This window comes from Mus musculus, chromosome 10, assembly GCF_000001635.26.
Source record: "Mus musculus strain C57BL/6J chromosome 10, GRCm38.p6 C57BL/6J".
NCBI classification, from domain to species: Eukaryota; Metazoa; Chordata; class Mammalia; order Rodentia; family Muridae; genus Mus; species Mus musculus.
Window position 1 is genome coordinate 17190554 of NC_000076.6, and position 72089 is coordinate 17262642.

Here is a 72089-nt window from a genome sequence, read left to right on the forward strand (position 1 = left end):
TGACTCTCAAAATCAGTCTGGCAGAAAATTGGACATAGTACTACCTGAGGACCCAAATATACCACTCCTGGGCATATACCCAAAAGATGTTCCAACATATAACAAGGATACATGGTTCTCTATGTTCATAGCAGCTGTAATTATAATAACCAAAAGCTGGAAAGAACCCAAATGTCCCCTCAACAGAGGAATGGATACAGAAAAGGTGGTACATTTACACAATGGAGTACTACTCAGCTATTAAAAACAATGAATTCATGAAATTCTTAGACAAATGGTTGGAAATAGAAAATATTCTGAGTGAGGTAATCCAATCACAGAAGAACACACATGGTATGCACCCACTAATAAGTGGATATTAGCCTAAAAGCATGGAATACCCAAGATACAATTCATAGGCCATATGAAGATCCTTCCATCAGAAGAAGGAAGATCAAAGTGTGAAAGCTTCAGTAGTTCTTAGAAGGGAGAACACAATACTCACCATAGGAGATAGAGGGTGGGAGAGACTTGGGATCAAGAGAGGAAGGGGAGTGGGGAAAAAAGATTCCAGGATCAGGTATGGAAGGAGACAGGAATGATATACAGAGGGTCAAGAATTTGAACAGAGGAATATAGCAATGGGGGATGGGGAACTGTTGGTAGCCACCAGCATGTCCCAGGTTCCAGGAAAACAAGAGACTCCCAGGACCCAACAAAGATGAGATTAGCTGAAATGTCAAACAAAGGGGAGGGAAAACCTGTAGAGACCATATCCAGAGGTTAGGCAAGGTTCCTGTGTGAGGGATGGGGCCACCCACTCATCTCCATATTTTTAACCCAAAATTGCTCCTGTCTAAAGGAAATATTGGGACAAAGTCTGGAGAATAGACTGAAGAAATGGCCATCCAAAAGCTGCCCCACGTGGAGATCCATCCCATATACAGACACCAAACCTAGAGACACTATTGTGGGTGACAAGTGCTTGCTGTCAGGAGCCTGATATAGCTGTCTCCTGAGAGGCTCTGTCAGAGCCTGACAAATACAGAGACAGATGCTCGCAGCCAACCACTGCACTGAGCATAGGGTCCCCAGTGGAGAAGTTAGAGAAAGGACTGAAGGGGCTGAAGGGGTTTGCAACGCCATAGGAAGAACAAGCATATCAACCAACCAGACTCCCCAGAGCTCCCAGGGACTAAATACCAACCAAAGAGTGCACAAGGAGGGACCCATGGCTCCAGCTGAATAGCAAAAGATGGTCTTGTGAGGCATCAATGGAAGAAAAGGCACTTGGTCCTGTCAAGGCTTGATTCCCCAGTGTAGGAAAATGGCAGGGCAGGGATGTGGAAATGGGTGTGTGTGGGAGGGAGCAGCCTCATAGAAGTGGGGAGTGGGGATAAGGGGTTTCTGGAATGGAAACCAGGAAAGGGGATAACATTTGAAATGTAAATAAATAAAATATCTAACAAAAAAAGAAATAAAAAATAAAAAATAAAGTGAATTAATTCCTAATAAAATAAAACATAAAAAATAAATGTGTTTTCTATATGGTTCTTGTGTGTGTGTGTGGTTTTTTCCTTTGCTCTTTTTGTTCTCTTTTGTTTTACATTAGTCAAGTTTGGTTCTGTTTTATCTTATTTTAATTTTGTCTTATTTTATTTTATTATTATCCTTTAGATGCTTGTCTTAGACATGTTGTGGATTCAGATGGGAGGGGGAGTGTGAAGGATCTCAGTGGAGCTGGGGAAGGGAATCTGTACTCAGAGTACATTGTATGAAAAAAACATATTCAATAAAAGAAAAACAGAACCTCTTCCCTGCCCTCCCCCCCCCCAAAAAAAAAGTCTTCAGTTATTGCTTCTCCTGCTTTGGCAAGTAGGTGAAAAATATAAATCAGGGATTATAGTGAGTTCACAAAGTGGATATAATACTATCTTTTTAAAGATGAAATTTAAAAGTAGATTTTATAAAGGCTTACTAGAGCCCTAAAGAAAATCTTAACTAGTATTTTTCATGATAGCTTTTATGAAGTTCACATTTCTATTTGACCTAAAATCTAGTAAACCAGTTGATGCAGGAGTGCCTGTTCTGCATAAAGTCCATTGATCTTTCCTCTGGCACTAAATTAACAAGATGTATAAGATTTATTACCTTATTTATTTATTTGTGTGTGTGTGTGTGTATGTGTGTGTGTGTGTGTGTGTGTGTGTGTGTGTGTGTGTGTGTGTGTGTGTGTGCAAGCCAGTGGAAAGCCTGGGGTATTAGTTTTCTCTTTTCCATAATCCGGATCCCAGTGGTTGGACTCAGGTCTTTGGGCTTTGGCAGCACTTACCTCTGTCTGCTGAGCCACCTTACCAGCCCGGCAATAATTACTTACCCCTGGCCCTTCGTGCCAAGGTCTCACTTTCTGTCACTAGTAGGCATGTCCTCAAAATGTAAAGAGACATCACAGAAAGCTGAGGGCATGCCAGGAGTTTGTAATTTGAGTGATTTTCATTGTGTGTGGCATGTGCCCTAATGCAGATGAGCAATATATCTCTTGTGTAAATGAAAGAAAATTTATTTCCAAAGTCACTTCTGATTTTATCTTGTTTGTTTTCTATAAGAAAAGAACAGTTAATTCATTTTTTATGTGAAAACTGGGTAGTGTAGACAAGGGGGCAGGGTTCTAAATTAGATCAACTCATCTTTTAATTCTGGCTTCTCCTGTTATTTGAAGGCTACTGAAATACATACATGCACATAAATGAACCCATTTTAAAGTCTAGACATCTTCCTATGTAAAAATGACTGAAAACCATCTTCTTGATTAAAGTTCACTTTTCTGTTTATTTGAAGAGAAAGAAAGAAAACATTATATTTTTCTTCACATGAACTTGTCCCTATGTAGAGGCTAACAGAGAAAATAGGTGAAAAAGGACAGGCAAACTCTGATATCACCTTCCCTTTCAACACTGAGTGCAGAGGAAGAGAAGTCTCACTCACAGTGTCATGTTTAAAGGTTATGTGTCTGCTGCTCAGCTCTGCACACAGCACACCAGGGGCAAAGAAGGTTGGGTCTTAACTTGACAACCACATAACCTCAGACTATCTTTTCTTTCCTCAGAATCCAGAAGAAAAGCAGAACTCCCAAGAGGCAAAAAGTGCTCTCCAGTCTAAAGACATGCCTATAGAATCAGACATTCCGGAGAAAATCACAAGTAAACCCTCAGTCTCATAGGCACCGTGTGTGGAACCTGACTCTTCTAGGGAAGAGAAAACTGGGAGGTTTGAAGTAGAAACTTCTTGTACTTTGGAAAATTAGTTATGCCAAATGATGTTTCACTGGGGTACACAAGTGAAGAGAAGTCTTGCTAAAGTGAACATGTGAGAGAATGTCTTACTGAAGCAGACACATGTGAAAGGTTGTTTGGATATAGCAGAACCATGAAAGGACTCTTTATGAAGGAGAATAAATATGACCCCACAGACAGTGAGAGACAAGCACTGAGCTTTGATTTGGTTTGCTCTGCCTTTCTATTCTTAGCTAAAGGTGCACATGTATTGGTCTGCCTTACAAAGCATTGTTGAGCTCAACTTGTAATATGCAGTCATTGAGAGAAACTCGTCCAAGAACTGCTCTCAAGGTTGCTGTGACAGCTTGGTGCTTTAGCAGCCTCAGGCCTACTGGCAAGTCTGATGATTTCTTCAGGATTAAACTACAGTTGCTGGTTCGTGCCTAGTGTCTGCCTGCCTAGGGGACTGATCTGCAGCTGCTGAATCGGGTGTTTGCTATAGGACTGAACTGCTGCCCAAGAAGATCGAGCTCACCCCTAATGAACTATTGCTGATCAGGTCCACTTCCCTCATATCCTCATAACCTTTCGCTTCCACGACCTCTGCTAGGTGGTGAGCTAGAAAAGATGTTGACCCCTTATTAAAAGTAGGTTGCAAAGAACGTATACCTACAGAGGTTGGTTTGAGGATGCCCAATCACAATAGAGTTAGCCAGGATCGAGCTATTCAAGGGTAGTCTGGAAGACCAGGCCTAATGTTTGTTACTCCAGTCAAACGGAATTGTGATGTGATATTCATATATCTCAGACATCTTCACATCCAAGTGCTACTAAGTTCCTGAAAAGCTGTTCTGTGTTTTTGTTTTTAGGTTTTTTTCTTTTTTTAATTTTTTATTAGCTATTTTCTTCATTTACATTTCAAATGCTATCCCAAAAATCCCCTATATCCTCCCCCGGCCCTGCTCCCCTACCCACTCACTCTCACTTCTTGGACCTGGCCTGTACTGGGGTATATAAAGTTTGCTAGATCAAGGGGCCTCTCTTCCCAATGACGGCCAACTAGGCCATCTTCTGCTACATATGTAGCAAGAGAAATGAGCTCTGGGGGTAATGGTTAGTTCATATTGTTGTTCCACCTATAAGGTTGCAAACCCCTTCAGCTCTTAGGTACTTTCTCTAGCTCCTCCATTGGGGGCCCTGTGTTCCATCCTATAGATGACTGTGAGCATCCACTTCTGTATTTGCCAGGCACTTGCAAAGCCTCACAGAAGACAGCTATATCAGGGTCCTTTCAACAAAATCTTGCTGGCATATGCAATAGTCTCTGCGTTTGGTGGCTGATTATGGGGTGGACCCCCCCCCCCCGGGTGGGACAGTATTTGAATGGTCCATCCTTTCGTCTTAGCTCCAAACTTTGTCTCTGCAACTCCTTCCATGGATAATTTATTCCCTATTCTAGGAAGGAATGAAGTATCCACGAGTTGGTCTTCCTTCTTGATTTTCTTGTGTTTTGGAAGTTGTATCTTGGGTATTCTAGGTTTCTGGGCTAATATCCACTTATCAGTGAGTGCATATCAAGTGACTTCTTTTGTGATTGGGTTACCTTACTCAGAATGATATCCTCCAGATACATCAATTTGCCCAAGAATTTCATAAATTCGTTGTTTTTAATAGCTGAGTAGTAATCCATTGTGTAAATGTACCACATTTTCTGTATCCATTCCTCTGTTGAGGGACATCTGGGTTCTTTCCAGCTTCTGGCTATTATAAATAAGGCAAGACTCTTCCACTGAGCCACCACAGGGCTCCATTTCTCCATTTTTACAAATAAGAAGAAAATGCAAAGTAAACTCTCTGTCAAGTCCTAAACTTCCTAGAACCAAGCAATGGCTGAGAAAGGCAATGGAAAGACTCACCATGTAGATGGACAGCCTGGCTCTAGCTGTGGCTTTAAGGTGTTTCACCTAAACGTATTCTCTGAGATGTGCTATAAACAATGAGCAGTGTAGTAAGAGGAGCACACAAAAAGGTACTCTCATGTTATCAGCAACTACAACTTAAGAAAAGTCATCTAACACACTGGATGACAGTTTCCATAGTGGTATTTAAAGGATTTTGGAGAGAGATTTCTAGAACCCCCTTCTTTTCAGAACAGAAGTAATGTCATGCTTGCCACATATGTGTTGGTCAATGAATTTGTGTCATGTTTCACCAGCTGAACTCACTACATTTTTGGAAGGGCTATTTTCCTCGCTTGACTCTATTCTTATTTTTCTCTGTGTGCAGCTGGCTGATTTTAGCTGTTTTCAACAACTCGCTGCTGGTGGCTTCACCTGCTTTGTTCCATATTGTTACAGCAAAACAGTTTACATAGCGAAGTAACTAACAAGACTTAGAGCAAAGCCACTGAAAACGGGTCTTGGGGCCCCCTCTCCAGCAGTAGGCAGCCGCTCTGAGGCTGCCCACATCATGATTTAACGCTGGGAACTTGTCTTGAAACCGCTCTTTTTGACACCAGATGTCCAACAATGGCTATTCTCACAGGCTCTGCACAGCTCCACAAAGCTCACACATGTCACTTTGCTCCAAGATGCACGTTTTCAAGGGCATGTCTCCACATCATCTCCTAGATGGGGTTTCCCCCGAGCCAAGGAAGGCACTGGGGCGATCTGCGGAGGTTCCCGTGGATTGATTGGTACATCTCGGCCTTATCTCGAGCCTCCCATGTTTCAGGATAGTTTTGTGCACTTCGGCAATGCTGAGAACAGATTGATGCCAATAAGCCATTTGAGATAAGAACTAATTGGAAACAGAAGGTTGAAGAATGATTATGTTGGGGGTGAGCAAAGGGGACAGACAAGTAATTATTCAGGCAGAATTTCTTTACACAAGAGGCAGATGGAAGAGGGAACAAAACTCTAAAGTCCGTGGCAGGAAAAGGCAGCTGCACACTTCTTTTCTGTGGAAAAGCAAACAGTCACTGACTGGTTTGGTAATGGACTCAGGGACCCCTAGGGATTCACAGTCATGTTGGCAACCCACAGCCTGTAAAATAACCTAGTGGTCAAACTACATTTGAGGTGCAAGTGATAAGACATAAAGAAAGACCCATGGACCACTGGTAAGTTACAGCAGAGAGTCTAGCAAATGAGAAGGCAGGACCCCACAGCATAAGCATATTCAGTCATCAGACTTATTCCATTTAACATGATGTTTCTTCTCATAAACATAAGCCCAGCACAAACAAGACATAGGGAAAAGCAGATTCTTATAAAAAATATTACTCAACTTTATTGTAGAGTTTGACTGCAACTAAGCAATGCTGTGTGATAGCTGATTTAAGGCAATAATAATTAGGGGTCTAGGTAGGAAACTGAGCCTCACAACATCAGCCCAAAGCCAAATTTATTAACAGCAGCCTTAGTCAGCAAGACTAACTTAAAAGTTGCTCAGTACTGCACTGCTCATAAATATGCAAAAAGAAGACAGAAAAACGTTTCCTTTTGCTTGGGTCTCAGAGTCATACATACGTGAGTATATACCTATCCTGTGAGTGTATGCGCATGCCTGCATATGCTCCTATCTATATGTGTATTGCTCCATACAGTCAATGGCAATGTAAGGGTAAATTCATTGAGAGAATATTTAGGGATTTCCCCTCTGAAAAACAGTAGTCAAAATGGAGACTTTGTTGCTCACTGCGTTCTGAGTGTGAAGCCACATCCCATAATCCACATTCTTCTGACATATGTGTGTGTGTGTGTATACTAATATATAATATATGTATATTAGACAAAAAGAACAAATAGGAAACAAGAGCTATAATTTGGTAATAAGGAATAAGAAACAAGATAAATACAATTATTAAGGGAAACAGAGTAAGGCAGAAATAGATTTCAGAATAATAGGTCTTATGACAGGATGACACATGGATTATTGCTCAGTGGATTCAGAGTTTTTTCAACTGGCGTTAAAGTACACCCAATTACAACTCTTTTTACCTTCGACTTCCTTTCCTTCCTCTCCTAGCGACTATAAACTCAGCCTTGCTTCAGGAGCAATGCTCTAGTTGTCCTCCCCAGTCACTTTTCTTGATATTTATCCTCTGGCTAGGCTCCCATCACTCTTATAATCTTACCAGCTTTCTAGCAACTTGGAGCCACATGTTTCTTTCTGTGTTGGTTAATAACAGTCTTCCTCATTATACTCTGAATTCCCTTTGAGCAGAAAATTCTTACATCATATTTACCATTGTTAAGCTTGGCCCCAGATAGGAGCACAGTCAGAGTAGATGCTAAATTAAAATTTTAATATGAGTTAAAACATCCATCCTTTTATGAGTCCTAGTAGCTAGAAAAATAGTCAGTTACTAAATAAGGAAAGAATACTGATATTTGCAAACGAAATCTTCACATTTTAAATATAAGTGAGGCTGGGACTAGGAAGATATGGCTCAACATTCAAAAGCACTTGTTGCTCTTGTGGAGAACCCAGGTTCAGTTCCCAGCACCCACATAGTGACTTATAACATCTATACCTCCAGTTCTAAAGGATCTAATACCCTCTTCTGACCTCCACATGCACTAGGCATGCATGTGATAGGAGTGTGTGTGTGTATGTGTGTGTGTGTAAAAAAATAAACAATGAAATGAAAAGACAAAGATGTACAACAAACAACAACAAATAAACAGAATAGACAGTTGAGAGAGCAAGGTCAAATTCTTCAGCATGTAAAAAAGAAGAGACAAACAAACACATCTATGATTAGAATGGGAAAATCAGGGGTCAGATTAAATTTATTAAAAAATATTTTTCTCTCTTCTAAAGAACTCAAATGTGTGTGTGTGTGTGTGTGTGTGTGTGTGTGTGTGTGTGTGTGTGTAACTTTGGCCAGCTAAAAACTATTACTGCTAATAGTGATATTAGAAATAACAAAACAAAAAGAATTATATCGAAGATCTACATGAAGATTCGTGGCTTGTGAGGCATTGTCTTAAAATTTTACTTCTATTGATCCATTCACTTTATGTCATATCCCATGCTGTGGATATTATTATGATGTCCACTGAAGAAATCTTAACTAGTGAAAGCTGGAATCATTATCATATATATATATATATATATATATATATATATATATATATATACATACATATATATATATAAAGAGAGAGAGAGAAAAGAGGTTTGTTTTTAAGAAATAGGATCCATGGGACCAATGAGTCTCAAATCCATCATCTATAAGATGGTCCAGGAGGATGGAGGTCCCGCAAAATGCTGATATTCCAGTTAAGGCCAGAGACATTGTATTGTGACATGTGGCTCATTCTCAGCAAAGCCAGTCTCCTCTCTTAGGGCTTTGAACTGATTGGATGAGACTCACCTACACTACAGACAACAACTACTTCACTTCACAGAGGGGAGGGAGAATATTGTATTGTTTCCATAATTTTCACAAATAAAGATAGTGTCTCATTTTATTTTCAATGCTGTTAAGTTGGAAAAAGATAAACCACAAGATTTATCGTGTAAAGAAAACAATATTCATTATCAGTTCCCAACCGACCTTCAGTTACAAGGAAAGACATGAACCCTTCAAAGCAGTCGGTGTAGCACAGCAAACAACAGAGTGACTGACTCTCCAGCATGGTTCCAAAGCAGAGCCCAAACAATGATTCTTGATTCTGCAGGTACAGCCAACCATGGACAACCAGAACATAGCCTCTCCACCAGCCACCCCACAAAACAAGAAATCCAAGTTTCAAGTCTACCCTCTGGAGACAGGTACGGTATCTAGAACATCTGGGCTGAACTATGGGCTACGCTGTAGTTAGTACATGATTCCATGGATATATTCTCACTGAAACAAGTTGCAGTTTATTGTCTGTAAGTCACAACACTATAGAGCCAAGTCCTGCCAGAAAGAAGTATAGACTCATTCAGCTTTCAGTTTTACATTCATAAAGTAGGCCTAGGATTTGCATTGATGGAAGTCAACACATTGTAGGATATGGGGAGATACATGTTCCAAGTCCCCTTCTCAGTGAATAGCTTTTTCTCAAAAGTGGAGCTTGGCTTTGCAAGAGATTACCTCTTGAAACCTCAAGTAAATATTTGTAAAGATTATTTTTTCTCAGTAACTGAAGACAGCATAGGGTATCCTCGCTCATAGCTTTTATCAGGCTTTCTAAGTTTACCCTGAAGCCTGGCAATGGATGGACTTCAACTGCATCCCTTGGCACACCCGCTTTTTGAGACCCCCAGTAGAGTCACTGAATTGGTACATGCTAGGAGAATAAGACTCTGCAGGTCAGTTCCTTCAGGGCAAAGCATTCAACTGGATGACAACCATCTCTGTTGCCAGAAATAGACATCAGTTAATCGACAGCATTTAAGTTAAAGAGTCTAAATTGAGGAATCACAGTTTATGTGTAACGAGGGGCATGAGAGCTGATGACTCAGAACATCACGAAGCACTGTTTACATTTCAAACACAGAGAGCTTGATTTCGCTGGTGTGAACATGAAAAAGACAAAGAGAATATGCCACACAGCCACACAGGAGGCAACATGTCTCAGCAGTGAACATTTCAGTGCCAGTGACAAAAAGAGCTTGTAGGAAAAGCTGGAGGACAAGAGGACTGAATGAACTAAAAAGGGATTTACACACAGAGACAATGGTAAAGAGAGCAGAGCCAGGCCCTTGAAGACAGGAGACAGAGAATCATACAGCATAATATCTCCTTTGCCTGCTTTCACCTGTTCTCAACAGCAACAGAAAGTGTGCCATTGGTCCACCAACCACGATGCCACGCTAACACAATCCTATGGAAGACAGAAAGGCAAATAAGGGAAATAGGGTATTGTGGGGAGGGGTGATACATATGTTATCTGTGGCAGGAGAAAATGTGAAAGGAAGATATGAAATGAAGAACTGGTTTGGTTAATGGAAGGAAAAGCCAAAAGTATCTACCAAGAGACAATGAGCTCAGGGGAAATGAAGCCCTTTCCCCAATTCTAAGAGTTGTGTCGGAACAAACAACCGCAGGCCTGCACAGAAGAGGTAGGAACGAGACACCTGGGAGAGAAAGAGCAGCAATTCACTCTTCTAGGAAACACCCCAATGGGCCTGGAGCATGGTGACGTCATTTGGCATGCAGGTGGCCTCATGTGAGACTCAAAGACATGCATTGAAAGAAAAGCAGACCAGACTGTGCAAGTGGCTGCATCCAGGACCTGCAAGCTAAAGGGGTCATTAACACACTCAGCAGGCAGAGGCTGTACCCAGTGAGTTAACGGAAGCCCCCAGGTAAAAGAGCAGATGATGACCAAATGAGAAAGAGAGAAAGGGGGAGAGGTGGGACAGGCACCAAAAGGATTGCCAAAGTAAGAAAAGTAAGAATTGGATTATACAGTGGACTAGAAAAGAGGAACTTGTCAGTTCAGTGGAAAGGGGAAGAAAAAAAAAACCTGTAAAAATAGAATAGGAAACTAGTGAGGAAAGTGGACTCCACACAGAACACTTAGCTCATTTCACAAAACTTTTACAAAATACAGTTTCATTTTCTTGGTTAAGGAGCACTGAAACTGTTAGACATCATTTCCTTCGTGCCTGTGTGCAAACTCATGTGTGAGTATTAGTGTGTGTTGGATGTCTTCTGCAGCTGTGCTAGGTCATGGCTTTTAGTGGGCCATGGGGGTCAGGGTCTCTCACTAAATCCAGAGTTCACCAATTGGCCTACACTGACTGGCCAGCAAGTCCCAGATCTTCCTGTTTCTGGCTCCCCAGTACTGAGGCAGCAGATCCAGGCAGCACATTCAGCTCTGCACATGGGGACTGAGAACTCCAGTTCAGATACTCACATGGCCAGCCCTTTACCAAAGGGGTCGTCTCCCCTCAGCCATCACCATTCCAAAAAAGAAAATAAAAGAAAATCTTAGCAAGCCCAGGTTTGAGCCTGCAACATTTTTACAGTTTCCATTCCAGGATAAGACTCAGTCTTCTTAGGCATGAGAGCAGGTAGCACACAGTTCGATCTTCCAATAGTCTCTGATAGTCAAGCATCTGTGATCCTGAGCAAGCTCTGGGACTGTAGGAGCTAATTGAGTGCTTAAATATCTTTAGAGTTGAAGACGATGCTGGAGCTGCATTGAGGATTCATTGGGAAAGGTGAATATCCATTCAAAGGAAAATCCCACCTATTGATATGCTACACTCCTTTAATTTCACCACTCTGTGCCAGAGGATAGAAGGTCCCTGTGAGTTTGAGGTCAGCCATATCTACAATGTAGGTTGTAGGCCAACCAGGGCTACGTATGGTGACATTAGTGAGACCCTATCTTTAAAATAAGATGGTTCCACAAGAGAAGATTGACTTCAGTCATTGATTGTCTTAACGTGATTTGGCTTCTCCTTCTGTTTTGTTGCTCTTGTTGTGGTGGTTGTTGTTGTTGTTGTTGTTGCAATTTTTGTGTGTTTGTTTTCTCATTCCTGCTTCTTGCTGTCAATGAGAATATCCCTGGGCATTTTTCTGCCCCTCTCTGTCAGCATCCTGAAAAGGCATACTGCTAGTTCTCATAGTACATGTTTAACCACTTCTGAGCCAAAGGACAGGTATCTGGTTTTATAATTCTTCTGAGGAAGATTGCCTTGGGAAATCATACAACACCTTCCTACCTACGAATATATTCTCTGCCTTCCTAGGTCCTAAAAACGAATGCTTTGAAAATAAGTCAGAAGCAGATTAGAGGTAGAAGTGTTTTTCTTCTGCCCTGTCTTTCCAATATTTTTAAGCCCATTATGCTTCATGTTTCTGGAAAGGCATAAGACCACATTTTTCACATCTCAGTTTTTCATGAACATAATCTCACATGGCTGAAGATTTTGCAATAGTTGCTGGAGAGGGACAGCATGTTAGTGTTCAGCTGCTGTGGTGGTGCAGTGTGTGTGTGTGTGTGTGTGTGTGTGTGTGTGTGTGTGTGTGTGTGTGTGTGTGTATGTGTATGTGTGTGTGTGTCCTTCCAAAAAGAAGGTGTTCTTTTCACCTCTTTGGGGCTGCAGCAGAGGGTGAAAACCCTACAGTTTACATTCGCTTTGTCAGCCCCGTAAGCAACCATCTGTTTCAGCTGCAGAGTGCGATCTGTCAGCTTTGCTTTAGGCTGTGATCCAGTAGCAGGGGCTTGCTCATTGTTGTCTTCTTAAGAGAACCGCAAAGCAATTAACCATTCCAGTACTGGCCACAAAAGAGATGGCCACTCTCAATGTCAGGCCAGATTTTTGCTTTCCCCAAGGCTGGAAGTACTACAAAACAACTGAATAGCTATTCAGACTGTTTCTTTGTTCCCTAAAGAGGCAACATGCTCTTTGTTATAAAGGCAACCTGGATTTCCTGACATACCATTTCATTTCAATGTCTGGGCACCAAAGATGAAACAAAGTCTGGGTACTTCCAACAAACAATCAAAACATGACAGTAACTAACACCCTGAGAGACCTCATTCACCACTATGAACAGTGAGTGTCTGTCACAGGCTATGGGAGGTGTGAGTTGGTGGTTGGAAGAGAAAAGGAAGGAAAAGAATTGTGGTTGATTTGATAATAGCTATAATGTTTTCCTGATTGAGAGAATTAGCATGGGGCACAATCCAAATAAATCACAAACCTGTGGAAAGAGGTGTGACCAACAGGTGTGTTCTACTTTGCTTAGCAGATGGCTCCTCTGTTGTCTTCCCTTCTATCCCATCAGTTATAAGCATGATATTTGCATCTCCATCATGACTACACAAAGCAATTAGCAAATGACTTTTGTGTTAACAACAGTAGACTGACCAACATCTCTAAAATGAATATATACAATATTCACTGTAAAATGAATATATACATCCTAGAAATACAAAAAAGAGGGAAAATCAATAATTTATTGTTTTGTCTTTCACATTCAAATCTCTGAAGACTTTGTAGTATCTATATATTAATTTAATATATCTAATCAGGCTTACTGTCCTTCTAACAGACCCTCTTTGACCTGCAAATTTAAAAATAGGACAAAACAGGTTGACTGTCAGATGACTCCAGATGATACGTCCCATGATAAGTACTTCCTATTCTCCTCTGCTTCTATCTGTGCTAGGCATGCACTAGCCAGGGCTGAATAATGAGTTCGTCATCATCCTCTCAGTGTAGCCTCTACAAGGCATTTCGCCATTTTTCCTGACAGCTTATTAAATTCCTCGATTTTTCTAATTAGCATTTATTATGCTTTAAATAATAATTTACAAAGATATTTTACTCTGCAATTAAAAGTACCCCCTCCTCATTAACGACAGTAATTAATCCATGCCTGGTTCTCTCTGTTCTTTCTTTTTTTTTTTTTAGCAGATTTTGAGTCCTCCTTTCTTTTCTTAACACTGAATATTTAAATGTTCTGCTTCTCTATATAAAGGTTTAGTTGTACTTTTATCTTAAAAATCTGTCTTCTCTGTTAATGTCTTTCTATTTTTTTTTAAAGTTATATAAATAAACAGGCTTGAGGTCTAACCAACAACATGTGGTACAGGATATACACACATACTTCCTATTTTTCAGTAATGAGACTCACAGTTAGGAAAGTTATTGTGTTTCACGGTAAAGATCACTTACTTTAAAGCCACCTAGGATGCTTCATGTGGCTTGAAGGCTTCTGGAATACTGGATTTTAATTATTCTGAGAGTCATATACAGGTTTTCTATGCCTTGATGAATTTAGTTTTAATGAATATTTTTGCTCCATGAAGAAAGTCTTGGATTTGCCCTTATAGGTCTTAAGGCCCCACTAGGTCTTTGAAGAAGGTGACAGACACAGTTACATGATTAGTGTACCTACTCAATGGGTACCTTTTATCATGGTATCTGCAACAAAAAGGACAAAAATCTCTACTACTGAGTTTTTGAAAGCCCACTAAGGAGAAAGAAAGAGTAGCCTGATGTGGGAACTCTGTAGGAGTATAGGAGGCAGCATGTGTTTCTCTGAGAATCCCTAAAAAGGGACTAGCTCAACGGAACAATGGTCAGCAGCCTTACATTAGGTACTCCCAGGTAGATTTTCATTTGAAAAAAGTTTCAAAAGTTAAAAAAAAAAAAGTTATTTACCTACTTAAACCAATGGAGACCATTGAATTTCTACATTTATTTAGTGAATATTATCTCCAGGTAAATAAAGTTAAGTCCCTCTGCTCCAGACACCAAAAGTTTTTTGTTTTTTGTTTGTTTTTTTGTTTGTTTGTTTGTTTGTTTTGTTTTTTCTCTCAAGGAAATTAGCTATTTTGCTGCACACACCCTCTAAGTTAGTGTTTCTCAACCTGTGGGTCTCAACCCCTGTGAGGGTTGAATGACTCTTTCAGAGAGGTTGTATACCATATATCAGATAGTTACAGTAGCAAAATCACAGTTATGAAGTAGCAACAAAATAATTCCATAGTTGTGGGTCACCACAACATGAGGAATGGTATGAGAGGGTTGCAGCATTAGGAAGGTTGAGAACCATTGCTCTAAGTCATTACACAATGCCTCCGGTGGCTCCTTTGTTGTTGTTGTTGTTGTTGTTGTGTCTTTTGTTAGATTGAAGGGGCAGAAAGTTCATTTTGGATTCTCTTTTCAATTGTGCTTAAACCTTACTGTCATCAAAATTCCAAAAGACCTGGATACTGGAGGAAGAACAAACTTGTACCAGACACAGAAACCCAAAAGAGAGGCGAACAGTGACAGCAGAGAGCCACAGAGAATTCACTGCAGTGAGGCTAAATGTCAAATTGCTGCTTTTCATCTCATTAGGGGAAAACAAATCAAAATTAAAATACAGTGTTGGTTAATAATAGCTTTTAGATTTTACAAAATTTAACCATTTTATAACTTTTCAAGAATACAGATTATTAATCTATCAAAACCTTGCATTTGATAAGGAATCAGCTCAGGGATCAGACTTGAGTAAACGTGGGTTTAGGAAATGCTTCAATATTAAATGCATTAAAGTCTTATACTTTCGGGAATGGCTATCCCTATTCATGCACTGAGTAAATCATAGGCACTTGCCAAGGGTTTATGCACGAATGATGAAGGAATTCACAGTAAAACTAATGAGAATGTGAGGAAGTTGAAGGTTGTTCCTGCTGGTGAGTTTACAGGAGTCAAACAAAGGAGTCACACTTAAGTAGCATAGAGGTGATTAAGCCACCGGACAAACACAACAGTGACATGTCTAGTGCAGAAAAGAGGTGTGGAAAGGTATTTATCTGACTTCACAACTCAGTGGTGTGCACACTAAGTTGTGAACACTGTGGAACATTTCTTTAGACTTCTTTGCTTTCTAGGTCTTCCTCTCTGAATACTGTCAAATGCCCCCATGGTAAGCATCCTGATGGACAGTTGTTTATGCCTCCCGCAGAGTTTGACCAAATTTTAAATACTTTAAGCAAAGAAAATAATGTCTAAATGAAAATGTGAGATCAAAATATAAATGACCTGGGATGGAAACATCCCTGTGCAGCATCCTATGGTGAAATCATAGAAGGTATTTTTTTCCTTGTCTTTGAAATAAATATCTGGTGACTTGCAAGAAGTCTATGACCATCCACTCACTGGGCTGCTCAAGAGTTCAGTAAGGATGGAGCTTAACATACGGCAGAAACCAACTGGACACAAGGAAGAGCCCACTTCTGAAGAAATGGGAATCATGACTAGAAAATAAACTATGGTTGGGTTCACCTTAAAAGGAAAAAAAAAAAAAAACAGTGTAAATGTGTTAACAACGAGATCATACATGTAAAACTGCTGGCATCCAGGCTACATTTCATTTCCCACATAACAGAAGGTAAAGAGCTAAAAATGATGGTCCCTCGATTTGTTTTTAAAACAATATATACATCATTGAATCCAAAGCCATTTTCTTATTCTAGATGCTTAAATAAAATTTTCTCAGAAGAATTAGAGGTTCATGTTGGGTTGAAGTGATAGAATATAAACCAAATCAGACATCTGAAGTATTAAATAGTGACTAGGAAATCAGTACAAGAACACTGAATGAAAATACAGTTTCTTTAAAAATAGACACTTTTTTCTCCTTTTGATCCTCAGTTTTTCTCTATGATTATGTTTAACTCAGATGTCTGTAAAATACATTTAAGTATAAAATACTTAATTACTTTATACATTATAGATTATTTACACAATTGCTTCATGATATAGCCATTAAACTTTTGTGGTGTCTTCTAGATCCTATTGAGAACAGAGTCCATAATTGCAACTGACACACTTTTTAGAATATTCGGTTATGGGTAGAGTAGGGGGCATTGGTGAGGTTTGACAACCAGAGAGGAGGGGCATCACCTTCTAAGGGGAATGGAGGGAGAACTTAATGTGAGGGGATACTGGGAAGAGAGCAAGGGCTGATATTATATTGTAAATAAATGAATTTAATAAATTTTTAATTCAGTTACTTATTTCATTGTTTCCTTGCTATAGTTATGGTAGCTTATAACCAAGGAAACTCACACATTCATACTTAGAAATATTTAATCAACAACTCCTAACTCGCAATGAGGAGTTTATGATAGCCATTTATATCAGTAGAATTTTTTTCTCATTTTATGTCATGGTTTAAAATGGACCCGGCAGACCCCAAAGGTTAATATATCAGTCTTTTTCCCCCAACTGATGGAGCAAACAAGAGATGGAAAAATCTTGATGACATTAATCTTGTCAGTGGATAAATCAAATGGTGGCCTTATAGCTGATTCTGCCACTAAAAAATAGGAGCGGGTTGATGGACATAGGGGGTGTGGCTATGAAGGATGTATCTTACTGCAGCTCCCTCTTGACACCTCTATCTTCCTAACTAACTAGCTAGTTGACTTTCTCTATGTCTCTTTCTTTTTCCCTTGCTGCCAAGAGTTAAACGTCAGTGTCACATTCTACTTCACCAAGGCCCAGAAACAATGGTACCTAATGACCATGGACGGAAACCCTGGGCCCAAATATTAACAAGGCTTATCTGGGTTGAGGCATGCAGGAAGGGAGGGGATAAGTTGACTCCTCTCGTGAGATGTTCATCTGCCTCTCTACGCCAGTATCTTGGAGTTTCATATACACCCTCATACACGGTATCTAGGGAGCTATGCCGTTTTCAAGTGTGATAGAAAAGAGCTGGGCCACTATAAGGAACAAGAGTGTTTTGGAGACATGGGGAATATAGAAAAATGGAGCAATACATGAGCTATGTGGAGAGGCAGAACTGGATATTCTATGGCAGTGACAGGCATGAGAGACAGCTGAGGTCGATAGTGGAACATGTCATTGCCCAGTTTACACAGGTGTAGACTCAGCCTGTTGGCGTCTGTGGTCCATCCTGCTGCCCCAGGCTGTTATGAAGCCTGAGCTTGAGATCTATGTAAACTTATGTAGTCTCTGCCACTGGCTGAAGCTTTTACGTCCTTGGGTTTTGCTGCCTCAGGAGGCTATGATGATGTGAGTGGCCTGAGTAGCCACCTGAGACCATTTTAAGACCTGTGGTCTATGCCGCCACTGAGGGCCATGAGTGGGTTGGTGGTCAATCATGATACAGCTGGGGTCATATTGATGTCTGTGGTCCATGTTACCACCAAGGCCATGCCGATATCTGTGGTCAGTGCCATCGCCTGATGTTATGCTGATGCCCAAGGGCCATGTTGGTACGAGTGACCTGAGACCACGTTGATGTCTGTGGCCTGTACGTGTTATCACCTAAACCCATGCAGATTTCTACGGTTTATGCTGGAGCCGGAAGCCATGTTGATGCCTGGGAGCCCTGCTTCAATGGCCAGTGAAGCTACCTGGGCTCATGTCAATGTCCACAGTTCTTGCTGCCACCAGTGGTCTGAGTCCACGGTATTGATGTGGCTAGGGGTTGTGTTGTTGTCTATGGCCCATGTCCACAGTCTGTACAGCGGCCTGAAACCGTGCTGCTGTAGGAGGAGTGGGGAGGGGAGGGGGGAAGACATAGGGCAACATCACCAGAAACCACATGGAAGGCTGTGATCTGTGCTCCCAGAGACTGTAAAGTTCAAAGAAGCTACTTTGGCCATGATATAGATGTCAGCAAACACACAGTTGAGAGAGAGGGATGTAGAAGGCTCTGTGACAACCCCTACCCCTCCAAATGCCACCCTCACCCCCAATTAAGAGCCTAAATAGGAAGCCATCAAAGAGAAATATTTAAAAGTGTAACTTTCCACAATTAATGGCACAATTGATGGGAAAGAGTGCTACTTAAGGAGCAGGCCTCAAAGAGTTTGACCATGTTCCAGTGAGTACATAGATAACATTAGACTTGTTTTTTTTTTCTTATTTTTGTTTTTATATCTTTAGGATGGAGGTCATAAAAGGGGAGAAAGACATGGAAGAACTTGAGTTAAAAGTGATCGCAGTACAAACCTGGTGTGAAATCAAAATATTCAATAAAAATTACTATATTGAAAAATAAAATGAAATAAATACAAATTATACTGTTCTGTAGTAGCCACAAATCAAGGGTTGAGTGGATAACAGCTACTTTGTACTATATTAGACAATGAAAGGAGCATTTATATCATAAGAAAGAAAGGAAGAGAGAGAGAGAGAGACTGTGCACTTGGAAGGCACAGTCAAGGGGAATTTCTGTGAGTTTAGGGCTAGCCTGCTCTGGAGTTCCAGAGCAACCAGGGCAGTATCATAAAGCACTGTCTCCAAAACATAAATTCTTATAATAAAAATAAAAGTAAAACCAATATCCATAGACATTACGTGATATGTCTGATCTCTGGCCAGGAAAACAAAAAGTGTTGCTAGAACCGAAGACTTTGCTGTCTTGTGCCCAGGACAGAACTGGTTCTCAGAAGAAGTAAAACTGCTGTCTTTGACATCCCTAACTTCTTGACCAGTTTTGTTCCTCTGTACTCATCAATAATATGAAAAATTTTTATAAGGTTTTAGAGGAAAACAAGCACTCATTGGGAACAAGGTTTGAAGCTATTTTGGTGCTATGTTTAGACAACGATCTCGTGTACATTTTGCACATACCTTCAAACTTTGGGGGAGGCTGGATTTATATATGATATACTGAGTGATCTCACAAAGGAAATTCAATGCAATGAAGCATTCAAGCTGTGACATGGTTATCAGGGCCTGCTTTCTTCCAAATATATAGCACAAATGAGGGATAATAAGCAAATGCTCAGATTTGGAAAGTTTACAAGTTGGACAGAAAGGAAGCCTGCTTTAATGTTGGGAATAAGAAATTTGCTAAAGACATTATTATTCTTAAGGATGCTAAGTACACAGCATCTGAATAAAAGATACCTTGACCATTTTAGAAATTGGTCATATTCTACCTTGCATGCTTAAGCGTGTAAAAGTAAAAGATAGTTTTAAGAAGAGTTCCGTGGCACCTTGCTAGCATAAGGCCACTTAGAGAACTGTTTCCCCATCTTCAGCCCTCTAGGAACTTAGAAGTTATTCCCCCCATTGTCCAAGTGAGCCTCCTGAGTCTTCCTCAAACTGGCAGCAATTCTTGATGTCATCTACGTAATATTGGTGATGTGGGCATATAAAATATTAGAGCTTTAAGGTCCTGTGGGCTTCCATTCATATTTCAAAGACATATCTAAGATGGTGGGAAATGAGTGACCCTTTGAGAGGGTCATATGCAAGACTGTGAGAATACAAATGTAAATGACAAAACCCCAGAAATGCAAGAATATCAAATGACTGTTGAGAAAAGATACCAGCATTAAGCAGAGCCAATTCCGGAGAGTGGTCATGTGAGCTACAGACAGCAAGGCTGCAGAAATAGGCTTCTTAAACTGTTTTAGGCCCATGTTCTGCCACCACAGGCTCTTAAATTTTAACTATAATATCTAATGTTTGCCCTGATGACTTTCAGTCTTGCTTTAGTCAAGTCTTTTTCTTTTTCAAAAAAAAAAAGAAAAAAAAAGAGTATTGTTTTTTCTATTAGAAATGAGAATGTTCACCTATGCCATTGTATCTTGAGAGTAGGCAACTTATCTTTTGATTTTACATAGTTTATGGCTAGACATTAGACTTGAGTCAGCCTCAGGGGTAACTCTAGACTTGGACTTTTGAGAAATGCTAGAACTGTTGAGACTCTGGAGAGACTTTTGGGGATAGCCTAACTACCATTTGCATCATAAGATGGATATGAGTCTTTAGGGCCCAGGAAAGAATGGACATGAAGCATTCCCCCCCACCCACCCACCCACAGCCTCATGTACTGAAGGCTTAGACCCCAGATGGTGCTATTGCAATGACTGGATTATTGAGGCATTGGCTTCATAAGTCAGTTAACTCGTTGGTAAGGTCATTGGTTACTAGCTGGATGGGCAGTTAGGGGTGGAGACTAATTGGAAGGAATAGGTCACTGAGAACATGTGGTTGAACATGTGGTTCTATTTGCTTATCTGCCATAAGGTGAAACACTCCACTACATGTTCCCTGACATGATAACCCTTCTTACCCCAAATGGGATGAAGAACAATGAGGTACAGAGACCACTGGCCGAAAGCTCTAAATCTATGAGCAAGCTGTTTTCAAATGTCCTATATTTTGCCACATTAACAAAAGAATGAATAACACATGATTTTAAAAGATATTTCCCTTCTTTTTGAAAAACTATGTGAGTATATTAGTATCATATATTAATATTCTCAGCACAGCATAGATATCCTATGATATTAAAGTAATTAGAAAAAAGTTATGACTAACCGTATGCTATTTGATAATTGAATTACAAAATTAACCTCATGGGCTATAGAATAAAAGAACAGCGATTATAAATAATAAGGTGTAATTCCACTATGGCCTTAAAATAATGAAACTAAATCTAAAGGATTATATTAAAGTAAATAAACAACTAAAAAAAATAAGGCCTGATTGCAGTGTTAATTAGTAAATGAAATCTTCACTGAATGCATTGATTAAATTGCTTGAAAGTATTTTTTCTATTTTTGGTGGTCTTTCTGCTAGGCATTTGTGTTTACATTTTCACAAGTTAATGCCCACTTAAGCCTCCAGCTTTGTTTGGTTTGGTTTGGTTTATCATCCTAAGAGCAAAATATCACTGAAAGCAACTTTATATGCCGTGAGCATATAGCTAACCATTACATAATAGCCAATGGTGTGTCCAATAAAGAAGAAACTGACCCAGCCATTTCTCCACTAATACATGACTGATCCTCTGCCATTTCTAAACCTCAATTTCCCAGTATTCAAAAGGAGTCTTTTACTTGTTTGTTTGTCGTCTCTTTGTTTGTTTTTACTGTTTCCATTTTTGACATTGCACAATTCTGCAAGGGTTATTTAGCTTGACAGAATATCAGATAACAGTACTACACCAATAGCAAGATTGCAAATAACCTCACTCAAAGCACAGTAAACATGATCATTCCTAGGGAGATCACACAGCAGAAGCAGGATAACAGGAAATGTTTGCCTGAAATAGAGCTCTGCAGAATGAAAGAAGAAAATGTAACAAGATGTGCTCTGCCAGCACTGTCAGAGCTGTTTGGGGTGCACAATGCAGTCTGGCTCCAAGTAAATAGAATCAGGGCCGTCATCCTTACTGAAGGTCTTCATTTCTGAAGAGGCAAGGCCCTGACAGTTTCTTTCCGTCACATCAGAGTCTACAACAAAACACGTTACACAGTAGGTGCTGTGTCAGTGGATTTTTAATTCACTGACAGAAGCTCTTTAGATGAATATTCTGATTAATTTGCACACAAATATTCAGCAATAAGTAGGACCTCCTCCCCAAAACCCAACACACAACCTTTGTGCCTTTAACATTGGGAACAAAGGAACTGTACTTGTAAGGTAGGAGAAACCGTTAGCCGAAATTAGCCTTTAGGTCAACAATCAAGTGTATAATAAGATGTAGACAGGAGCACAAGCTGAGGAAGACGGCAATGGTGTTGTATGTCTATATTACTGTTACAGAAGTTGACTCTAAGTACCATTTTATAAACCCATTAAAAACTGTCAAGTCTCCCATGACATATTATATTCTCATAAAATGACACAAATGCTAAATTAAGTTTGAATGTGAATTAGCAAAGAATAGGAAAATCAATTTAAGAGCTCCCAGTGCAATCTCAACCCTTGCACTCTGGCTTCGCATCTGTGTATTTCATTAGTATATTTTGTTACATGATCATGTAATATTTATGCAGTAACATAATATGCTCCGTCCATCTAAGATTAGGGAAAAAAGTGCAGCTCCTTTCCATTATTGCGTGCTCTTTATCTGCTGAACGCTGTGTAACATTACCCGGGGTTTGGCGATTATGTAATGAGGGTTCCTATTGTAACACACCCTGCAGAGTTGGAGGATGGTTGTGGGAAACTTAACTCTGTAAATCCTGAGTTGTGGAACAACTAAAGCCTGGCTTTTGACGTTACATTCACCTCCCCCCCCCCGCCCCTCCCCCCCCCCGGCAAATATTTTGCTCCCCCCCCCAGCCCCACTGCGCCCCAACTTAAAACTCCTAAGTACTACAGTAGAGGAAACGCAACAAGAATTATGGGGAAAGCTCCGCTGACGACAAAATAACAACTACCATCTGGTGTGCAGCAGATGTGTGTTCCACAAACTCTTCCCCCCCCCTTCTTTTTTTTTTCTTTTGCATTCTCCCTTCCAAGTCCTGTCCAGACCCAAACACGTTGCCGAGCTTATGAGATCTGACAACTTTACAGCCCCAGGCTGGAGGGCTACAGGCTCATGTTTTCCCTTAGACTCCACAAAAGCTCCAGGGAATAAACTAACAGATTCAAGAATGATACTCAAAGGCTATTCCCCCAACCCCCAACCCCCACCCTAAACCCAGGCCCCAGAAATCTGTTAGGAATGCCACAGAGTTCCTTATAAAAACACAGTCCAAAAAGATTACAGGAGAAGACCCCTAAAGATCTCGTGCCTTAGGAGGCAAAGATGAGACAAGGACAGAAACTTGGGCTACAGAGGTCACCTGGGGATATGGGGCTGACCCATGCTGATGTGCCCTCCATATTTGCATAGGTGTGGCTCTCTTACAACCAGAAAGCTACCTGCCATCTGCCCCATCCCCCACCAGAGTTCTTCACTTCCTGACATTTCCAGGACTGCTAAGGTCCCTTAGGAAACACAGAAACATCTGTAAAAGTAGTAGGCACCCCCTTTCTGACTTTGTAGGACAGAATTTTTTTTCTTGTCCAGATAAGAATCAGATCGGTCAATTTTGAAATGAGTCTGCAGAAAGGGTGTTTTCTTTCTACATTTTGGCTTACTTCCAGAGCTTAAGCACTGCTTAAACATAATCTTCAGATATAGTCATTTGACTTGTTTCATGGATCGCCTAAGTCTATTTGCAATGTATTGTGACTATAATCCATCCTACTTCTCCTTGGTATCATAACAATGAAATTTCCCTTTATTCCTCTGTAAATAGAACCCTTGCCTCTATGGCTTCCATTGACCTTTCAGTATGTAACTATAGGTAGACTTACAGTCAAGGAATCATGGGTATAGTTGCTATGCTCTGAGACTGCACAGGTATATGAATCCTAGATCTCTTGGTTGAGAGCTATGCTCTGTGGTTTTTACTGCTCTTAGTCCAATAGTATTGAGGCTGAAATTTTGATAGTCATTGATTTTTATTTTTTGGAACTCACTGCCATAGAAGCTACCATTAGGGTCTCGACTATGCTGAAGTTACCAATTGTAGTAGAACCTTCCAGATAGTCTTATATCTATCTGGACCTCTCTTGATATAGTCACTGTTTTACTAGTGCTTGTGATAATGCAGGTTCAAGATGTAGGGTCTGATTCTGATGTTCCCTATTTTGAAGCTATTATGATCATTGGCATAATTATCATCTCTCTCAGTCAGGGCCTCTCCCTTGTCTTAGCCTATCATTATAGTCTCAGCCAGCATACTTGGAAATAGGAATAAATTTAGAGTTAATGTGAGATGACTTGTTATTTGCTTATGCAGAATGCAGATAATGTCAACAAAGCATATATATATATATATATATATATACATATATATATACATGTATATCTGTGTACAAATGTATATGTATTTAGAATATATATATATATATATATATATATATATATATCCTAAAGGGAAAAATGTGTCATAATTTTATATGTATATCACCCAATAAACACTGATAGAATAAACACTTAAAAAATACTAATTTAGTTGAAAATCACTAGAATCAAGCCGTTATAGACCTCCCAAATAGGAGAATTTTGAGGTCTAAGTCTTCACATCAGCTTTGGTTTCACAACACTTTTATTAGCCTAATCTAGTGGTCCTGCTCTGGGAAACCTGAACAGAGTTTCTGGGGAGGATGGGCAGGAAAGGGGAATGAAAACTGAAACCAGCATAATTTTCTGTCCCTGTGTGAAATAACCCTGAAAGCAAAACGAATGTAACTGCTTGTTCCAGAAAGTACTTGTTCCTTGGGGGCAAGGACTGCTAGCCAACTAAAAACTTTACTTACCACGAATAATAGTTTGTTCACAAATGTAGTTCTAAGAGCCTGGGCATCTTAAGAGCCCTTAATCCATAGCTACTTTAAAATAAACTGTCCAACTCCTGATCTGAACGAATTTGACTTTTAAACTTTCTTAGTCTACACCCTAAAACCTGAAAACCCTACATGTTTTTTTTTTACTTTAACTTCTGCCTTTGAAAGAAGGATGGAAATTTCTCAGGCTCACCCACTTTCTCATCGAATTAACTTTGTTCTTCTTGCTCAATGAGTACTTGCGGGGATGTATAAGAGGTCAACAACTATCATGCTAGAGGCCCCACTGAGACTACATTGACCTGTAAGTGGTCTGGAGATGTCTGCTCCCTGTGGCTCCTCGATCTTACGCTGGGGTTGGAGAGGGGTTTTCTCACGAGATTGACGCCTCAACTAAGTTGAACCCGAGTTCAACTTTGTTCTGGTAACTCATAAATGTTAAGTACATTTTATTGGCTGACGATTAAGGAAAAACTTGAAATTGCCCCCCTGGTTTGTTTTATAATGCGGCAGCATGATGAGGCCGGAGGGGTGGCTTAGTGTGCCGCCTATGCTGAGGTATCTCCCTGACCTCGAAGTGCCAGCCATACAATGAGTCAAAGTACACAAAGAAGTTTATTTGGGGCATAATGGGGGGAAGGTGTTGAGAAGGGAGTAAAGGCAAAGAAAGAAATGAGACAGAGGACAGAAAGAGAGAGAATAAATAAGGGAAGAGTCCAGCAAGAACACATGGAGAGAGAGAGAAAGGGGGAGAAGCCAAAGGGGGAGGGGGAGGGGGAGGGGGAGGCCAGAGAGAGGGGCAGAAGCCAAACAGTCCTTTTATAGAAAGTCGGGCTCACTTGCTGTTGCTAGGTAACATTGAGTGAAACCAAGAAGAAATGCTAACACCCCCCTCTATTTTTTTTTTTTTTTCTGTGTTTGTTTGTTTGTTTCCCTACCATCACTTTGGAACTATTCTTTATCCTTGATGATACTGTAAGAGAAAGACTGTAGGGAGTGGGAGTACATACTCCAAATAAGTCCAACCCAAGAACGAAAGTGCTAAACGAGTACATAAGACTAGTGTACGTTGGATGCAATTTGTATTGGATAGGTTTTACAAAACCGTATGTCTGTGCTCTGAGAAGATATAAAATGTATGGTCATAAATTATACTTTAATAAAGGTAATTTAAAATACATATTTAAAGACTTTCCCGAGACTTGTCTTTGTAGCCATAAAACATGCTTTATTTTTGTCTGCTTTGAGCTAGATGGTTAATTGGGCCCCCAATGGTTGATAAGTCGTGTTAGAGAAGATTCTAGAAGCACAGAGCAGAACAACCAGCTCTGACTGTCATCAATTATATGTGATCTCCTTTCACATGTTAACTCACGAGCATCTCTCTCCAAAATAATTCTACCCAAGATAATCTGATGTTTCAGGGGTCATTTGAGAAAACTTGACACTGCTCAGGATGCTTCTTTGAAAAAGACATAGAAAACTCATAGAGACATCCACTGTCTGCAAAAGAGCTGTTTTTGATGCAGGCAGTCTTTGCTTTCTCATAATCATACTTCAGAGGTTGCTGTATCATAAGAAGGCTTGATGGAATCATAAAATGCCTTAGCTACTGCTTGAATCAACTATAATGAGTTTGAGTCTCTTTTCTCTTCTCTTCTGTTTATACATGTCTATATTGAAATGGGTTTTTCCTATATCCACGCTTTCTCTTCTTTTTATAAAGGACAAAAAAGTCTGTCATCTGCAGTGATAATTTAATATCTGTCTGAAACACACTGCTTATCACTTTGTCTCCTTTTTGTCTGTTTCTTGGGCAACATTAGGTAAATTCAAACAAAAACTTGTTTTGTCATGATCTAAACAGTTCCGCATAGCTAGTCAAAATAAATAATAAAAATTTTCCAAACAAGAACATGTCACTCTAATGTTGTATGGATTTTTCCTTGTCAAGACAATAAATCAGAAGCAAAATTTTACCTATGTGAAGAGATAAGACTTATTGATAGAAAAAAGAAACTTAGAAACAGAGTACTTGCCGCAAATATACCAAATTTAGTAGATTTTTTTCATAACATATAAAACAAGTTAATTTATATTTTTAATTGAAGTATTTACTATCTTAAAATTTAGACAAGTCAATTATTAATCTCGACTTAAATTTAAGCATATTATTAATATTATTAGAAAAGTAAAATATGAAAGTTTCCATGGACACATGATTTAGGTTTAATTTCTTATGCTTTAGACTAATTTGCCCTACAGTTTTCTGAGTTTATTAGATTGTCATTATTTCTATAAACAACTGACTATAAATCAATATTAAAATAATAAACTACATAAAAGTGAATAAATGGTAAGACTGTATTCTTATGATATTATAAAGATAATGAGAAATTCACTCATAGTTTCTATATTCATAGTCAATTCCCAAGATCTAAGGCTAACTTTAAATTATATTAAAGAAACTATTTAAATATTCAATGCCTTCTTTTTACTCTTTATTTGTGAGGTCTGGTCTCACAAAACAGCCCACTATGGGCTTGAAACTACACTGCAGCCCAGAAAGGCCTTAAACTTGTAATCTTCCTTCCTGAGCCCAAAGCCTTCACCCAAAGAAGCTAGGATTGGAGGCCTGTGCCAACAGGTCCTGCTTTTTCTTATTTTTTCAATATGAAACAATTTTTCACAATACAATGTGAAAAAAATCCCTGTATGCATGCATAATGTAAACATTGTACATATGTTTAATTTGTCGTCTTAAAAATATGCTAAAATTTGAGAATATAGGTGCTCATGGAAAATAAAGCTTGATAATTCTTGATTTATGATCTTAGAGCATTTCATGTAGTAGAAAAACAAAAGCTGTTTCCTGTAGTTATAGATAGATGATAACTAAATTAAGTAGTTAGAATTAGGAAATTTCATACAAAACAGTGTGATTGGCCTGGCTTTTTAAAGGGAATTATTTTCACTTATTGAATTAGTAATGTCAGAACAGGACACTCATTCTGACTGTTCATAGAGAATTCACTGCATTCAAAGAGCTCAAGAAGCTGAACTCCAGAAATTCAAATAACCCCATTAAAAATGGGGTACAGAGCTAAACAAAGAACTCTCAACTGAGGAATACTGAAGGGCTGAGAAGCACTTGAAAAAATGTTCAGCATCCTTAATCATCAGGGAAATGCAAATCAAAACAACCCTGAGATTCCACCTCACGCCAGTCAGAATGGCTAAGATCAAAAAGTCAGGTGACAGAAGATGCTGGCGTGGATGTGGAGAAAGAGGAACTCTCCTCCATTGTTGGTGGGATTGCAAGCTTGTACAACCACTCTGGAAATTAGTCTGGCGGTCCTCAGAAAACTGGACATAGTACTACCAGTAGATCCAGCAATACCTCTCCTGGGCAGATATCCAGAAGATGTTCCAACTGGTAATAAGGACAATGCTCCACTATGCTCATAGCAGCCCTATTTATAATAGCCAGAAGCTGGAAAGAACCCAGATGTCCCTTAACAGAGGAATGGATACAGAAAATGTGGTACGTTTACACAATGGACTACTACTCAGCTATTAAAAACAATGAATTTATGAAATTCTTGGGCAAATTGATGTATCTGGAGGATATCATCCTGAGTAAGGTAACCCAATCACAAAAGAAGTCACTTGATACGCACTCACTGATAAGTGGATATCAGCCCAGAAACCTAGAATACCCAAGATACAACTTCCAAAACACAAGAAAATCAAGAAGGAAGACCAACGTATGGATACTTCATTCCTCCCTAGAATAGGGAACAAATTATCCATGGAAGGAGTTGCAGAGACAAAGTTTGGAGCTAAGACAAAAGGATGGACCATCCAGAGACTGCCCCTCCTGAGGTCCATCCCATAATCAGCCACTAAACACAGACACTATTGCATATGCCAGCAAGATTTTGCTGAAAGGACCCTGATATAGCTGTCTCCTGTGAGTCTTTGCCAGTGCCTGGCAAATACAGAAGTGGATGCTCACAGTCATCTATAGGATGGAACTCAGGGCCCCCAATGTAGAAGTTAGAGAAAGTACCCAAGAGCTAAAGGGGTCTGCAACCCTATAGGTGGAACAACAATATGAACTAATCAGTACCCCCAGAGCTCGTGTCTCTAGCTGCATATGTAGCAGAAGATGGCCTAGTTGGCCGTCATTGGGAAGAGAGGGCCCTTGGTCTAGCAAACCAGTACCCAGTTTATATGCCCCAGTACAGGGAAATGCCAGGGCCAAGAAGTCAGAGTGAGTGGGTAGGGGAGCAGGGTGGGGGGAGTGTATAGGGGACTTTGGGATAGCATTTGAAATGTAAATGAAGAAAATATCTAGTTTTAAAAAAAAGAATGAGATTAAGAGACTTAATACTATATATTCATGCCTAGATGTGTACATATATAAATATACCTATAAAATATAAATCTATGATATAAATGTCTCTTATAAGGAAAGTATACATATTTGTATCATTTAAGTATGAAATGTCCCCCCTAGTTTCCTATGTTGAGAGCCTGTTCCAAGCTGCTGGTTCTATTCTGGAAACTTCAGAAGTAGGACCTAGCAGAAGGAAATAGGAAGATGGAAATTAGGGTGTCTTTTATCTGTTATCATTCCCTCCTTCTTCATCCACTCTATGTCTTCTCCTCTCTTCTCTTCTCTACTTCCCAAAAACCATCAAGTGAGAGACTATTTCACCAAGCTCATAGCATTATAGTATCCCACCTCACAGTTCAAGGAATGAAGTCAGATAAAAACCAACTAAAATCTCTGAAACTGTGAGCCAAAATCAGTCACATCTTCATAACCTCCCAGATATCTGCCATAGTAGGAAAGTACAGACCAACAGTTTCATAAATGTACACGATGCTATCTGCTCCCAACAACATTAAGATTAAGTACAAGGCTTAGAAAAAAATTAATATAGTGAATTTAATGGACTGCAAGTGGCAACTTTTCACAGTAAGAAGACTGTCTGAAAAGGGCATATTGTGTTATCCAACACAATAGTAATATTGGTTCTTAGATTTAGTCTTCTCTCGAACACTCACAAGGCATCATTGGGCCATGTTCCAACTAGAAACATCCATAGACATACTTCAAGTGAAGATTACCTTCAGAATTAAGACTAATAAAAGCACAACAAAAACAGCCCCTCGGAACATTTAAGTAAACATGACTACAAAGAGCTTCAGTGCAAGGGCCACATATATGAGCCAGAAACTGTAAACCCTAGACTCCGTCTGTTCTTATTTTCTCAGTTACTTTTCTTTTCTCTAAGCTGTTTAGAAGTCTCGATTTTTAACACATACTCATTTTCTCTTCATGTTGACATTTATAATGCTCTCATCTTTGGTTTTCCTTTGGTGCTCTTCACCACTCCTTACAGTAAATCCAATGCCCCGAAACGATTGACTTATGATATGGCGAAAACTTCAATCAAAATGATTGTTTGGTTTTCACTTTCCTGCTTGTCACCTGGCTTCCTTTATAACAGTCACCAATAAATCTATCGGCTGCCTTAGTAATTAGGCTAATAGAATACACAAGGTTTTAGATGTAAACCAATGCATCAGACCCATGCAGAAGGAAATCTATAATCCACTATCATGTTAAACATAAAGCCAAAGACCTCCAGAGAGACAACATGCACAGTGCTTTCAAAGGAACAAGACTTCACAAAGTTAAGGATCATACTGTGCAAATGTGAAGCCTCAGTCATTTTCATCCCCGTTATGAAAGAGGCAGGCCCCTTAGTGTGTGTCCCAAGCTCTTTGGACACAGTTCTTAGTATCTGGATGGCACATACTCTATCACGTCTTATAAGAGCATGCTTAATTAAGTTGTCCACAACTATGCCATTTGAAAACCACAGAGTCATATTTTAGCTAAAATACAACACTGTGTGATTGTTCTGGTGTTAAAGCTGTAACATATATGTTTCTTCTATATTACCTGGAAATTGAGACAAGTACTTACCTTGCTATATGGCATTTATCCTCAGCGTAGTCTCTGATATCATCAAAGGTCTCTAGCCTGTCCATTTTCCATTTAAAATAAATTAACTCAGGAACAAAAATTAGGCAAGAATTAAGTTTAAAAAGTTCTGCCTCTTAGTTCCTGATTTCAAAAGGCTTCAAAAGCAAGAGGAAATGACATGTGCTGTGACTCAGAGATGAATTGGTGAACTAGACTCTATCACTAAAGTGGCCTTCATTTCTGTTGCTTATGTAATAAACTGCTCTAAATGACCTAAATTTATTCTCTTATGCTTCTTATTGTTACAATTGTGTTTTGCTGGGCTATTATCAGTGAGTCAGAGAGCTGTGAGCCTTTGGAAACTCTAGAGGACAATGCATTTCCTTCCCCTTTGCAGCCCTAAGAGACGCCTGCATTCATTGGCTGTTGGCTTCCTTTCATCTTCAAAGCCAAGATCTCATCATCCTGACCCCTATATTCATATTACAACTTCTTCCCTGACGCTGAGGCACCCGTCCTCCCTGATTCACATAGAAGACCCTGTGATTATAATGACCTATTTCCCAGAGATAATGTAAGAAAACTTCATTTTAACTGAGTGGCAACCTCAGTTCCCCCTTCCTATCTTAACACTGCACGTTCATATGGTCCAGGGAATAGAAAGAAGACATTGTTCCATTGAGTACAAAGTCCATGAGTATTAAAATTTGAACTAGCTGAATAAAGTCACTCTAAGTCCTAGACTCTTAACACAGAACATAGACTATCTGCAGTGTGTGTGTGTGTGTGTGTGTGTGTGTGTGTGTGTGTGTGTGTGCTCGCTGTTCTTCTTCTTGATCTTTCATTTTATTTTGCCTTTTTGCTGGTACTTGGGATTGATTCCAGGCTATCTCATATGCTAGAAAGCACTTCTCAACTGAATTAAAACCCACTTCTTCTTTAGAATTCTTTTTAATGTTTAAGATTGAGATAAGTTGCCTAGGCAGTTCTTAAACTCACTGTGGCTTTCATGGACCTTGAGCTTGTAGTCCTTCTGCCTCAGCCTCCCAGATAGCTTGGATTATAAATAATGATCACCAGGCAGAGCACTCTGTGTCTTATCTTAAAGAAGCAGCGCTCTGCTCCATTGACGGTTCAGGAAATCTTTCAGTTGTATCAATAATAAATGTTGGAAACAAATAAATTAGGCAAAAAAAAAAAAAAAACCCCAAAAAACCAAAAAGCCACATTGGCAAATATCCTTCACCTACTTCTACAGCTCCTTCAGGTTAGAAATAGAGTTTGGTATTTTGTTTCAGTTTGGGAAATCCTAGCTTACAAAAAGTGCTATAAACTCATGTTCTGAGTTGCATGCGGTAAATACGTGATCCTCAAAACCTTCAATACTACTACACAGTCAGACTCTGACAAATCATCCAAGATACAGTATTCAAAAAGAACAAGGCAGTTGGCAAGTACAGAGGCTGGTAGGAGACTATTTGAAACTATACTAAGCATTTGAACAGCTCTGGATTGATCAGTTCTTCCAGAAGATAACTGTATCTTCTAGGGTAATGAAGAGAATGGCCAACATAGAAACTGATAACTGAACACAACTTTGCCCGCAAGTTAAATACCTCTTCACCTACTGGGCCTACATTTCCACACCTGTGTTTAGAGTAAGCTGAAAACTGAAAATAGTCAGTTACTACAGGCAACTGTTCTCAGCACATAACACATGGTGTATGTGTGTGTGAATGCCCTCTGAGCCAGCGTTATTATGCTGTAAATGATTCCTTCTCCCACCTTAATTGAGAGGCCTACCTTCAATATATCTAGCCTGTGATCTAAAGACTACAGCTATTGCCCCTTGACTTCCCTCTTTATAGACGCTGTAGGTCTGTCAAGACAATATTTCCCCTTTCTGCTATAAATCTAAGAGTTGGAGTTCCACTTGAAAAATAAGTTTATCTAGTGATCATCTGAGGAGGCTGACAAGTATCGAGTCAGAAAACTACTACCCCACTGTAAGTTGCTACCATGGTGGGAACTACTTGGAAGTCGAAGATGCAGCTGTTACTGTCCCATTTCCTGAGAACCTCCCTCAAGAGTACAGCTAGGAAGCCCTTGTGAGGGCTCACGGGGATCAGTGAAGACTGGCCAAATCATTGTTCTACAGGGAATTGAAATTAGGTCCCCAAATGGCTCTGTAGGGGAATATTCAGTTAAAGTAACAGCACACAGTAGATCTATATCCAAGCACACATTTGCCTCATTTGCATATATTGAAATGTGCATATAATATTTAAAAATTAATTTCCTGTTTTTGCCAGGTGCAAAAACTGGCACCATGGTTATGAATTCTGAAATATAAACAGCTAGTAGTACAAACGACTCCTCAAGAAGGTCTTGATTTTACTAAAATGTTTCCAGTGTTTTTAGCTCTCATAATTATATTATATCATGATTATAGAGTAGGAGTATCTAACACACTCATCACTTTATCAGGTTTTACTGAGAATCCATGGGTCTGTTATTATGAATCAGCCAGCTGTCAGGATCTGTTTTGGCTTCAAATGTCAAGGGTTCATCACGACAAGTTCTAACAATGATTATTACAAAGATAATCCAGAATTTAATTTTTTTAAATATAAAATTTGCCTAATTTAAATAACTTTTAAATTAGTATCTTACCCTAGCATGCAATTTTCAGACTTAAAAAGATATACCACAGAGTTTAAGGCCAGGGTGAACTGGTCCATGTGTGTCTGTAACCACATGAGCCAATCCTTCTCATTAGCTAATGATCTAGTAGAGTAAATCAAATTAAATTCAGAGACAAGATACTGAAGAAGCCTAAACAAAGGTTGAGAAACCCAAGGGCTTAAGATTTGAGTACAAAAGCCCCCAAATTAGCTAAGAAAACAATATTTATGAGCTGAAGTGAAGAGATCTAATCTTCAAATAATAATTTAGTACATTAAATTCTAAATGGTTAGCCACATCTAACTCTCTGCCTATTTTCTTGTCTCCACTCGTTTGAAACTCTTCTAATCCAAAGTCTTGACTCATCTTCCAATCTGAGTTTGCCATTTTGGCATCTTACTGTGAGACTCTGTAGATCCTCTCTGAGTTTAAAGAAAGAAATGAAATTCACTTAGTCTAGATGTGAAGAATAAGTTGGTAATATTAACTAAGTCTTTCAGAGCTGATCCCATTGTGAAATTTGCTGCTGATTAACTACATGGCTAATGCATGTTGTGTCTGTGAGTCAATGCTGTAAGGACTTCAAACAAATGTGCAACAAGAGTAGTCAATATGGATGCAAATATAGTAGGTATTTGTCCAACAGTGTAGCTCAATGATAAAATATATGCCTAGTATGTACAAGGCCTGAGTTCACTGACAAGAGCAAAAGTTCCTACATAAATACTTACTTACATATATGCATATATACATTTTAATAGATCAGAATGGATGGTAAACATTTGATTCAACAGCTATTTTCTCCTTACTACATTAGAGCCCTCTGTGGTTTATCAAAGACACCCAGAAGAACTTCATAGTGAACAAAACAGTTCTCAGACCACGCAAGATTTAATTCTCAAAACTACCTACAATCAAATTTGAGTCACCAAGACTGTAACATTTCATTATTTACAAAACAATTTTTTAAACTTCTTTTCCCTTACCCATCGCATAAGCAGATCTCTACTCAGGAATTTCATGAGAGCCAAAAATGGTTAACAGATTAAACACAAGGCTAGCAAGAAAGATTGTTTATTTTTGGTAAATACAGTCTTCTAAACAACATTTTAGCCATATTAGTCTGAAAACTTTAAAGTTCATTCTCTAAGTTCTCTCTGTGTGTGTGTGTGTCTGTCTGTCTGTCTGTCTGTCTGTCTGTCTCTCCTTCTGTCCACCCTCTGCAGTGTGTGTGTGTGTGTGTGCATATGTACATGTGTATAGATGTATTCACTAGTAAGTATGCATGTGGACACTAGAGATCAACTTTGGGTGTTTTTACCTTATCTGCTGAGATAGAATTTCTCACTGACTCTGGACTAGCTCGCCTGACTGGTCACCCCTGGAATCTTCCTGTGTCCACCTCCCAGTTCTCGGACTCTAGGCACACGCTGCCACGGCCACCATTTCACATGGGTACTACAGAGCTGAACTCAGAACCTCAAGCCTATGTGGCAAGCAACATTGAGCCATCTTCCTAGTTCCTAGGTGTTAACTTTCTAACTTGCAATCACATTGATTCAAAATAAATTCTTTCTGCACTTCTCTCGATCTTATCAGACTGTCATACAAAAAATAAAGCAGTTTGCACAGCTGTGGAATAGCCGCCACCTGACTTAGAGCAATTGCAACATGCCAGATTGTAAAATACTATTGATCATTTAATACAGCACAGAGGTGTTTCAGTTTTATAAATGTCTGTCTTAAGATCAATGGTCCTTATTCATGGCACTTTCTCACTGAGTATCTGGGAACCTGACCCCAGCCCCTCCTCCGCAGCACTCTGCATTCACTTCCCCATCTCCATATGGCTCCCCACTTTTTCCATCTCCCATTCTCAGGAAAAGCTACTTCCTCTTTCCTTGTCCTTCCATCAGACACCCATGATCCTTCAGTGGTTCCCACCATTGTGGTTTCAGTCTTGTAGGAAACATGTTTCCTTCTGTTTTATGTACACATGCTAAATGTACTTTGAAAACACTGACAGTTTTTAATGCATTTCTTACTATTGTGCTTCATATCAGATGTATACTAATATATATTATATGATTAAAACAATGAAATTATAGAATTATTAATATTTCAAGTAATTTTCTTTCCAAGAATTCAAAAGAAAACCAATTTTATATCTCAAAATATTTAACGCTTTTTTCCTCCTCTTTTTTTTAACAGCTGTTCATTCGATGAAATAAAATGAAAACTAGATATCTTTCTGACACTCATTTCCAAGCACTGAAGATTTTACTCAGTTTATATCTACCAGCACACTTGATCATACAGTATATTAGAAATATCATCTTTCAAAGGTGAAAAAAAGACAAGGAAGGCAGATGGTTCAGCAGATTATAGCACTTGCTATCCAAGCTTGACTACCTGAGATCAAGTCTAGAATCCAGGTAAAAAACCAGCCAGATTGATGCTTGCAAAATTGTAATCCCAGCATTCTCATGGCAACAAGACAGGTGTTGGGGACAGGAGAGTAGGTCAGAAGATTGCTGATGAGCTAGCCTGAAGTGAGCAATGCCACAGCAAAGACAAGACAAGCAAAGTGGATGACGAGAACTGACTCACAAAAGTTGTCCCCCCACAATTGGCTGTGACATTGATGAATGTGTGAATCCCCACATAGACATATATACTAAGGAAACTTTTTATTTAAAAGAAAATGAAAGAGAAGACAGTTCTTAGTGAGTGTTATCTTTTCAGCAAGATCTTGAACTATATTGAGCAAAAGTTTTATGACAATACCCATCATACAAGGAATTCCCACAAAAGTGCTATTCGAGATATGTAAAGAACCTCCTTTTTACCCTGTTTGCAAGCCTGCCTGTTGGTAAGCCACAGCTTCATAAATGCAGATAAGAGGCATGCAACTCACAAGTCAAAAACAAGGAGAGCAACAATCAGGGAAGTACCATGTCTGCACTATGGCCATAGTCCCAGTCCCACAGATGAAATGGGAAAGGTCGCATGACTTCTGAACACACAGCAAGTCATGAGGTTAGGAAACAAAGTATTTGATACATTAAAGACTAGACAGGTAAAATAAAATCAGTTCTATCATACTATAACAAATACATTCTTTCACCATATTTCAATGTTCTATTTCTTTAAAAAAAAAACATGCTGGAATGATGGTGTCAGTACATACTACTCAAACATCTTGTCAGTTGCACATTAAAATAAATAGGAACCTAGTATACAGAAAAGTAATGTGTCACAAATTAAGTTAGTTAACTAACATGTCAACTAATCAAATGGGAAGATGTAGTAACCCATCTATATAGACATGAACCATAATCAATACAGTGGAGGATTAAGATGTATGAAATATACTCAGCTATTAAAAACAATGAAGTCATGAAATTCTTACGCAAATGGATGGAACTAGGAAATATTATCCTGAGTGAGGTTACCCAATCACAAAAGAACACACATGGTATGCATTCACTGAAAAGTGAATATTAGCCCAGAAGCTCAGAATACCCAAGATACAATTCACAAACCACATGAAACTCAAAAAGAAGGAAGACCAAAGTGTGGATACTTCGATTCTTCTTAGAAGGGGGAACAAAATAACCATGGAAGGCCTTACAGAGACAAAATGTGGAGCAGAGACTGAAGGTATGATCATCCAGCGACTTCCCCACCTGGGGATTCATCCCATATACAGTCACCAAACCCAGACATATTGTGGATGCCAAAAAGTGCTTGCTGACAGAATCCTGTTATAGCTGCCTTCTGAGAGGCTCTACCAGTGCCTGACAAATACAGAGGTGGATGCTCTCAGCCAACCATTGGACTGAACACAGGGTCCCCAATGGGGGAGCTAGAGAAAGGATTAAAGGAGCTGAAGGGGTTTCCAGCCCCATAGGAGGAACAACAATATGAACTAACCAGTACCCCCAGAGCTCCCAGGGACTAAACCACCAAGCAAAGAGTACACATGGAGGGACTAAGGGTTCCAGCTGCCTATGCAGCAAAGGATGGCCTTGTCAGATATCAATGGGAGGAGACGCCATTGGTCCTGTGAGGGCTCTATGCCCCAGTGTAGAGGAATGCCAGGGCCAGGAAGCAGGAGTGGGTGGGTTGGTGAGCAGGGGAAGTGGGGAGAGGATAGGGAGTTTTCTGAGGGGAAACCAGGAAAGGGGATAATATTTGAGATGTAAATAAAGAAAATATCTAATAATAAAAAAAGATGTAATGCAAATTTTGTGGATTTCCTGTGTAATGTATATTTTGTGTTTTTCCTGTAGATATGGTTTTCTTTATTTGCTCTTTCCCTTGTTCACGAAGTCATATATAATACAGCATTTGTATTAACTTTTACTTATTCCCTAATACACCACTCTTATTAAGGTAGGAGGAGACACCTAATATCTCACTCATACTAAGGTGGGAGGGGAATTTTCAAGAATTCCAAGTTTATTTATTATTTTCAAGACAAGTATTACAGAAGAGCTAATTTTATGTGATAAACTAGTCACAAATAAGCCAATGTTCTTAATTTTTTCACTCAATATACAAGCTTATATTGAGTGGTTACATTTTTCTGTATAAGCACTCTTTAAAACAGGAGAGGAAGATGTTATAGTCACATCTGCAGTTCCTGTAGGTAATTTTTGGAAAATGGCACCAAAACGTGAAAGAATGTATAATTTTATAATATTGACAGATTATTGACAAGTTGACTGGAAATAGAACAGTATTGATTAAGTTACACTCCTACTCTTCTCTCCATTTTTGCCAACGCTAGATATTATCCAACTTTTGGCCAATTTGATGAGAATCCATTTAGAATCTGCATTTGATCTAATTTATCAGTGAGGGTGAGAGTTTTTTCCTCTGTTCATTGGCTTCTACATTTCACACCTCAGTTGTTTGTTTATATCTTTGTTTGCCTTTGTAGCAGGGTATTGGGGGTGGTGGTGGTGGTGGTGGTGGTAGGGTTTTCTAAAGTATTTGTTTGCAAAGCTTTTAAAGAACATGATTAAAAATCTGTTGTCTTTGAAATAGGATGCAACTAATTCTCTCACAACTCTTTTATATGTAAACAGTGGCCTGGTCAACTGCAAAGAAAAAGAAAATGAATAAGAAAGGAAGGAATGAAGATAGAAGAAAAAGGAAAGGAAGGAAGGAAGGAAGGAGTGGGTTTGGCTTCTACAAATTATTGTGAAGTGTTTGAAAATTGTTTGGCTAATTTAGAGAAGTTAGGTGTTAGTAAGTTAATAAAAGTAAACTAAGATTGGGCTGCTCATTTAGAAAGTACCAAGGGGAAGCCAAGTTGCCAGCCCACTAAGGTATAAGGTATCAATGGGGCTTAGGCAAGACAAGGGAGCCTTCTGGTGCTTCAGTCCTGGTGAATCCTAATAAAAGCCTATGAAGAAAGCCAAGCTTTTTTATCTTGTGAAAAGAAAAAGGCCTCTGATAAAGAATAACACAAATCTATGAAAACTATCAAGACTATTTTTACATATGTAAAATGTAATTATAATATCAATTAAATGGAAAGGTGACATTTAATGGATATGGTAATATTGCATGAAGAGACACTTTGAAAATTTAGGACATCTCAGAATTAGTGTCAACCCAAGGTCATAATCTATTTCCTAGGTGCCCAAACCAAACTTTCAAAGCAAGACAGTGAAATCAAATCACTAGAAGACTCTTAAGAAGAAAGGAAGTCCAGATAAAACAAATAATAAAGTCTTTGTCTGAAAAATATTTGGAAAAAGGATAAAAAGCAATCCTTTTTTTAAAACTTCATTTCATGACTTTAAAATATTCAAATATATTTATAACTGTTGGAGACTGCAAGTTCTTTTGAATGCTCTTGGAGAGGAATTTAAATTCTTCTCCCATGCGATTACCTGCGTTCGCAAGGTCAGTGTGAGAAAGAGGCCAAGTTGTAACAATGCAATGATATCTGCCGTCTCCGATTAAAGAGAAAGAAACACCCAGCTGACACGGGAAAGGGCAGACACATGCAGGGGTGTGATTATAAGACCACTGTCCCTGGAGAGCCCGGGAGAAATAAGATCTGTATCTCTCGAGGCCATTCTGGAGATGAGAGACTATCTGTTAGTGAATACAAAGAGCCAGGGGTGCCCACATTTCTCAGCTCTAAACATGATGCTAAGCGTAGCTGGGTGCCATTAGTGTGGTTGGGCCGTAGGGTAGTGATCTAGACAGGCTTTGTTCTCCTCGGTAAGAACTGATGCATTTCAAGTCAGTAATCAGCATTGTCTGTGCATTTGCTCAGCTAATCTTCTGGCAACGTGTGATGAACAATCTGTCTATTGACTGGCTCAGCAGTTGCCGGCCCCTCCACCCTCACCCCACGTTGATCCCTGCCTCCTTTCTGCTGGCTGCTCTTTTTTTTTTTTTTCCTAGAAAAGAAGGATATAAAGAACTGTCCGTTCTCCTCCCCTCCCCCAGGATACAATTCCCATTCTGTAGGCCCTTCTCCCTAGGCCCGCTACACTTTGTGATTCTTTCTGGAATGCTAAAAATGCTGCCTGATTCTTGGCACTGGGCTACTTTCTGAAACTCTGAAACCCTTCAGCCGCTTCCCAAACAAGAGGTGTGTTTCTACTGTCTTTCATGTCTGTGTGCGTGCGCATGCTGAGAGGGCCTTGTTTATAGGAAATAGGAACATTTTGGTGACATCTGTCATCACTTCATCCAGAAAATACTTGTGATTAGCACTTTGTGTTAGGAGTAGGGGCAGGCAGGCAGAGAGACTGATCTCTTTATTATTCTGATAAATATGTGGATTTGCTCGTGGATGCAACCTTATGACAGCAACATGAAAACTCTAGATTTGGTATTTGACAATCTTTTTTTTTTTTTTTTTTTTTTTTTTTTTTTACCATTTACAAAAGTAGGAATAAAAAACAAAAAAGGACAACAAACAAAAAAGGACCAAATGTGCTGAAACTCAGGCTAGATTTACTTCTAAAAGAAGCCGAAATACACAATGTTGCTTAATTATAATTTTAAAGTCACTAGCACAATGCAAAGTATGATTGCTTGAGAGCACAAAACTTGACTTCTTCCATTTGTGCTAAGTAGTTCATAATCAGCTTCAACCGAATATGCATTCATTTGCCAGGGACAAAGCATGAAAGGCAATCAGGCCATTACCTGTGTTTCTACTTAGCTTCACCTTCTGCTCTTAACCACAGGCAACTAGATAGAACAAATCCAAACAAGGGACAATAAAATTCCATACAAGTCGAACACATGCACAAATTGGGTATTTTTATTCATTTAAATTCCCCTCTCCCAGCCCCCGATGTTTCTTTGTTTCTGTAGAAGAAAGAAACATAGATTTCACCACCAGAACAGCATAGTTCTGGAGAGAAAAGCATTCCCCTGATGAAATCAGGATCTTGGGCCAAAAACCATTGGTTCTACACTCAGAATTTCTGCGCATGCTCACTCACCATGTATAGGCTCAAAGTTCTTTACAGAGTGATTCTAGAATGTCTTTCACTTTGCCTTGTAGAGATCCCACACCAACTGGAAAGCTCCCTTAAGTTTAAAAAAAAACATATTCAGACTCCTTCCCCACCCAGCTGATGAGCTGAGACTCCTCCAAACTTTCTGCTCACTCCTAGAACTTGATAGTCTCTTGGGTGATATAATTGAGTTCTATAAACTTCAAAATTTTAAGGAATCAATGAAAGAAGTAACTCAAAACCAGTGGATTGTTGGAGTAATTATTACAGCCACTATGGCACCAGAGCAGTTACCACAGCTCTTTGTATGAGGTCTTATTCAGATTACATTGCCAGTTTTCAATAGCTGATTCTACCATCTGGTGAACTTCCATTCCTTAAAAAAAAAAAAAAAGTACCTTTAAAATAGCTTTCATTCTTATTTTCAATCATCTGTGCAATGAGGCAAACACACACACACAAACACACACACACTCACATCCATGGGTCTCAAACAGTGCTTGACAAATGTGGACAACTGGGTGGAGGATGTAAATGAAAAAGCACTTGCCTGGCATGCGTGTGACTGTGGGCTCCATTTTCAGTACTACGGTCACCCCCCGCCCAACAACCAAACCCACAATCAATCACACTTGGTTCAAGTAGTAATATGTGAATTATCATAGAGGAAGTGACAAAGAATTTGAATTTCAACCTAGCCTGGCATCAGCCTCTCCCAGTTCATAGTTTCCTTTTAAGCCATTCTTGTTTTTCCTTCTACCAAGCATCTTCTAAGAAGTTTGTCGACATGCTGTTTGCAAGCAGAAGTCTCCAAGACAACTAACTGGAAGTCTTAATCATGTATGTGGTTCCAAAAAAGAAGGCCAGAAACAAAAATCACACACACACACACACACACACACACACACTTTTAAGTAATTTTATCATGCAGTACCAATATTTTACTTAAAGAGGCAACCATATTTAGAAAGCCTAAAACCACATACAATAAAACGGAAAATTCCCGAAGCCATTACTAAGACAGTTACCATGTTTTCTTATTTTATTCTGGCTCCCTAACAAGTTCCAGTAGGACCATCTCTTGTTAATGATGGTTTTTAAAGCGCCCAGCATTGTCTTGAGAAAAGGCTTTTGAGTACTCGCTGCCCAGTCACTTCAGTTCGCCGGGTGACTCATTTTCAAAAGCTTCTGCCTGCTGAATCTCTATTAGAGTTGCAAACATAAATTCAATCTCCAATTGCTCAGTACCTTTTGTCCTAAAAGAAATGATTTTGCTCCAGGAAAAGGAGATGTAGTCCAGAACACAGCTGCTCAGAATGCACACAGACACACTACATCACAGAAAAATTCCCCACCTGACAGATGAACTTGCTGGGTTTCAAGTGAAGAGACCCTGGGAAACTGGATCTTATTTTCTTATACAAGTACATTGTCTATTTTCGTTTTATTCCAGTAGACTCTTACTTTCAAATTATTGGGGCTTTTGCTGTGATAAACGACCAACTGTGCTGTTTTGTTACAGCATCCAGTGCTAACTAATACAGAGATGAAACAGGATGAGTAACAAGGAAACAAAAGCTTCCAACCTATTAGTGTGAATAGGTTGAAACCTGGGCTCCCAAAGATGACCAGTGTCCAGTCCTTAACTGCATTTAACATTGAGGTGAAAATATTTGAAAATTGCATCAAATCCGCTGACTTTTTCTGGGGAAGAATAGAGCAAGATGTCATGTTCACGGTCACATAACATTATGTCATGTTCTGTCAGAGATTGTATTACCTAGAGTTTTCCAAAGAATAAAAACCAACAGAATGAATTCACAGTGGGGAAGGATGGTTTATTAGACTGGCTTACATGATCCTGGTTGGTCAGACAAGAATGGCCTCTGCAGCCAGAGAAGCTGCGAGCTGGTAGCTGCTCAATCGACAAAGCTAGATGCCTCAGCAGTTCCATTCTGGTGCTGAAAGCTTAACACATTCCTAGAGAGCCATGGACCTTCAGTCCATGTTGGAAGACCAAGCAAGGTGGGTGCTGACGTCATAGGCACAGTTACAACAATAAGGGAGATGGACGCACAGCAAAGAATAAAGGCAGGTATACAGGCACCCTTGATTGTTCTTTGGACCTCTCTATATCTGGGCTTCTACCAGAAAGCCCACTGGAAGAGACTGTCCTCTCAGTCAACCTTTATGGAGGTGCTTTCTTAGACATGTGACATGTCTAGGAGCATGTCTTTTGATTCCAGATCCCATCAAATTCGTAAGACTTCCATCCCAGATCTTAAAATGAAGTTTCCTCTAAATTTTCAAAAGAAAATTTCCCTTGCAAGTTTCAATGCCCTAATTATTTTAGATTTACTTATTTATTTTATGTATATTTATTTTTATGTATATACATATTTATTTTATGTCTTCATGCACACCAGAGGAGGGCATCAGATCCCATTAGAGATGGTCATGAGCCACCATGTGATTACTGGGAATTGAACTCAGGACCTCTGGAAGAGCAGCTAGTACTCTTAACCACTGAGCTATCTCTCCAGCCCCAATGTCCTAATTCTTAATTTCTTTAAAAAATTGAGAGAAAGAAAAAAAAATTGATATGAAAATTTTAGTTTACCTTATGTATTATCACTACTGTGTAAATTTGTGAATAGAGAAGTTAAAAAATGAACAACCCTCTCCCCTCAAATTGGGGAGTTAGTAAAGACAAAATACCCTGAAATGACGTGCCAAACCTTGTTCATATCTCTGCTCCAAAATCGTAAGAGAAAGTAGACCAGGAAGATGGACATAGATATAATAACAAAAGTTTAAAAGTATACTTTATTTTAGTTTTCATTACATTTACAGTAGTTGTTTCTTTCTTTCTTGGTGTGTTTGTTTATTTTTGTGGGGGGCAGAAGAAGGAAAACGTTTGCCCTCAGCATTCCACAAAGGTAAGAGGAAAATTTGCAGCCTTCAGTTCTTACCTTCAGCCATGGAGAGGGAAAGCTGAACTGAGCTCATTGGTCTCGGTGGCAAATGGCGTAATCACGTTGCCATCTCCTGTCCCCAAACTTTACTTTGAAAATAGGGGTTAAGGCATACATGTTTACTCAGGGTAGAAACAAAATGGTAGGTATAGTTACTTGACTGACAGACTTAGACTATTTGACAGGCGATTTAATCGACTTCTACAGCAGCCACAAAACAAATGCTTATGAACTATGGCATGCTTGCTGCGAGCTCAAAGATATTTAAGTAAGAAGGAATTGCAGGGAAACTGGAAAGAAAATCATGAAACGTGTCTGAAAGCAGAGAAGCAAAATGCTAGTTCAGAGGAAAGACTCTGCTCCAAAAGATCCCCATGTCTTAGGGCTTCTCTGTTTTTATAGCTTATGAAAGAGACAGTATAAGTCCAATACTTAAAAAGACGAGCTTTGAACTTAATCAACCTAAGCTCAAAGCTCATCTTTGAATAATAACTTAATAGTTAATGTAGCTGTAACTTCTCTTTCCTCAGATAGTGAAGGCCGTCACGAGAAGAAGCCGAGGTAAACTGTGTTGTACACTGTACTAGGTCCTTAGAACAATCTAGAAATCTCAACTGTGCTTCAACTGGTTCAGTCCTGTTCCAGTGTTAAATAGCTCCAAATTCCAGCCTGTGAAACCTAAGAAGTGGATCATTTGGGAAGCAGGGAGCACCTGTGTGTACCTCCCGAGACAAGCCTTACATGTGGGTACAGCTTCAAGCATTTCAAGTCACATTGGCATCACAGCAGTGGGGACAAAGCTCAATCTTATTTTCTTTATTTCCCAAAGAACAAATTGAGCTGGCTAGAATCCACTGGTTTCAAATGCAATCCCTTGAATTTTATGATTTCTTTTCTCTTTTAAAAGGTATTTTATTGAATAACACCGACCCGTTTGTTCTCTGATTCCCATTTCTGAAGCTGCTTTGCCAAGACAACACCATCAATCAAGGAGAGAATGTGTCAGCAGGGGGGCTTCTCTTCTTTTGCTGAGGGTCTCTTGTGTTTGTTTTTCAACAGAAACTTAGCTCTGAGTAAACACAAATTTTTATTTCAGAGTAAATGCCTCTGAGTTCCGAGGCACCTTTTGTTTTCTGGGAATGTCAATTTTATTTTGGTTCCCAAGTTGACAGAAAATGAAAGAAATCATTTGAAGAACTACATTTACTTCTTGTGACAAAAAAAAAAAAAAACCGATCCGTGGAAACAGCCAAAATGTTCAGTAAAGCAAGACATTTGCTAGATAAACGAAAATCTCACAAGCTGAACAATGAACACAGGTACACATGAGAGGCCGCAAACAGGGAGACACAAACAGAAATGGCAGCCTTTGGTGTAAAAATGTCTGCGCTGTGATGATTTTCTGTGAAGACTGTAAAATGAAAATGGAAACAGGCTTGATCCCTTCCCCCACCACACCTCTAGACAGCCCTTGCTCCAGGTTCACAGTTCCCCTTCTGAAAAAAATAAGTACTTGAACATAAACATGGGGCTCAATCGCTCAGATCCTGAAAAAGACTCTTATTAGTGAGGTGCTAAAACGCTGATCTCCATAGGAGCACCACAGACCCGTGGGAAACAACTTCAGAGCCTTAACGACCCAGAGGATACAGGAAACTCGCTTGATCTGTTACAAGTTAATTTAATGACTGCTTCTAAGCATCCGCTGGCATAAGGCTCTCCAAGCTCCCTAAGCTGCATCCTTGACTTCAGCGCCATTCATACACCCATCCAGCCCTTCCACTCGGCCTCTACAAAGTTATCTGCCAGTTGAAGTTTTAATGAACGCAGCTTAAAGAAGCACAAAATCAAGAGGAAGGTTGGCAACCATCTGTTGAATTTGTGCTCCATCCATAGACAATCCCCCATTTAGAAGCTAGAGTGGATTGTTTCACCCTGAATGGTGTAAATTTCCTCTCCAAGTAGCCCAAAAGCTAAGAGAATGACAACGTTGTACTGAAGAGGCCTGCTCTGAGAGCTTTGAGGCCAGCAAATAAAATCATACATTGTATTCCTTCAGGAGAGGTCAACTTGCTTTGTGCACACTATCTAATCAATTCTCAAAGCATTCCATTGAAATGGGGCCAAGGCAGCTCCAACACTCACTTTACAGATGGATAACCTGAGGTTCCAAAAGGTTAAAACAGTTTTCAAGGTCACCTTAGGCCAATTCCACACAACTGCAATTACCTGGGCAGTAGAGGCAAAGAAATAGGCAGCAGGGAGGTTGTTGAAACAGACAACAGGCTGCTAACACTCAGAGATATTGTGCCCAGTCACCAAAGAAGGACAAGGACCAGACCAGAAGCTAGCCAAATAAGCTCTCTATGTGCCCAGATTCCGCAGAAGATTGACAATTTTCTTTTCAACTGGAAACTGCTAGGCAGAAAGAGAACAGCAATGAGGTCACAGATCTGCTATTTATAGGATATCAGCCACCACACTCAGCTGCTTTTCGGTTAAGGTGAATATTGAATGTAATTTTCTTTCTCCAACTCCATCCAGAGAAACTAGTTTCAGAAAAGGAAATTATAGAATTTAATAATATTGCTTGTGACATGGTGATTTGCTTTGTAACAGGCTCAGCAACGTTTACCGCATATCCATCTGGGCTTATTGACCATAAATAAAAACGCAGTCACATTCTTAATAGCTCTAAAGATTCTTTTCTTCCTTCCTTCCTCCTTTCTTTTTTCTTTCTTTCTTTCCTTCTTTCTTCCTTTTCTTTCTTTTTAAAAGGAAAGCAAGCAATAAGCTATTCCATGAGGTTGGTTTTTTGTGTTTTCTGTTTGTTTGTTTAATTTCCTTCATGGAAAATGTTCATTGAATTTGCAAAGTGATAACAAAACAGAACACCGGTGTGGAAAAAAAAAGCAGATAAATAAATAATAGGACCGCTTTATGAGGCAGCGCCTCTGAGGCAACGCTGTTTGCCTGTTAAGTTGCAAGAGTTAATTCCTGTGAAACTACACTTCCTCACTTTTCTTTTAGCCTCCTTGGATCTGAGGTACGTGAGGGTTTCCGAGAGTGAGGGGGAGGGCCAGCCGGAAGCCTCCATTCTTTTGATGTAGATTGATGCATGACAGTAGCCCCTGCGCTAAAGATCAAGTTTTGTTTCTCTTCAGCCTGGCTCCCAGCTCCTGAGGAGACATTTCTTAGTTGAAGGATGCACTCCACTCCGCAGTCCTGGCTCACAACAAAAATGGCAAATGAAAATGGCGGGTGTGTTCGGTGGCTCACCAACTGCAACCAAACCTGCGGAAATCTAGAGATTTTTTTTTTTTTTAAGAGCACCCAAAAACTTCCAAGGCTCAAAATAAAAGGTAAAGAAATGAGGGGAAACTGCCAGAGGGGCATCTCCAAGCTTCTATTTGGGATAAGACTGGAGGACAAGAAAATGGCTCTGAGCCAACTGCTCAGGATCTTGGCGCCTTCTCACCAAGCAGGAGCTACTGCAACACAAGCCGACCTGGCCCCAGAGCACTGCGGTTGGCACCTGCACTGACCAGATCAGAGATCTTCAGATTTGTGTGGAGATGGGGATTGTTTAAAAGTCATTCACATCACAGACTCCCAGCCAGGCCCAGACTGACGCGTTAAACATGAGTTGCATGCTAACCAGAACCCCACAATCTATGACCTCACGTGGAGGCTGAGAAATTCATGATAACACCTTGGAGGATGTTTTCAGGGCTGGTTACACACCCAGCCTACCAAAACACCACGTTCAACTTTATATTTGAGGAATGTGGCAGCTGCCTAGCTAACTGATAATTCAAGTAAAGGACTACAAACAAACCTATAAGATCTCATTTAGACACTTAAAAAAAAATTCTCAACCGAGAGAGCAATTACAATTCTTTAAAGGATCATAGCTGCAGCTGTCACTTTGAAATTAAGAATGAGTTTTCTATGGGTAAGAAAGATCAGAGACACATTTGCCCTTCATGTTTGATGTGCAAGAGCTACTTCTATACATGCTGTGTGTGCGCGTGCATATGTGTGGGGATGTGTGCATATGCATGCACATCCATGCATTTCTTCCATTGACTAAAGTCTTCTGGGAGCCCCTCCCCCGACACCATATGCCAGTCTTTCCCCCTGTGCCCTCACTGCTCCCTTTGTCTCCTTTGACAGCCCCCCTCCCCGCCCTTCTTTAACCATCATTCAGCTTTTGCTGATGTAACAAAGCTTGCAGAGACAAACAGACAGTTGGCCACTTAATAGAGAGAAAACCAGGAATCATCAAAATTATAAGGCTCCGATTATTAAACATACAAAATACAATATTACATTATGTCATTTGACTTCCACCAAAAAAAAGTTATGAAAAGAAATGTTGTTATATTCAAAGAAGGAAGTGACCTGGGGAGAAAGTGGGTGTCTTGTTGAAGGCTGCTGTGTAGCAGAAGGAAGAGCCTGAGCTTGGACCTAAAAATCATAATTTTAGCCCTAGAGTTGAGAGAGGAAGGCCTCTTAAAACTACTCAGATTCTTGATACTATTATAGTGTTCCAGTTTGAAACCTGAGTTTAAAAAAATTGATTACATAAAACCACCGGACTGTAAACAGGATTCAATTTATCCTGAGGTAATTTATCCAATGGTGTGAAGAAAAGCACTTTTTGCATTTTCCTAGGAAGGAAATGGGAAAAAATAGCACAGAACAGCCATTCACTAGGCTTAGAGACTGAATGCCTGTGCTCCAGACACTAACCTAGCCACTTCGGGGTTGCTCTTCCAAGTCAGCTCAGTGGGTCTTTGTTTATTTCAAGGATGACTATTCTAGCCTGCAAAATAACAATATTGAATATCCCGTCTTAGTCCAAATAACTCAGAATTATCTGAAACATATCATACTAAGGGACTGTCACACCCTTGTATGAAATCAGGCAATGCAGTCAATGCAACTAAGAAAATCTATTCTATATAGGAAGACCACTAGATAAGTTTTCAAACTTAACAAAACCCCATTCTTTAAGTAAGCTACTAAGCTTGATCCAATCAAGGAGACAAAATTCTCCCGTTTTTATATGCGGTAGCCATAGCCACAATATCTGAGATCTAGAGCAACTTCAGAGCACTCATCCTCTTAGCAATAGACAATCAAGGCAACACGGAAAATATGACCAGCTCTCTAGAGTACTGCTGACATTCCAGTTATTGAAAAACAAATAAACAACAACAATAAGACAAAAACGGAAGCAAAAGCCTTTATATCATTTGTGGCATAGTTCATAAGGTCATCTTTTTAAGCAACCCCCAGCCCCCAGTCAATTACAAGCTACTGGAAAGAACCTTGTGCATTTTAATTAATACCCTCATGATCACCATAATACAAAAACTAAAACTGTGAATTTGCTGGGGATACTATTCCAAGGAGTCTGAGGATCATTGCATAACTAAAGGAGTCTTTTCTTTAGAAGATAAAACTTTAAAATCAGAATTATATGCCAAAAATGTCTCAGGAAAAGTTTCTATTTTAGGAGGTTAGTTGGATTTTTTGGGTTTTTTGGTTCAAAATATATTTGAACCTTCCCTGAGACCAATGCTAAGGCTGAGGCAATCATCTCCTTTGGCTGCTGTGGGCAGCAAGGATTCAGAAAACTCAGCAGTATGTGGCCATTTCCTGCTTACAGAGGTCAAGAGCAGCAGTCGCTGTAAACCTGAGAGAAAAATGCCACCCGGAGGAAAGACTTCATGATGGAGTGTCGGTAGGGAGACTAAATGAGCTTCACTTAGACTTTATGCACAGACGAGCTAAATGAGTACTCATTTGGACTTAGAAATTGGACTGTGACTTAGCCTGTCCCAGTTTCCTGCTCCAAAGCCCCACCCGCATCATTAAGATGTGATAGTAAGCACAGCAATATCATCTAGATTTTTTTTCCCTCTGAAATAAAACTGCAAAAATGTCCACACATACCTGTTCTTCTCTGATAGTGCATCTACATAACTTGTAAAACTGGCTGTTATCTCTTTCCCTGGAGCTCCACCACCACAGGCTATCGAGGTGAATAGCATGGAGGTACAGCAATCACTAAGTCACCAAGTACAACGCTCAAAACAGCCTTTCTTCTTCATCCCTGCCTCTCCACTGGTCCACTCCCAGAGCAACTTCACTTGCCAAGACTTGATTCCTGACTCAACACCTCTACTTCAGAAAAATAATAATAATAATCTGATCGACGAAAGCAATTCTTACTAAATAATCTATGACTTAGGGGATTCCTTCATGCAAGAATTTTCAGAAGGATGGAACTAGAGGATGGTGCTGAGAGCTTTTGTCATCAACTGGTAAAAGGCACAGGAAGGCTCTTCCTTCAAACCTCTCATATCCTGCTATGGAGCTGACCCAAATCAACAACGTATGAGAAGCTTCAACCAGAAGTATTGCTAGAAAATAGCTCACGCACATAAACTGGTAAGCTAGTAAAGATGGTAAAAAAATCTTTTCAGTTTCTGAGGCAAACAACTTACCATGAAATTATTTTGAGAAAAATGTAAAGAGCATTTCCAAAGCTAATGAGATATTCCATAACTGCAGATAGTAAGACAATGATGGCATGGATATTCCATCTCTTGGATCTAAAATGGTCCCAATCATTTGAACAGAAGGGGATAGAATATTAAAAGTCAAATCCGGCATCTTTAAATTGATCCAGTCAAATCGTAACACTTCATTTCATCTTGAGGACACAGTGAGGGGACATTTGAGACAGTTGTTGAAAATTCCCTCTAGGGTGGTCATGCTATACAAACACCACAAGTACATTCAGAGACGTTTAATGTACTGTATCTGGGTTTTAATTGTTCTGCCCAGACAATTAACTAGGGACTGCTCACAATAAACAGAAAAAAAGAAGACATAAAAACAAAGAAAATATTCAATGTTTACAAGTGAAATTTCTGGGCGTGCATTCACATTTAACACATACACACACATATACACACATGATAGTGTCTGACATATTGCTTAGTTTTCTGTATCTGTAACCAAAATATCTGAGAGAGTTTAGAGGAAATAAGTATCTGTTCAGATTCATGGTTTCAGAGGGTTTCCTGTAGCTCCATTACTTTGGGCCTAAGGTGAGGCAAAATGCCATGACAGTGAATATAAATAGAAGAGAGTGTTCACTTCACAGCAGACAGGAGGAAGACAGAGTGCATACTCTTCAAAGACACAACTCAGTCACCAACATCCTATTGAAAACTTCTACCATCTCCCAAACTAATCAATGGCTTATCTGTTTATGAAGAACCCTCATGGTTCAACCAAAAGCCCACCAGCAGACAAGCAAGCTCCCAACACATAAATGTCTCAGAAAATTTCATTTTCAAGCATAAAGTCTATCTCACAATACCAAATGCATTAAGTCCACCTGCTAGAGTTTCCACCATCTTAATAGTTTATGCACTGCTCAAGCATCCAAGTTCAAAGTATCTGAGACACAAACAAAAGTCTCGGCTGTGGGCTCTGGTAAAAAATGAAAACAAAATTGCATATTCCAATATCCAGTGGCACAAAATAAAGAATATCCCTCCAAAGGGTAAGGATAGAAGAAGAGCAAGAAAAGCAATCCACAGTATGAACAGGTTAAATATAAAATCTTATACATTCATGTCTACCATCTGGGGCACACAATGGGATGATGTGAGCTCACTAAAACTTCCATACCCCCATGGAAGTCCATAGAGTCTCCCACCTCAGTTGGCTCTGCTCACTGCCTGTGACTTCCCTCAGCAGACATTTTATATGTACAGTATATGTGACTTGTGATCTTTCTGGCAAAGCTCAAGTCTTCACAGGACACTGTCTGCAGGGATCCTGATTTAACACAGTGGCTAGTCTCCCAGGTCTTTCTTTGTATAGGAGGTAGATACCTCCATGCTCACGTAGCTCGTTCACTTCACATGTGTGTAGTGCAGCATTATGTGGTCGACACCAAGGTCTGTTTCAAGTTCTAACTGTAACCTGAAGCTTTTGGATCACAATTACAGTGGCCTGTGAGTTTGTGGAAGGTCAAACATAGTGAAGAAAATGCTGGTAAAATCCTTTCCAACGTCATAGGGTGACCCAGAGCTCTCTTCTCAAAAGATTCTTTAAAAAATGAGTTTACTCTTTATAGCATGGAGCCTGTGAAGAGCTGGATCTGGAGAATTTCTGAAATACTCTCAAAGAATCATTCCTTTCTTTTCCTCTAGTGTAAAATTCTTGCTGCCTCCTCCTCCTCCTCCTTCTCCTCCTCCTCTTCTTCTTCTTCTTCTCCTCCCCCTCCCTCTCCCTCCCCTCCCCCTTTCCTTCTCTTTCTCCTCCTTCTCCCTCCTTCTTTTCTTCTCCTCCTTCTTCCTTATGTATTTAAGATATGTATAGCTTAAATGTACGAGTATGTGCCTTCATGGACACATGTGCACTGTGTACATGCCTGGAACTCACAGAGGCCAGAAGATGGCACCAGGTCCCTTGGGACCAGAGTTCCAGATGGTTGTAAGCTGCTGAGAGGGTGCTGATAGCTGAAACTGGGTCTTCACCATGAACAGCAAGTATTTTTAATCGGCTGTTGAGCCATTCCTTTCTCAACAAGACTCTTACGGTTTCTCTTAAACTACCACACCTTCCTTAGACTCAATTTTACACAGGTTTTTCTCTGTAAACTATAAGGATTCAAGTCTTCTTGAACCTGTTTTGTGCTTGCTTGGTTGTTTCTTTGGTTTTTGTTTGTTTGTTTGTTTGTGGTTCAGTTCTCACTACAAATCTAGCTGAATGCTATTAGCAAAACCATGTCATAGCCAGAAGGGTGAACTGCTTTGAAATCTTTCTCCACCAGAAAGTAAACCGATTTAAAGTTTTTAAGTCCAAAGAGCCAGTACACAGACAAGATACAGAGATGTTTTATGATGTAATTTAACACAACTGGCCTTTAATACAACTTTTAATAAAGATAGACTATAGATAGATAGATAGATAGATAGATAGATAGATAGATAGATAGATATAGAACCTTAAGAACATAATTGTTATTCTCTATATTTCTTTTGGCATTCTCGCCTTCTAAGCTCCCATCAAAAATCACCTGTTAAGTCCCCACTTATACCTTCATAATTTTTCTAACTATTTCCAAATTACTTCCCCAATCCAAAGTTCCATAGACAACAACTAGAGGTTCATATTTAATCATGACAACAACACCTCGCTGGTGCTATTAGTCAGCAATTCACTGTGAACATATATGTAAGAAAGTCAAAGTACAGGGAGACTTCAATCCAGCAAAGTGGAAGAACACAGTGAAACAAATTCCTCAGGGCACAAAGCAAGCTCAGGGCAGTAACAGGTAAAGGCCAAGGCTAAAATACACCCTTCAGAAGTGTAGACACACTGATTCACCTCCAACAATGAGATTCTATCATTTCCCAAAGTCTACTCAAAATTTAAGCCCACTAATGAAATCAAAGTAGCCATGATCTATGGGGGTAAAGTATATGTTTATTTTACAAGCCCATCAACTGGTAATGAGCCCCATACATATTGCCATATGGGAAATATTTCATGCAAAACAAAACAAACTAACTAACTATCAACAAAGCAAACAGAAACCACCACCACATCACCACCACAACCACAACAAAATGCTATCCAAGACTAGAGAAAGAGGCCATAGTTCCTACTTCTAGTAGCAATGCAAGTCAAAACAGCCATTATGGAAAACAATATAAAGGCTTCTCAGACTAAAACTGGAACTTTGGAGACATTCGAATTCCACCATTCCGTGTAAATTTAAAGAAACTTTAATTAGCAGGTAGAAAAAGCTACACGATCATGTCTGTGGCAGCTTTATTCACAACAGCCAAGTTAGAGCATCGATCTAGGTGTCAATCATAAGTGGATAAGGGAAATGTGGTGTATATATATATATATATATATATATATATATATATATATATATATACACACACAATAAAATACCAAAACTGAGAATGAAATTTATCATGTGTAATCATTTACATCAGCTTCCAAATATTTAGAAACAAATTTAACCAAGGAAACAAATAGCCTCTAGAATGAAAATTGTATAACACATATACAAGAGATTAAAGTCATTGCAAGAGCATCAAAAGACGTCTTATATTCAGTTGGAAGAGTTGAAATTGTTAAAGGATTTAAAAACAGACAGACTCAATGTAACTCGCAAAAAAATGTCATTGAATTTCTTCACAAAAATAGAAAAAACACTACTAAAATTTGTAAGGAATCATACACACACACACACACACACACACACACACACACACACACAAATGTAAGTAGCTACAAAAAAACTAAACTCAAAAAGAATTGCCCTAGATTGTAGACAAAGGTACATGATAAATTCTGAAATTTACAAAATTAGCATATGATATGTGCCTGCATAAGGTATGAAGAAGAAAAAATAAGTTAGCTTACAGCTTATTTTTTTAATTTTTAAATTTTTAATTATTTTATTTATTTACATTCCAAATGTTGTCCTCTTTCAAACCCCTCTCAGAGTTCTTCAGTCCCTCTACCCTCCCCTTTGCCTCTAAGAAGGTGCTCCCCCCACCCCCTGATTCCCTTTCCCTGGGCCATCAAGCCCCTACAGGATTAGGACAAGGCCTCTGTGCTAAGGGCCATGGACCAGTCAGTCCATCTATGAGCAATAGAAATGAATAATGATTCAGGATTATTATCTTAAGATAGCAACATGTAAATCTTAGTTTTATGTATTTTAATTTTAAAAATATTTATTAATTTGTGTGGTACACACTTCTTCAAGATCTACACGTGGAGGATAGGAGACAACTTTTAGGAGACTTTTCTTCCACCATGTGGACCCGTGGGACCGAATCAGGCCGTAAGGCTTGGCATCAATTACGTTTACAGCAGAACCATCTTCATGACCTCTCAAATCCTAATTTTAAAATCCAATTTTTAAATGGATAAGCACTTGCTCTTTTTGGGGAGTTAATTTATTAATTTCATAGGGATATTGCTTATATAAAATGTCCTGGTGATTTTAGTAAATGTATTCTACAGTTGAGCTAAATTATTCACAGTTGTCTGAGTGGTCCATAGGCATCTATAAACTTCAAGGGGGAAGGGGAGTAGATACTGGTGTGTTCATGAGCCACCAAAAGACATTTAGCGTTTTATTCCACAGTGAATCCAATACCCAAAATAGTACTGACAGAATCCATAACCATCTCTTTTGCATAAATTTCCTTTGCTCTGTTTTTATATCTCAAAATGGTATTTATCTTACCACTTTAAGACAATTACTGAACCCATTACTGATACTTCATTGGAGAGATACATGCATTTCCATGTATACTCCCAGGTCACAAATTTAATAACATTTTGGAAACTCTACCTAATTTCATAGGTTGTCAGACTCAAAAAAAAAGTGGGTTTTTTTTTCTCTGCTTTGAGGACCATAATCATCATCTATGAAAAACATACTATTCACCTGAGAATATAATTCCCAGCCTCCAGCTAAGCAGAAAGATGTTCTAGTGGACAGGACCACTCATAATTCCAATAAATTTAATAATAGTCATAGTTATTAGATTCCTGCAGGAATTTGAAAACTCAATTCTGTAGAAATTAATGACTACATATAATGATATAAATGATGATAAAAAAGAGTTTTAGAGTCAAGAGAATACTTAGACACACACACGTGTGTGTGTGTGTGTTTATTTGTTCATTCATTTTTTTAAAAGAATAATGGTGCTCATGTGAAATCCAAAGAATGTTGATGGCAACATGGCCCTGTAAGGATCAAGTCTATCTCCAGAAGCAGCTAATGCCTGGGTGGAAATTCCTACTTTGTACTGTCGCAAACCAATACTCAGAACAGGCAAGAATAAGATGTACTTCCCAGATGCCAGGACATTCCATGTTTTAGCAAGTAAGAAAAGCAGAGAAGAAAAGGACAACTGAGCACCAACAGATAAGGAAACCATTTGTTTTACTAAGAATGCAACTATAGAAAATGTCTATCATGCATTGAATAATTAACAGAAAACCGTTTTCCTTCTCTCTTATATCTATCATCTATCTATCTATCTATCTATCTTTCTATCTATCATCTGAATCTATGTCTTATATCACCTCTCAAAAGAGGCCCTTTGAATTTGTTGCAAACTCTGAGATTTGCTCATGTTTCTACACTTTTAAATAAAATACTTTTCTCTCTACATGTGTGTGTCTGTCTCTCTGTCCATGTCCCCATGTGTATAGGACATAAGAAAGCATCAAATTCCCTAGAGCTAGAGTTACAAGTGATTGTGACCTACCCAAAATAGGTACTGGGAATCAAATTTGGGACTTCCGGAAGATCAGTATATGCCCTTCATCACTGAACAATCTCTCTAGCCTAGCATGTTCCCACATTCTGAAGTACCCCCAGTCGATGTCTGTTTTGCCATGAAGCAGATTCTTAAAAAAACAGAGCAAACCAAACAAACAAAAAACCTTTTTCAACCAAGGTATGACTTGAAAGGATCACAGACATTAACATTAATATTTCTAAATATACTACAATATTTAAAAAGGATTTCATGCTACTTAAATGCATGTAAATACTGGCAATTATTTTGTGTTTAGACAGAAAACGTATAAGGAAGGAACTTATGAAGCTTATCAGAATCTAATTTGTTATACATAACTGTATTTACATTACATTTCAGCCTAGTAAATAGAGTTATTTTATTCTATTCATCATAAATAATAATTACTTAAACCCTTCCCATGGAAATATCACAATGTTTCATTTGATGTAACTCAGAAATCTGAGTACTACATATCCTTGAATGTTGAGATGATTATAACATTGTTCTACGAGGGAAAAGGTCCATGTCAACGAGATGTATAGTAAAGTACCATTGAGGGTGAATTCCTATGATGCAGGGCTGTTCCCCAAACTTAACCCTCTGCATGCCAAAAACAGAGTTTACGCCGCTAAAGAGGGAAGGACATATTAGCCAGAATCTTAAAGAGTAGTGTACAAGTTTGATTCCAGTGTATGAAGAGGTACTGAAAAACATTACCGATAAAGGAGTCTGCTAATATCATCTATAGAAATCGGTCATAAAGAAAGGAAGCTTTAAGGGATAAAGCAGAAATCTAATGGAAGAGCCTCTGTGTCAAGGTGAGCCTACCATGGTGTCTAGACAGGCAACTACTCCAGGTACCCATTTCCCTGGAGAGAAGTAGAACAGCCATTATCACTCGTCTCCTTACATTTCTGTCACTGACCAATACTCTGATATTCTTTAAAAAAAAAAAAAAAGCAGTATTTTCGAATGTAAAAAAATGTATAAATTCTGGACACAATCATTTACTTTAAAGATGATTTTCATTCTTGTTGATATAAGTACTTTCCTCTGAGATGGGGGAGATACTTCTTTAAAATATAAATTTAAAAAAGATGTATGGTTATTGATAACAGGAACTGCAATCGGGGCCATCTATATAGAAATGTCAGAAGTATTTATGCATTTAGAAGCCAGCACGGAAGAAAACAAGACCGACTTGTGGTGTCACTGTTCACTCCTACGTGATGCTTGGTCAGGTGGTTCAGTCTCAGATCCTCAGCATGGTCCACCCGTGTAAAACCATCTGCCTCCCAGACTGTCAGGAAGAAGTAATTGCCTGAGTGACACGAAGGGTTAATACTACAGGGCCATGGAGCTTCTTGCTCACTTGACTTCTGTTCCCAGGCTGTTCACTCCACGCCTGCAAAATAAACCTTTCCATAATTTCCCACAGCACCTCCTAATAAGACAAGCGATTTCAGGAGGAGTCATCTGTGTGAGCACATCTTCCCTCAGTTCAAGTAGCTCTCTGTCAACATCAACAAAGTCACCTGCAGGGGAACATATCATTTCTCAATCTGCCCTGTGTCAATTTGCACTTGAAGACATGTGGCTTCTTTTCTTTACTTCCTCTGTGACTTGTTGCCCTAATGTTTTAGCTCCTGGAGGGTAAAGGTTTTGCTTTCTAGTTCTTTTAACCTGGCCCCTTAATCACCTCAACCTGTACCCCCAGCTCTGTCTACTGATGGATTGTCTGGCTAATGAGAAATTATTTTAGCATTACAGCAGTGAGAAATTTAGAGAGGAGCTAGCAGACATACCAAAGCAGCAGAATAAAGAGAGGAATCAAAAAAAGGTGAAGAAGTTACCCTTTCCTTTGTCTAAAAGGGAAATGATTTATTTGCTCCAATCTCACAAGGAATACAGGCATCTTCCCTATGGCTACTTCCTACAAATAGTGGCAGCAGAAAAAAATCAGAAATGCAAGGCTCAAAGCAGAGGTAACAGAAACACTTGGTGGAAAAGGCCACAATAAATCAATAAGTACTTAGAGTTACAAAGGAATTAAAGAGAGTTCATGCAAACATTTTTCTCATGTATTATGCTGCCATCTTTTATATGACTGATTATTGCCTACTGCAGTAAGGAAGCAGATGTCATCATCTTCTAAAATCCTTTCTGTGGAGCTGGGGATAAGCCCGGGGCCTTGCATGCATTTACCCTTGTCCTATCCTAAAATAGCCGCGGTCAAAAGCTATACTTGAATATACATACATGAACATATATATGTTTACAATAGCATGTGATTGACTATGTGTAATTTAGAGCTAGGACGAGCTCTCTATTGTAGGGAAATTCTCATTTCACACAATCGAAAACAATAATTTCATAATGAGTATAAGAAAAATCTCTGCATGATTAAAAATGGATTAAATGAGAAGCAATATGGAGCTCAATGGTGGTTATTGTGTCTGTTTTTCTGTCTCATTAAAACCCATAAGAACTTGCTCCCTCCCGCCATTTCCCTAAGGAGCCACATTTATTCCAGGAATGTGCCTCCACCGAGATGGGGAATGGCATTTTTGCTACAAATGAATCACACCTGGAAAACAGTGTTTAAATTGTGGAGCTATCTAGAGATGAGTTAGTAAGCAGGATGCAAATCAGAGGAAAATCACATCTTCTCGGAAAATGGCAAAACAAACCCCACCTGGATGTGTGCTAGTGAGATTTCCACTAACAATGAAAACAAGGAGCTTAGCTTCAAGGTTGAAATCTCATTTAAATGCAGCCCCATTAAACCTTTATCATTCTAAGTGAATGCAATAATTTTAATATTGTATAACCTACATAGGATTTTGATTAACATGACTTGACAGGTAGGAAAGAAATTTCCCTTCAAAACTACTTCAGCATGATTATAAAGAATAGCTACTTCAGAGTTAGATGTTGAAATGATTTTTAAATGTTGTATTGTGATAAGAAAAAATTTCTTGGGAATTACTTATTTAATTTTAAACACTTTTACAAACCATCCTGGCAGACATTTCTTATTAACATTAAAGTAGATTCATGTTGATGCTATGAAGCATAAAAGACTTCAGGACACTGATGTATTTTGTGACATTAGTGAATCACAAAACAGATATAAATCCTTTATGTAACAGAAGACAATGCCCTTTAAGTAAGAAAAATCTCTGGAAAAATTAATGAAGAAAATTCTTCAGGATAAAAACTCCATGTATTTAAAGTAGAAGTCCATAGACTGGAAAACGCTTATTACTAAATTTTCACAGGTCTTTTCAACAGTGAGTTTCAGTTAAAACCTAAAGGATAAATGGGTAGAAAATGGCTGTGAGCTATGAAACTCTAGGATCAAGAACTATAAAGATAAAACGATGAGAGAGATTGATCACTTACAGATATTCCAACGTGAACATCATTTGCCATAAATGAGGACATTTAGATATAAAGTTACCAGGAAAAAAAACCTATAATATATGGATGAGACTATTTGGAGTCTGCAGAAGATTTGAGAAAAGATCCATACTCCCATTGGAATAAGAAGTGAGTGTAATCAGAAACCAAAGAGTTAAGGGAGAGAGAGAGAGAGAGAGAGAGAGAGAGAGAGAGAGAGAGAGAACAACATCTCAACTTTCAGGTCCATTACTGAGAGAGAACAACTCTTGATGCTACATATTTTTCCTAGCATTCCCACTTGAACACCCCTTTACATGAGTTCACAGACTTGTCACAGGCTAAACTGACTAAAACCATCTAAAGCCATGTTTCAAGTGGGCGATAGCGCACATCTATTTAATACCAAGTTCTCTAGGAAGTGCTTCGCACAAATTATCCCATTACAGACCATAAAACCTTAGAACATAGCACTCATCTTGGTCTTTTTTTTTTTTTTTTAAAGAAAGGAAACACTCTAGTTTAGTAGTATATCGCCCTGTGAAATGCAGAGACTAAAAGTCAAGTATGGGGCTTTTTGGTCTACAAGCCATTACTAAAGATAACAGCAGTCATGTAGTTACAACAGTAATCCTTTCTATTGGGCAGGGGAGTATTTCAACTTACAGCTTCTCAACTTTTAGGTCCATTGCTGAGGGAAATCAAAGCAAGAACTCGAGGCAGAAACTGAAGCACAAGTCATAGAAAGAACACTGCTTACTGGCTTGCTCCTCCTGGCTTGCTGAATTTGTGAAAAGAACTTCTTATCAAAGGTAATATTTTGTATTTTCTAGCATTTAGCCAATGACAGTATCTCCTGATAGCATGTGTTCTCCAAGAAGCTGCTAGCGACAACCAAATATTTTGTAACCAAATAATTGCTTGTTTTCATTTCGTCATATTTTTCTCTGCCACTTCACTACTAAGGTCAGATTTTCGACTTTATATGCTATCTATAAGGAAACTTCCACAAATAATAGACCTAAGTAATATAGCTTTTCTTGGATGCACAGGGAATCTAAAAGGAACGGATATGAGGCTGACAGATATGACCACCCCATGTTTCAGTGAAATGCAAGGTCCCTTACCTATGGCTACCAATGTGACGTTTAATATGGAGTTACCAACCTCAGCACCATCATTTGTAGGTCCCAGATGGCTGTAACAGCTACCATCATGAGAGATCCTAAGTAATAATAAAGGAGTGGGGTAAGAAAGAACCACTTGTATTTAAGAGGATGTTTTAGAAATAGTATATACGATTCTTGGTGAACTTTCACTGGGTACATCCTACATATGTGGCTACTTTCCTGAGCAATGGAGACTAGGAAATGTGCTCTTTTAGCAGGATAATGTATGCCAACCTGAAAAAAAAAAACCAGGATTTTGTTTTAAAAAGAGAAAAAGAAAAATCCGTATCAGAAGGTATTTCTCATACATATTTTAGATGGCTCTAATAGGAGAATTGGGCTAATTTTATATCTTGCATTTGAAATCAAGCACACTTATCTATCAAAGTACTAAGAAGGGATTTATTTCTGTCCGCCTTATGTTTCCCAATCTTATGCAATAGATTAACATCAGAAATTGTGGACTGATATTGGAGATTAAACTAAAAATATACTATGTGTATATACATATAAATAATATCCATTACCTTGTACATACACACAATACATAAAATATATACATATAATAATACATATAATAAATAATAGATAATATAAAGCATACTAAATCACTATAATAAAATTTATCACAAAATTTGTCTAAGTCGTTTCATAGTCTACATAGAATCTATTATACTTATATTATACTTATATTTTATACTAAAGAAATTCCTTCCCAAAAGAACACACATTTCTGAGAAATCTTTAAGGCTTAAAATGAAGCAAATTTGTTAAGTTTGAAAAATAATAATATAAAAAAACCTGTTCTGAATTCAGTTAGTACTAGATATAACCCTACAAAAAGGGGCAGTTTTACTGATTACAGCCTCCAAAGGACTGGGTATCTCCCAGGAAATTCCAGCCCTAGGAGGATCCAGCAAGAACTGAATGGTTCAGACTGGAGAACAGATTGAAATCAGAATGGGGACGTTACTTCAAGTTCAATGTCTCTAATTTCTGTGAGTCAGCCTTCATTCATGCAGGTTTCGACAGCAAGACAATCCCGAGTGAAACTTAAAAGATAAAAGAAATCCACAAAGTCACTGTGCAATCTTTAGTAAAATAAAAAGTATATTACTCTCAGGTACAGTCAATTTGCATGAGCTTATTTTGTGAGAGATAATAGTTGTATACAATGATTTTTTTTTAACACTGACCTGTAAAATTCAAAGATGTAATGAACTGCTTAAAGCAAACTGCTTATATCAGTATGACTAATAAAAGATCCAGATATATATCAAATTTGAAATTACATTAATAAAATCTGTTACTTTTACTTATGTCCATATGAGTTTCAGGTAACTAATTGCTCATATATTATTTAGCAAATGTTTTATTGTAACCTAGACTAAACACATTTATTTAATAATATTACTTTGACTCTCAGAACAAATGATAAACACTCAGCCATATGTTATTGGATTAACTCAGTAATATAAAATTCATTATTCATATAACATAGATCATTTCGTCTTTTTACTCTACAACCATGTTCCCCCTGGTTTCTTTATCTAGTGAAATGTCCTGTACGTGGAAGATATTCAACAACTGAGGTTAGGAAATAGGTAGGTCAATGGTAATGTTAGAATTGCCTTTGTACAAAGAGATGCATTAAGAAGCAATGTAGGTCAGTCCTGCAGAGCCTGACTAACTGGTTCTGACATTGGCAAGCAGCATTCACTCTGACTAATCCTAAAGATGGCTTATTAACAACACATGCAATTTTAACTGACTGAAGTCGGCAGAGACAAAACAGACGAGAAATGATTCAATTCGTGTTGCTCCACTTCAATTATCAAGGAGAGACAAAACATTTTAAGGTTTCCAGAAGTTGCAAAACCTCTCTACACCCAATAATTAAAACAATCTGCTAACAAATAAGTTAGCAACAACTCAATTTTACTTTACTATTAGTCATTGGTCGGAATGGGGAGATTTTCTAGGTTTCTTGACTTCAACTGGCAATTTATACGCAGGACCCCAAGGAATCTGTGACTGCATAAGAAAAATAAATTGGCAATAATTTACAGCTACCTCCTTAGTTTTCCAATATATAATATTTTTCTTCTCTCAATATTTTCTTCTAAGCCACCAAGATATATTTTCCTTATCACTATTTTTGATGAGGTGAATTTATAGTGTCGTGAATAGACAGAAAAGAAGATGAACAAGAAAAAGAAAAAAATGAATTACATAATATGACCTTTTAAATACTTAGTATGCAAATGCTGGGCATAATAAGGCAAAGAATGAGATTCTCACTGTTGCTCTATCATTACTTTCTGGTGGCTTTGAACACATTGGTTATGTTCCTAAGCTAGCATTTTCTTAACTGTCCCATAGAGTGACAATGTTCTCAAATTTCTTCTGATGATATTCTGTTAAGAGTCACACCACAATAGTAAAAATTTTACTCCATTACAAAAGGAAATTCAAGAGGCTAGAGAGGGCACTCAGGGGTTAAAAGTAACTTATTCTTACTGACTTTGATTCCCAGTACCAACAGAGTAGCTCACAACCATCTGTAAGTAGTTCTAGAGAATCTAAAGCCTCCTTCTGACCTCTGCAGCACCAAAGATATATAGGCAAATCACACACACACACACACACACACACACACACACACACACACACACACACACACACACGCATGAGAGAGAGAGAGAGAGAGAGAGAGAGAGAGAGAGAGAGAGAGAGAGAGAGAGAGAGAGAGACTGAGACTGTGGGGTGGACACTAAATCTAAAAATGTAGAAGAAACACAAGATAGAAACACAACATTCTTCAAAGAAACAAAGTAGGACTGCATACTTGGCATTTCAAAACAATTCTGTAACTTACAAGCAAGTCTGTCACTGGACTATTAATGTCACTTAAGGTATGGGGTTAAAGAGGTAAAAGGGAAACCCAGGTTCCTCTGCATGTCCATGCATGTATTTGAGTATGCATATGTAGTCTGGAGGACAACCTCCATAGCTATTTCTCAAAAGCATTGTCTTTGCTTGTTGTTGTTTGTGAGACAGGGTCTCACGTTGGCCTTGAGCTCCCCATGTAAGGCAGGCAGATTGGCCACTGAGCCCCAGAAATCCCCTATAGCATCCTCCTATGGCACAGATTATAAACACCTAACACTATGCTTGGCTTTTCCCACATAGGATTGAAACTCTATTCCTGGTGCTTTCAAGTTCAAGTAAACTGTTTCCCTAGTTCCAAGTCTGTCTGTCTTCAAGGATAAACACTAGATTTCTTGGTTCATGACATGAAATGCTTGGTGAAACATGTTGAGTTATTTAGATTATATTAAAAAGCAAGTCTCATTTTACTACCAAGTTGCATATTTTTCCCCCTGCTGCATTCAACAAAAGCTGCCCATAAGTAATTAGAGGCAGTGTGATCTCTGGGCTGTTGGGATTGGGCGTGGTCACTGCAGATCTTCAGCTTCATCCAGCTTTCGCAGCAAAGCAAGACAGCCCTGAATAGGGTCAGGTGATCCTGTTTGCCACACGTTAGAGCCGTGCCAATGATCCCTAGGCAAATCACTAAGCCACTCACAAATGGGGACAAAGTAGGTCCTAATTCAATACTCCTCAGACACTTCTCCATAGAGGTCAGCTCATCTAAGAGCGCAGCGGGATCCACGTGACTGTGGCAAGGGTTGTAGCTGTTTCTCTCATGTGCACACTGCAGACATCTTATAGCTGGGCATATCCTGAGTCAACCCAATAATCCGATGCTCCCGGAATAATTGGCAGAGTGTTCCCCAGCCATCTACTTTTTTCTCCACTCATTTGCTTCTTTATTTGCTTCACGGCCTGATCGAGGCCCTCCTCCCTCTTCTCCCAGTCACTGCCCTCACACCCCCTGCCTCCTCTCCGTCTCCTCAGGGAAAGGGAGGCCCCACATGGGTACCCCCGCCCCGTAAATTATTCATTTTAAAATCCATGGCTCTGGAGTAGCTGGAAATACAAATTGTCAGTGTATTTGATGTGCATGCCTTAGGATCACAGAACATGGAGTGATGTTTGCAATTCTTTCCTTTTTTGGGTTTTATGTCCTTTTGGATAACTGTTTTATTTTGTTTGCCAATTGAAAAAGACAAGCACCAAGTTTAAGTAGGGTAGCATCACTGGCTTAAAACCTTTGCACCCAAACTTAAATCTGAACTAATTTCAGAGTTTAGGTTTTCTTAAAAACTTATAAATGATTTGATTTGATTTTTGTCATAGTCTATCTTTCATTTCCCCAGCATCACATGATTTAATAAAACTTTCTTTACCCTTCCCTTGACACTCCCATTCCCAGAGTTCAACTTCCCAGGGAGTCAAGTCGAAAATGCTAGCTGGTGAGTTATACAGGCACTACTTACCCAGGGATGCTTTAGTGTGCAGCCCTGATTCCTACTCTGGACCACACCCCGCCCCCCCACACACACACACATACACACACACACACACACACACACACACACACCCCACACACACACAGTTACACTTACTCAGGCACACACAATTCTAGTGAGAACACTGAACATTTTTCTGAAAATAAACAGTCGGAACAAATGAATAAAAGACCTAGTCTCTCTCTCTCTCCCTCTTTCTCTCCCTCCTTCCCTTCATCTTCCCTCCCTCTGTCCTTCCCCTCCCCCATCTCTCTGTTTCTCTCTTCTATCTTATTTCTTCTCTTTCATCTTTCTATTTTATTTCTATTTTACATTTCCCCTGGAGAGGTTTCTGAAGTTCAACGGTGATTTCTTTACTGAAGAGAAAGAGAGTGGGGAAAAAACAAAACAAAACAAAACAAATGAACCACAAATACCGCTAGACATCAAGAAGGAGTACTAAAGAATGCCTTCCAGTGCCCAAGGGGACAGTTACAAAATAAACATCTCACAGACCGGGCCTCATCTCCTGTTCTAAGACAGCTCTAGCTAGCAATAAAGCTAAAGTCGCCCATTAAGGACATTCCCGTGAAAACGTGAAGTGACCCCCTTGTGTTGCCTAAAGAGTTCTCACAGGGGATTTGACCATCCACCTTACACCGCACGCATTCTGACACTCTCCCTGCTCTACCCTGTTTTAATGCTTTATCCCTCCCACTGGAGATCCAAAGCCCACACTTTCCCTTATAAGCATCTATATAAAGGGAAACACTATAAAACGGAGACAAGGAACGGTGTTTAGGGAGCTTGGTTTGATATCTGGTGGAACTTAGAGAGACAGGAAATTAGTATTGCTCCCCCCCTCCTTTCCCAAACCAAAACACACTAACAAAAGAAGATTGTTCACATTTGCAAAATTTGTCTTGAGTTCCTTGGGGGAATGATGCTATATAAAGCCTAAAAATAAGTAATAATCAAAATGCCTTAGAACAACAAGCGGCATTCTAGTAATAACCTCAGAGATGTTATCATCTCTCCAAGAAATGAAGGGGGATATCACACCAGGATATTGTCTACTGTCGTGAGGTGAGCATGCTCTGTAACAAAGCACAATTTGCCAAAATTAGGTCACAGGCTTTAAATTAAGGAATGTAAACAAAAGAATATGTTACTTCCATGAAGTTAATGGGAAGGTAGAAACGAGGCACTGAACTGCCTAAAAATGTCAGCAGAAACAACTGATTTTTTTGGTCTCTAAGGGAAGACAAAAAGCTCCAAGGAGTCATATTTCATAACCAGTGGAGATAAGAAGAGGCACAGATCCCAAGCATACATTTCTATTTACCTATCAAGCTACGATTAAGGGCTATTAATTCTAGAGAGGTTTGTTCTTTCCTAACCAGAACAGACGATCACACTTAAGCCTGCAGTTCACTTCCAGGCCTCTCTACCAGCTATACCCGATTGATTGATTGATTGATTGATTGATTGGATCCTCTTATTAGATGTGCTTTTCTTACATCTAAATAATTCCCTCTTCCTGTTTTGACTACTACATTCAGAACAAGAGGAAAATACTCCTAAATAAAAGTGCCAAAATGTGAAGCCATGTGCACGGTCCCAAAATGTTATCAAGTTACATGATAAAGGATCAGTTAGGAAATAGGCCACAGTGTCATGCTTGACAAGAGCCCCTTGGATTCCCGTGACTATCTGTTTGCCTATCTGCCATTGACTCTTGATGTCAGTCCTAAGACCTAAGACGTATCTCCCCTCCATTTTCCAGATTCAGGAAGAAAAAAATTACCCCTGCTCTCTCTCAGATTGTGAACCTAACATCTATTTTTAATTTTGTGGATTTATGTGAGAATGAGTATGAATATAGGTCATGAAACTATGAAGGAGACTACAAGAGAAAAAAAATCAGGCTTTCAATTTTGTGTATTAGCATTATTATTATTATCATTATTATTACTATTATTTAGTGTGCCTGCATATGCTCTCTCTCTCTCTCTCTCTCTCTCTCTCTCTCTCTCTCTCTCTCTCTCTCTCTCTCTCGCTCTCTCTCTCGCTTGCACACACACACACACACACCCATGAGCATGTGTAGAACTCATATGAAAGTCCGAGGACAGTTTCAGTGATAGAAATCTAGAGATCTAAGTCAAGTAGTCGTGCTTGCAGGGGCAAGCCCTTTTGCCTGCCATGATATCACATTAGTCTGAGAATGAATCTTTCTGGAAAAGAACCAGAAAGGGTGGGGGACTACATGAAAAGGCAAAGAGTCATACTGGAAGCTGACTCTGGGGGATGATGGGATGGGGAGAGTGAGAGGAGGATCAACCAAAAGAAAGGGCCTAGGTGGGTGGGTAGGGGAGTCAGGGGGCGAGGGTATGGGGGACTTTTGGGATAGCATTGGAAATGTAAATGAAGAAATTACCTAATAATAATAATAATAATAATAATAATAATAATAATAATAATAATAATAGAAAGGGCCTAGGAAAATGCTACAGTGAAGCCTGGTACTTCACACACAAATTGAATAACAGGAAAATCAGTCTTTTCCAGTGGATTATCATCGGTGAGTAGATCAGCCGCTCTCCAGGGCAGCTCCCATGTCCAGTGATACTTATCCAACACAAAACAAAGGTCAGGATTTTTGTATGCTTTTAATTTTGTTTTGATACTTTTGCTATTATTATTGTTGTTGTTGTTGCTGTTATTATTAATTTAGTTTGTTTTGATTTTGTTTTGTCTTGAGAGAGAGAACATAAAGTTGGATGGGTAGGGAGAAGATGGGAAGGATCTGGAAATTGTTGAGAGAAGGGAAAGAATATGACCAAAATATAGTCTACAAAAATTCAATTAAAAAATAAAGAAAATTTCTATTCAGCTGTTAAAAAAAGAAAAAATGAAATTCTGAAATTTCCAGGTAAATGGATGGAACTAGAGAAGACAAACACTAAATGGTCTATCTTATTTGTGGATCCTAATTCCAAATCTTTAGTCGTTACCACAATTAGTCAAAAAGAAAAACGTAACAGATGGCAGGGTACCCAACACAAACTGAAACATCAAAAACGCAACCCCTGCACCTAAGACTCAAGGAATGTTACAGAAGACAGAGCACAACGTTTATAAAAGCCAGAGGCCTGGCTACGTTATGCCAAACAATATCTCCTAAGCATAACAGAGAATATGCATCTATGAAATCATATCAGTGAGGTCACCTAAACAGGACCTCCATAATGACACTAGTTGACATGCCAGTGTGGATAGGGAAAATATTACGGGACACCACTTTGTAATATGAAGGGCTACAGGCAGTTAATTGCTGCTAAGAGGAAGAGAATAAATCTTCTGGGACTAGCTCCCTGATAATTGAACCAATCCCAAGTGTCCATCTCTAAATATGTATATACAAATCAGCAACAACAAATGTGTATATATAAACACGTATACATTCATACATTATACATTTGTAACAATAGTAACTAAAGAAGAAAAAAGTCAATAATTCAAGAGGGAGTAGGGAAGGGACACTGGAAGAATTGGAGGGGTAGAGGGAAGGGTTTTAAATACAGTTTTCATTTATGAAATTCTAAAAATAAAAAATAGAAAAACAAACCCTAAGATTAAAAATGTCCCCTCCCCCTCCCTAGTTTATCAGTCCAAGCCCAACCTGAATTTCATAAGCCTGCATAAATGGCAGCTCTCCTGACCTTCAGTAATCTTTGAACTAGCTTTCAATGATCACTCATCTCTGAATCTTTTTGAGGCTAAAAGTAAAATGTCAAAGACTTGATTGTTTTTATGTGTGTTAGCTTTGTCATTCATCTACTTATGTCGCACATATTTGTGGAGTGCCTACTATGTGCCAGATATCTCTAGCTTCTTGGTGCACAGCAGGAAGCCTAATAGACAGTGCTGCTCTAATGGGAACTAACTTTTCATTGTGCGTAGCAGCCAATAAACAACATCAAATGTTACACAGTTCTATAGTTATCACATAAGGAAAAAAGCTAACCAGGGAGAGAACAGATGCATGAAGTCACAGTGAAGATATATATGGGGGAAGTTACAACATAAATACCGTCTTTAGTTATCTCTTTCTGTTAAAGTATTGTTGAAAAATCCTTTCTAAGCAAGAATAAGAAAAGTGTCCGCCAAGTCACACAGTGATGGACATTATGCAAGTATCAATAAATACTCAGTAATTAATTCTTTTAGTTCTCTGCTACTGCAATTATAAGTAAGCTATTTTTTGCCTCTGACTTATATTCTCTGATGAGGAAGAGTGTAAAAGGTCTTAACTCTGCTTCAAGAACAACTGAAGTGCTTTGGCGTCTGAAGTCTTAGATTTTGAATGCACCTCTACTACTCATTAACCGAGCGACCTTGGCCAAATCAATTTCCTCAGCATGGCTTTTATCACTTGCAAAACAGCAATAATTACTCCAGCCTCACAGAACAGAACCAATGGATTCTGGCATGCAGCAGCATTTCTAAGCTATTCTATGTTATAACACTGGTGGCTATTAGTATTATAAATGAGGACTTTGGAGGAAAGAATTTCCTAGAGTGTTCACTTAGAAGAGAGGGACTTGTAGAAGGAATTGTCGGCCAGAGAGAGCTGAGTTAAGACACTAGCTTCAGGAACACATTAATAACATTTCATAAGGTAATATTTTGAGATTTGCCCAAGGGCTTCGACTAATAAATCTAAAGTCGCCAGTGGTGAGTTGGAATAAGTGTCCAGAGGCTGTACAGTGTCTGTTCCCTGTCATTTTATCCTCAAGTGGAGAAAAGCAATTACCTATACCCAGAAATACCAAGTCAATCAGGCCTGACATGGTTACCGGGAACTGGGGGCAAGCTGCATACTTTCGTCTCAATAACTAACTGAACATGTGCTTCATTTGGGTGAGATCATGTATATTTTTATGGCTTATAGTTAACTCTGATGTTCCATAGTCCATGACACACACCATTATGAACTGTTCCTCACAACCTTAATCTTAATCTAAGGCTGGTTACACTTCTACTTTGCATTCTGCACTTAAGAAATAATATGTCCCCAGAAGTATTCCAGAGTGCATTTGAACATTGGTATATTGTCTGTTTATTCTAGGAGCTTTCTTTTTTGGTGTAGCTAACTGGAGTACTATAAAGTGCAAAGACGGTTAAGATGGGCAGGAGCAATGTTTGTTTTAATCACTCAGCCTTTGCAAAGGGTTGTGGGTATTGAATTATTGAGATTCCTTTCTGGGACATGCAGGGGAATAAAAGTTTAAAACTAAGCATATGGATTAAAAAATGTTCAAAGGGAACAAAAACAACAACAACAAGGTATTGTGCTTGTCACAGGACCCTTGTGTGTGCTTACTCACAGCAGAACAAGAATGGCTCTGCTGTGCAAAAGAGGCAGGGGGATGCTGCCACTACAAATCAGAGTAGTACTATACTCAGTGGTAATCACTTTGAGATAATCCACTCCCCCAACCCCCAACTCCAGGCTGTTTTTTTTTTTTTTTTTTCCAAATGGTTCTTTCAGTGGACCATTGGGAAACTGAACATTGAGCCAACCACACAATTGTCACGGGGATAAGTATTCCAGATGTTGGGACTCAGAGGTTAAAGTGGGTTTTGTTTGCATTACTGACAGACACCTTTCTGCTTAAATCAGAGAGACTCAGGGGTCTGCAGGAAGTGACACACAACCTCAGAGGTGTTTATGCCCATGCTCTGTAACTGCCTCGCACTCCACGCATGGTTGTGACTGCAGAGACATTCCTTGACATGTGTTCCCAGGCTTAAGAAATCTCCATAAACTTTGCCATAAATCTAATGGCAGCTAAACGTGAGAGTTTCTGTTTTGTTATTATATATCTTAATCTTCCTTATGGAACATCATTCATGCCATAAGAAAAAGAGAAGAAAGGCTTTGAACAATAAAATCAGCAACATGTCTCCCCAAACCATGAAATAGTTAAGAACAAGAGAGCCCCTGAAAATGATTACAACCAGAATGTGAAGGAAGCCCTTCTCAAACTCATTGTAAAAAAAAAAAGCGTCTGGCAGGCTGCCTCTGCTTAGAGGCTGAGTCTTCCCTGATGGAAGGGTTGTAAAAGCATATGGATCCTTTGCTTTTACTATTTGTTTCCTGCAGGCAAGAAAGGAAAAGCGACAATAAAAGCCCAGCCCAGCTCTACTTAGAGACTCCTTCCAGAAAGCATGTTCCTGTCGGTGAAACTATAAAGATAGATGTTGGGCTGATCACCACGTTTTCTTATCCAGTAATAGAGATGAAAATTATTACATAGATTGGAAATTATAACATTTGACCATATATAATAAGTGTTTTTAAGTCAGGAAGACACAAAAACAGTTATTGGCCAAGGCTGGTGGAAATGATTTTATCTTGAGATCTGGCCTCGATGCATGTGGACAAAGACTGAATCAAAATAGGTCAGAAAAGAAATTCTGGATACATACAAAGAGTCAAATATATATTTTGTTCATGACATATTCTTTCCTAAATTGGCAGGAAAGGTTTTCAACAGAAAAGGGAAAAGAACACTATTTAAGACATCATTGAAAAATGGATAGAAAGGGGGGTTTTGTTTGAAACAGGAAACCCAGGAAGTGGAAGAATAAACACTAACAGAAATATTTGCTTCTGCCTACCTAAGGGAGGCTCTAACAGTGAGCTGGGTCA